The sequence below is a fragment of the Sceloporus occidentalis genome, unplaced genomic scaffold, assembly GCF_023333645.1.
Source record: "Sceloporus occidentalis isolate IW3139 unplaced genomic scaffold, rSceOcc1.0.p SCAF_182, whole genome shotgun sequence".
Classification (NCBI taxonomy): Eukaryota; Metazoa; Chordata; class Lepidosauria; order Squamata; family Phrynosomatidae; genus Sceloporus; species Sceloporus occidentalis.
This window is the reverse complement of record NW_028317162.1, coordinates 348,169-419,833: the sequence shown is the minus strand read 5'-3', so window position 1 is coordinate 419,833 and position 71,665 is coordinate 348,169. Positions and strand designations below refer to the sequence as shown.

General features: G+C 40.5%; 5 protein-coding genes across 5 annotated transcripts in view; 4 read left to right on the top strand and 1 right to left on the bottom strand.

The window, feature by feature from the left end:
• LOC149278726 (protein tweety homolog 2-like) overlaps positions 1–14,681 on the top strand; it is a 21,626-nt gene extending 6,945 nt beyond the window's left edge. The window contains exons 3-14 of the mRNA XM_089501829.1: positions 1,837–1,948; positions 4,113–4,333; positions 5,172–5,267; positions 6,658–6,730; positions 9,869–9,938; positions 10,624–10,679; positions 11,151–11,243; positions 11,558–11,650; positions 12,049–12,191; positions 12,475–12,660; positions 13,305–13,383; positions 14,601–14,681. Coding sequence (XP_089357955.1) covers positions 1,837–1,948; positions 4,113–4,333; positions 5,172–5,267; positions 6,658–6,730; positions 9,869–9,938; positions 10,624–10,679; positions 11,151–11,243; positions 11,558–11,650; positions 12,049–12,191; positions 12,475–12,660; positions 13,305–13,383; positions 14,601–14,681 — 1,303 coding nt within the window. The remainder of the gene's footprint in view (positions 1–1,836; positions 1,949–4,112; positions 4,334–5,171; positions 5,268–6,657; positions 6,731–9,868; positions 9,939–10,623; positions 10,680–11,150; positions 11,244–11,557; positions 11,651–12,048; positions 12,192–12,474; positions 12,661–13,304; positions 13,384–14,600) is intronic.
• Positions 14,682–18,947: 4,266 nt separating this feature from the next.
• Positions 18,948–24,761, top strand: LOC149278725 (dynein axonemal intermediate chain 2-like). Its single transcript, XM_089501806.1, has 13 exons — positions 18,948–19,130; positions 20,084–20,245; positions 20,534–20,655; positions 20,776–20,918; positions 21,100–21,213; positions 21,943–22,082; positions 22,422–22,544; positions 22,761–22,984; positions 23,185–23,320; positions 23,450–23,596; positions 23,766–24,002; positions 24,478–24,519; positions 24,756–24,761. The coding sequence occupies exons 1-13, from the start codon at positions 18,948–18,950 to the stop codon at positions 24,759–24,761; spliced, it is 1,779 nt and encodes a 592-aa protein (XP_089357932.1).
• A 2,205-nt stretch (positions 24,762–26,966) lies between these two features.
• Positions 26,967–46,174, top strand: LOC149278724 (kinesin-like protein KIF19). The gene is made up of 20 exons (XM_089501786.1): positions 26,967–27,005; positions 29,149–29,229; positions 33,892–34,002; positions 36,106–36,193; positions 37,270–37,406; positions 38,489–38,614; positions 38,697–38,891; positions 39,605–39,751; positions 40,472–40,594; positions 40,967–41,123; positions 41,461–41,635; positions 41,960–42,158; positions 42,416–42,686; positions 42,847–42,968; positions 43,085–43,254; positions 43,633–43,746; positions 44,174–44,232; positions 45,025–45,410; positions 45,540–45,699; positions 46,011–46,174. The coding sequence occupies exons 1-20, from the start codon at positions 26,967–26,969 to the stop codon at positions 46,172–46,174; spliced, it is 3,024 nt and encodes a 1,007-aa protein (XP_089357912.1).
• Positions 46,175–48,878: 2,704 nt separating this feature from the next.
• LOC149278723 (BTB/POZ domain-containing protein 17-like) lies at positions 48,879–53,666 on the bottom strand. The gene is made up of 4 exons (XM_089501805.1): positions 53,576–53,666; positions 52,143–52,373; positions 50,159–50,432; positions 48,879–49,959 (listed from the first exon to the last, which is right to left on the bottom strand). Exons 1-4 carry the CDS (start codon positions 53,664–53,666, stop codon positions 48,879–48,881), a joined length of 1,677 nt encoding a protein of 558 aa, XP_089357931.1.
• Positions 53,667–62,861: 9,195 nt separating this feature from the next.
• Positions 62,862–66,929, top strand: LOC149278722 (G protein-coupled receptor 142-like). Its single transcript, XM_089501804.1, has 2 exons — positions 62,862–63,000; positions 66,052–66,929. The coding sequence occupies exons 1-2, from the start codon at positions 62,862–62,864 to the stop codon at positions 66,927–66,929; spliced, it is 1,017 nt and encodes a 338-aa protein (XP_089357930.1).
• Positions 66,930–71,665: the final 4,736 nt, after the last annotated feature.

Below are 71,665 nucleotides of genomic sequence, written 5' to 3'. Positions count from 1 at the left end.
CGTGAATCTCTGCTGTGGGATCAGGGATAGGGAGAGCGTGTGCCAGGTCAGAATCACAGCCTGAGTCGCAGCGTCTGTATGGACAGGACTGATAACCCCTCAATCCAGACAATACATTGGTGAAAAGTATGAGGGTCTGTCACATAGATTACATAATCCTTGGCCTACAAAAGGCAATGGCTTCAGGTTTAAAGGAACACATTTTTTCAGGAATATCTGTGAGTGTTTTTGAGGATATAATTCTGCGCATCTACAAAACGGAATGTAAGAAAATGACATGCGCGGATCAGGGGCTGGGAGAAGGGATTTCTCCGACAGTTTTAGAATTGGGCTGTCAATGCAATCCTGTTATATAACCGAACCTCAGCCTTTCCTTAAAATAGCATTCTCACCCAAAAACAAACTTGTGTTATATAGGTTGATGGAGAAAGGAGGATTTTTTTTTGGGGGGGGGGGAACGGAAATAACAAAATTCATTTTAACCCTTTGAGTGCAAGGAGAATGAGTGACACATTATGTGAATTAGAGGGAATATTTTAAGGAATGAGGTGATTTGAAATGAAAAGCCGTAGAAGGTGTATAAACGTATAAATGCATTTTTTTAGTCCTTCTTTAGCCCATTCCGCTGGACAAAGCTTCTCTGGCTATGCCACCGGCGACCCCCAGATACCAAATACACCACTATAGAAGTCTTTCCAAGATGCTCTCTAGTAGCAAAGGGCCACCAAAACCAATATTTTCCCCGTGGTTAATCATGTAATACACTGGTTGTTAAAGTACTGCCCATACAATGAAAATATTAAGGCTGCTCACAACCACATGTCACAACCAGTAAGGATCATTTCCCTATTTCTGAAGGACGGGCATTTCTTGGGCACAGTCTAGAAAAAGAACAATGTCAGATGCAGACGCATCTCAGAGCATCGCCCGGGGTTCCGAGCTGCTACTCCAGATATGTCGGCGATGGTTAGTCACACTCACTTGCTCTTCAGTACATGAAACCTTTGGTTGCATCTACCCTTTAACTCGAGTACATGAGGGGTATATAAGTACATGGTTGAGCAATGCCCTGGCACAAAGTGCTTTAAACGATTGCAAGATTTACATATAACGTCATTGAGTGATGAACTGCCTTCTTCTACTAACACCAACACATTACTTAGCAATGTACATTTTGTACAATTCCTCCATGCGTGAACAGCGGGGTCCAACTTTTTCTAGATATGAAATGCACACACTGTTATCATAAGTAAAAAAAGAAAAGATAATGCTGATCCAGGGTGAGTCCGAGAGCCTTGGGGTCAAAAAGTATTTTGTTTTCTCTATGAGATGACGTTGCTGTCTAAGTGTTTTGGTTTTGGTTTTAGCCTTCTTCTGGATCAACTAATATGATTTTGTTGATTTGTTGTACTTGATGGACTGCATGTCTTTTTTTTCAACCTAATTAACTAGCAGAAAATGTGTTTTTTTATTGGTTTATTACTTCAACGAACCAATGCAGAAACATTTTTAATACTAGTGACGTAAAAAAGCCAGTGGTGCATGGTGCCAGCAGAACAACTCTGGTCTACAGCTTCTCCAGTGATCGGAGGACTAGATCTCCTACAGGCAGCTGATGAATCCTGAGGTTTATAGGTCATCTAGAAACTCATGGGTTGTTAGTAAATGCCCCATAGAACAGGGGTAATCAGCTTTTGTCTCTCCAGTTATTGTTTCACGAAATCTCTGAACTTCCCGGGTCTGAAGACAGCACCTACAGAACATCTATGTTTTCTCCATCCTAGAGGAACGTAGGTAACGTTTAGTGACCCCTCTCCATCTCTGATCTGTTTTCAGTGCTGCCGTGGGCATCGGATTTTATGGGAATAGCGAAACAAACGATGGTGTTTACCAACTGACCTATTCCCTTGATAATGCAAACCATACACTGGCCGGGATCGACTCTCTGGTAAGAAAATATTTAATAATACCATTCTTGTGTTTGTTTGTTTTTTATTTTGCTATTAAATCCATATGGTTTGGAGAATTTTGTAACACATAACATACTTTTCCACTGCTGCAAGAATTCTTGAAACATTAGCCTCCTGCTGCTAAACAGCTTAATATACTGATCAGCACTTTCTATGAGCTGTGACTAATGGAGAGATAGGATGTATCAGGGGTCCTCGAGAATTATACCGAACCCTGTGTAAGGGGTAAGAAAACTGAAAAGAAGCTTCAGCGGGGGAGAACTCGGAAAAGGGGAGATTTGTTATTTCAACAAAACAGTGGTAGGAAGAGAGAGACAGACTGGGTGCCTTGGATAAAGAAAGTTCTGAGAGACAGACCAGCGTGGAAACAGACTGACAGCCTTAGCGGGGGGGGCTATCTAGTAGAGTAAAATGATTTAGCTGTCATGTGGGTGAGCTGAGGCTGGTGGGCTACAGAAGGGAGGTCCAGCTGGGGGCCTGAAGCCTTCCTAAGGATTCCATATGTTTCATTTATCACATCATTGATTTTTTAGAGTCTGGCTGCACTCAGCCTATGTGTCTTAACACTATGTTCACCTTAGTGTCTGGTGACTACAATTCATCATTGAGTTGATCATGTGATGCTTGGGTACCACCCCCTGCTTCCACACCTCACTGTGCTCATTGCTTTATGGCAGAGAGCAGTAAGTCCTTGTTAAGTCCTTTACATACTGATCATCATTAGTCAAATGATTCTATAGGGGCAATTATGATCCAGTCATTCTTTGTTGCCTACCGTTGGGCAGTAAGATACAAACCTGTTCATATGATCTAGCACACAGAGATGAGAGTTTTTACACAAATAGAGCAAATTCACGTCAAACACTTTATACTTCTTCTACGTTCACATTTTTAGATGAAATATACGCGGAAGGTACTATCACCCGTGGCTTATAGATAGAATGTGGTTTGTAGGGTACTATGTTTTCTAAAACATCCATTAGGTTACTTAGCACAGATAAGTCCGCACATCGCAGAATACTTCCCGGAGTGAAGTATTGCAGAAGGAATCAAATAACTCTGCTTATGGGTTACTCAATTTGCCCATTATGTGGGCTATCTGTCAATCGGCTGAAAGCCTATTTAATTTCCCCTGCATTCACATGCGAAATTCTGCATCCACTACAGACCTCAATGAGTAATCAACCTCACATCTCTTATTTCCGCTCGCCAGGCCACAGAACACTCACACAATACTCTATTCTCCTCCACTCTGCCCTCCCTCGCTGGAATACCCAGACACAGTCTTTTAAGCCAACAGCTGGGCATCTGTGCACCCTTCCCCCCATCGCGTTCTGGCTATCGGGAGTTAAACCTTGCCCGGGGGGAATGCGTTTCCAGCTGCTGTGCATGAGGCATGGAAAAGGGGCTGCGGGTACTTCTCTTCCTAAATAAATGATTTCTTGGGTATTTTAGGTAAAATTCTGAGATTGTAATTGAGGTGGTGGGGTTGTCATGCATAAAGGGTTAAGAGACGGGGAGCCAGCGTGGATTTTTCACCAGCTGTTGGTTAACGGTACTATGAAGATCCACGTTTGGCACTCGTCGCTAACCCAGACTCTATGGACAGAGCGCAAGCTTCACATCAGCTGGCACCAATTTCCGACCATATGACAAAAATGCCATCACACCTGTTTGGGGGACACTACAATTCCCCCCCCCCCCCCCCAGCAGCTGCTTTCTTAATAAAAAAATCAAAACACATTTTTGGACCTTCTGACAAGGCTGTCAGTTTTAAGTTCAGGCAAAGGGGGGGGGGGTTTAAAATCTGTATTAACCCCCGGGGACGTGCGAGTCTGGCCAATACTTTCATACATGTAACAATGACAGTCCCAGAAACGGTTACAAAAATATAAAATGGAAATTATCGATATCTAGTGTTATTCTAAAGTCCAAGCCCAAGTGTCATAGAAGATTGTTGAGTTCTTTGGGGGCTTCCTTGGTGAGTAGAAACAATGATGGTGTTTTGTGGGTGGAAACAGTCCATGCATATATGATAAGACCATATTCCAGGGTGGTAGGCAAAGCCGCTTCATGTTCCTGGATACTGATTTTTGTGTAGGGCACTGGGCTAAGCCTGGGTTTGCATCTCACCACTGACAGGTTTCCGGAACCAGCTCGAAGATGAAGGAGGGACTGGATCAGCACCTGCTGCGTCTCAGCGAGATCTTTGCCGTCAAGGTGGATTATGTGCAGAGCTTGAGGATAATGCAGAGGATGGCGGGGAACATAATCCAGCAGCTCGCCAGTCTCCCCAACTGGCAGGGGACCAGCGTCAACCTCTCTGAGATCGCAAGGCAGACCAGCTTCATTGAATACTACAGGTTAGCAAAGGACAACTGAAACGCACTCTGTGGTCCCCAGCTAAAGGTCATACATATAAAGCCCTCAGCTTGATTCTTCAGGGCTCTGGATCACCCACGCATCAATCACACCATGATCACGAGCCATCATGACAAAGTAATTACTTATTTAAAGCCGCCTTGTGCATTTTTCCGTTCCAAGGACGTGCCTAAGCTAATGTCCTTGCGAAAGTGTGCAGAGTGCAGGACTCTTCCTATGCTAAAAAGGACAATTGAGTCACTTTTTAATGGATACGTAATGGAATGAGGGCTTTTAAACTAACAGCCAATCATAACAAAGCATAAGGAATAGGAGAGAAAATACGCACTGGAATGGGGAAGCCATTTTTGGTTCCAAAGTAGATCACTGTGGAAACTTGGCTTTGTTGACCAATCAAAAGAGTGACTTCAGTGTCAATGGTTCTGATTGGGCGTCACGTAATGTATTGGTGCTATATTTGTATTGATGAATATGGCATTAACATTAATTGTATCAGTCTTCATTCACATTTATAATAACTAACCAGAGGAAAGAGGGTTGTATAGGATAAATGGTTGCAATGTTTATATGTACATTCCAGTGTAAAGTGGCAAAGGAGATGCTATCACCATAGCGACCAATGGACGCTCCACTTTTAACCAAAATTGCTCAACATTTACTCAACATTTACAATGATATAGTAAACACACACTTTCTACCATGTGTTTGGATTGGTTTTTCCTTTCTCTAGATCTTTTCTGTTTGTTTTTTTTAACGCTATCTTCTCCAAGTGCTCTTACAGATTGTTCATACATTGTTTTGTTGTGATTTCTGCCCCAGGTGGTTGTCGTACCTGTTTCTTTTTATCCTTGACTTGGTCATCTGCTTCGTCACCTGCCTGGGACTGGCCAAACGCTCCAAGTGTCTTCTCATTGCGTAAGTGACTGCTGGCTATGGTTGGTCCACTAAAGACCGAAAGGGCATAGTGTTCATTGTCTGTTATTAAGATAAATCAATACCCCCATCCAGCAGACCTTTCATGTAGCTGAGGATATAAATTAAAGGTGCGTACAGCACTTTTGCCTGTTGTCTTTGTAATGCCATGAGAAAAGCTCCAACTGGGATGCTGAAATATCATTATATCAGAGTAGAATATGAAGGAGTCAGCTCCAGATTGCGTGACCCTGAGAATCTGTTCATTGACTCGGTAAAAACCTTGAGACTATAGGGGCAAACAGGACAGTTGCCAGGTATGAATATCATGACCTGGAATCATAAATTCCATATATTCTCACTAAAAAGGGATTCACGACTTACAACCCCATGTTTGTTCGACACTCCAAGAATGCTCCATCCAGTTCTGACCATTGAGCTGCCCATGACACCTCTTAGAGCTTATGGGGGGGAGCCTACTTGTAGTTTACAGCCTAGCAGCGCCTGGGATGTAGAGCTGGCCCTGGGTGCAAGTAGACTAATTGCAAATAAGCAATTACATTGAATAACCCTGTACCCTTTTAGTCCAATTGCCTCGTTACACAGCAGTGCGGGAAAACCTTTTGCGTCTATGGGAAGTGGGACTAATCAGACAGAGAGATGAAGGGATTGATGCTTCCCATCTGCTTGGTGCATCCTCCCGGGACGCTCTGATTACAGGTTCCTGCATCTCTCTCCCCTCCTTTCTCTGCTACGCCCATTGATTTGTAACACTGCTGTTTGGGCCAAAGAGTGAGAAAGATGGGGAGAAGATAACTAATTGCGATGGAGCCAGAGATCTGATAGCTGCAGCGGACATGAATAATTCAGCAGTCGAGGAGGAATAGCACAGTTTGAATGGGCTGGACCCAGACTTTGGCAATATAAAAGGTTTAATGCAAACTCTGCCAGATACCTGAGCAAAACTATCCATAGAAACGCCTAGCCTGGGGGGGCAAGGGCAAAGGCAAGGGGCTGATAATGACAAGTTTTGGGACTAGGTTGGCGGACAGCACAATCAAGGTTCAATGATAGAATGCCAAGTAAAATGAAAGCTGTCTGTTTTGGACAAACAAAGACTCGGGAAAACTTGTGGACGCCATGAGATCTTCAGAACATTTGATGAGAAGATCGACCTTGTCCTTCAAGTTTAGCTTAAGAGGCCTCATAACATAAATTAGAGCAGTGGATCTGAAAATTGTTTTCTACAGATCACCAATGGTTACTAATTGTAAAAGTATTGCGAATGAGCACGCATGTGCGTCACACCAATGTCTTTGGGATTTTGCTGCATGCTTTGGGCACATGGGGAACCTGTGACGTGGTGTTGGATCTTTATTTTATTTTTTTGCAGGATGCTATGTTTTGGGTTGGCGACTCTAACGCTGAGCTGGGCATCTCTGGCGCTTGATACCTCCACCGCTGTCGTAAGTTTTTTCCTCCACCACATTTTGGACCTAGTCTTTAGAGTGAGAAGAATCTTGAAAACCCTTTGTTGTTCTTGGCTATTGTCTTGACATTAGAGCAATCGTGTTGAGAGATAATACACTCCATTCCATGTCTCTGAGTATCCAAAAACCCATGTGAATTGCGTCTGCTTTTTTTTTTTAGAAATGGGTATGATGTTATCAACCCCCCCCCATTCATTCATGGGGTTCCCCAACCACAACCATCAACCTATAACTCTTCAGCAGCCAAAATGGCTATAGTGTTGGTGGACCCCATATCTCCATTCTCATTCCTAGTGGTCCCGGGAAACAAGTAGCTTCATCTGTGTTCTTGGAGACACTGGTCTTTCTGTCTCTTCTCACTTATAGTACTTAGTCGTACTAAATAATGGCACCAAGAGATTACCTCATATCCTGGCGTTCCCAGTCAATGCTACTGGTGAATCATGCTTGAATAACGAAAAGGGAGAACTTTACCACTCAGGAACTCTCTGTATTTTTGTAACCACTATATATACAAAAAATGGATGAGCAGGGTCCGTCAAAGGTTCAAGTAGTCCTTTCCACCACTCCATTCTACTGTTGTCCATTTTATTGCAGCTGCCTCTGTCAAGGAAAGGGTTATGGTTTAGGAAGGATATCAGTTAATGTAACACAGCTCTTCATGCCCTAGGATTTCTGCAAAGTAAACACTCATACATCATGTCTTTCTGGTCAGAACCTGTTAAGCTGACAGGTCAGGCACTTTAAACCCATCACAGTTAAGCGATCCTCTGGCCCACCCATTCTCACCAGCGAGAGCTTTTGTACTTTTCCCGGAATATGTTGCATCGACATTCCGTGTCCGATCTCAGGTAGCAGCTGGACGGATGTTACAGGCTCAAAATTTTGGAAAGTGTTGGGACCCTCCAGAGGTGATACTAACGTACAGTTGTTAAAAATCCATTGTAACGATACTAGGTTATGGTAAATCTGTAACGCGGATAGATCTTTGTTCTTCATAATTTCACGGAGGCTCGGAGTAACTGGTCCAAGCTTACGGCTCAAATTTTACGGTTGAGCATACCGAAAATATATGTATTGGAAACCCGCCTTATGTGGATATCGTGGAAGCAGCCCTCTTAGCTTGCTGTTCTCAGGATCTGCATGATTACTTCTCCCCAGTAAGTTATTGTTAACCCATTGTTTCCCTTTGGTGAAACCTAACCCAAAGAGGGGACTTCAGTACACGAAGCCAATTAAAAATAGTTTTGCCACCCTTTTGCCATAGATCTCAGCTTTTGTTGAGGTTAAAAGGTCCTTATATTAAATATAATATGTCTAAAGCAATAACACTGATGATTAAAGAAAGCTACGAGCTCCAAGTACTTTTGATAAATCTACTTGGTGCCCTCAGCTATTGACCTCTCAATATCAATTTACATTCCCAGCATCTGTCCATTACCATAAAACCCTAGCCCCTGCTGTCCAGCTGTACCCTAGGTCACTTTGTCCTTTCGGCCTCTGCTTCTCCTGCTTCAGTCTTGTACGTGACACATCCATAAATTAGCCGCCTCTGTATTACACATGCTCCCGCCTCATTGTCTATCGGACCACACCTTATTCTCGAGCCTTTGTCCACCACAATGCAGCCTAAACCCATCATTTTACACCCTCTATCCTACATGTCTTTTTAAATTCCTCTGTCTTTGGAGTCTTCTCTGCCTCGTTGTGGTCCATATTGCCTCCTTTGCCTCTGAGTTTTTTGCCTTTCCACCCCAGACCTTTTTTAATGACACAGGCTCACCTCTTTGCCATCTGAATCCCCAGTAAGGTTTCTGTTCTCCTCTTTCTTTCTCTGCTCTCCTATCTCCGGGATACATTAATGAAGCTAATGGGATTTATTTGCAGTCCCATCTGTGGGAGCTGCCACTCCTTGTCCCTTTAGTGGATTGTGTCACCTTCTGACCCACACATTACTTCCATCCTTATTGCAGTAATAAGCCTGTGTGTGTCTTTGGCTCCCCAGGGATAGAGAGAAACCACCCGAGAAAAAATGCTTGTAACCTATTAATTCCCATAAACCTGTCCAGATCTACATTACTTAAATTATCAATTTTAATTAAGGCACATTCATGTGCGCCCATCTGTGTCTTTTGTCACTCGAATGACATCATATTTTCACTTTACTACCGTCAAATGTCTGAAATGTATTGCCTGGGACAAATCCATATCTCTAATGGTCTAGAGCAGCAGCATGAAACCACAGACCAACATGGTACTTAGAATTATTAATCCTTTAAACTTTCATATTCCCAAGGTGTGGCACCCCCTTCGATGTGCACATGGTTTAGTCCAAGTTTGCTTCTGTCCACCTCTTGCCACCTCGGCTCCTCACTTTATGACACCTACTGTATATCCTTCAGCATATCAAAATACTTTAACCATGACTTGTACCTCCAAGGTCTCTGCCCATCCATTTTATTGCGGAATAAAAGGTTCAATACTAATCGTAGACTGTAGCATCTTGTTGCTTAGTATTTCTCGGGGTTGAGACATTGGGCTAATTGTTGATTTCCCTCCGGGGCCTGAGATTGGAATTCACAACCTATTTTCCATTCTCCAATCTGATTTCTCTGAACAACTAATGCTGGCTCTCACCTCCCCAGTTCCCCTGATCATTGCTTATTGGATTGACTGGCTACTCGAAGCCTTGTAAGCATTCATGCATGCCCAATTTAAGCATAATGCGTCTCATCAGTGCTACAGCAGGTTAGATATTTTCCTACTTTAGGAAACAGAAGGTGATTAATAGTGACACTCATTTTATTAAGGAGAGGAATTGCCTCTGGTATACAAGATCACACAACACTCCACAAGGGCAGATCTCATGGCCCAATCTATTTATTTTAAGGGAATTGTAGAAATGATGGAGCTATTTCTAGCCACCCAATGGAGTTTTATTAGAGTCTGCATACTATGGACAAAGATCCGGATGATTTTATGCACATAAACCCCAAAAAAGAAAAAACACAACTTTTTATTCTAACCAAACAATCATTAAGACATGGTGAAGACAGGGAACATCCGACTGGAGTAGAGGGTATTTGTAACATGTCACATGCTTTTATCTTTCAGGGTACCAGTGATTTTTGTGTGGCTCCTGACAAATTTATCATGAACATGACGCAGGATCAAGTCAGCGCCGGTAAACGCTAAGAATTTACTTACTGAATTCTAAACGGATTCTATAAATGCAGACAGGGAGCTCACAACATACTGACCAGTCCTGAGTCCACTCGGAGCCCACGATTTATCTGTGCTTTACTGACTCTTGTGGTCAAATGTAGAATTGCATTGCAAAAAAGAGATAAGCGATCCATGCGATACGTACTTCAATTCAATAGAAATGTATTAATGTAGAAATTCTTAATGGCTTATAAGTCAGTGGAAATTGTTACATTTGTAGCGGCAGTTCAATTGAACCGCTCAGATTAGAGATGCTTACAGTTCTGTTTTGTGTAGTTTTATAGTAAATGTATTGTGTTTTTTCCTAAAGTAACTAAAATAAAGTAAATCATGAACTTCCCTTTGGTTTAGGATACCACTTCATCCAAATCAGATGCTTGCAGTGTAACCAGATTTATAATTAACTATGTACTTATTTATTATTATTATTATTATTATTATTATTATTATTATGTATAATATATTATTAAGCAGCAGTCTTTAGAGTTTTGTTGCATATATTATATGTGATCTGATTTTATATGTAGACCTGCGGCATTATCGACCTCAAGCCATTGAAGCAATCTTTTGGCATTTAAATGTTTTAGCTGGTTCCCTTGCGTCCCGTGCAAATATTGAACGTTAATTGTGTGTTTGTCTTGCAGAAGTCGTCCATTACTATCTATACTGCAGCCAGAGTCTTAAGAATCCATTTCAGCAGGTAACATAACCTCATCGTTTTGTCCAAATTTATAGACTATACAGAAATTACAAATGCGAGTGCAGCTCTGGTGAATTCACAGCCATTTATAGTACGGCTTAGATAGATGGTAATTGTATTCTGCCAACAAGTAGCCCGTGTACTGTCTCCCAGCAGAAGTGGTAGAGGGTAATACAGTGAGGGAATAGAAACATGCATGGGATAGACATTAAGGTTAATTAAGGTTTAGGTCTTTACAGCAGGAAAAATGGGCGACTAGACTGGGGCCGAACGGGGCCGATCTAAATTTCTGTGTTAGAATAAAGTTGTAGTTCCCAGATGGGGAGCTGCCTGTTATTCCCTTGGGGACCTGAGTTAGAGACCCCCGTTCCAAGGGTAGGTATTATGAACTGTAACATCATACGCCTCTGTCTTGAAGGATTAACTCTTAAACTGCCAGAATGAACCCAAATCGTATCCTTTCTTTTCTAGGCTCTCACTAGTTTCCAGCGCTCGCTCTCCACCATGCAAATTCAGATCCAGGGATTACTTCAGTTTGCTGTGCCTATATTTCCAACAGCTCAGGTGAGATCCGTATGAAAGGGTTCTTTTTTGGAAAAATGATATGTTCCGTATTTCTGAACCTGTCGTTAGTACTGGGCAACAGGACTAAGCTTTTGATCTAGTCATCTGGCTTACCAATTTGCTAAAAGAGGTATAGATCAAACTATCGTTTCAGACCAACCTGGGGCAATTTCGGATAGCAAAAAATCCATCAAAAAATATGCCTGTGTTTGTCTACACCATCTTTGTATCAGCTTGTCGTGGTTTTATAACCCAAAATGATGCCCAAATTCTCTGTTGCCTTGCATTAGCCACTTTTTTCTCCTCTTTTACAGAAAGATCTCTTAGGAATCCAGCTTTTGCTGAACACATCTGAATCCAACCTGCACCAGATCACAGCACTGCTGGACTGCAGAGGGCTTCATAAGGTGGGCATCAGCACACTCGAGAACTGCACTTGTATGTATGTGAGGGTCAGAGGCTTAGATGTAATAATAGAGCGTTGACTAGTAGAACAGCCTCCCAGCAGAAGTGGTAGAGGGTTATACAATGAGGGTATTAAACATGCATGTGATAGGCATATGGCTCCTAAATCTCAGACAAGACAAATGACTGATTAGGGTGTCTTTACAGCAGAAGAAATGGGCGACTAGACAGGGCGGATGGGTCTGATCTGCCAGCAGATTCTGTTTTTCATCGTCGATATCTATACGCCCGGCTTAGAGATGAGAACGCTGTGCAGCCAGCGATCGATGAACAGAAACGCCATTTATTAATAGTTTGCGTTTTATGTAAACTTTCTTAAGTGTGACTTATCTTGTCTCAGGATTACCTGGAGGCTCTGATTGGAATGTGCTACGACGGGGTGGAAGGACTCTTGTACCTTGGGCTGTTCTCCCTTATGGCAGCGTTGGCGTTTTCTGCAATGGTGTGCGCTGCCCCGAGAGCTTGGAATCTTCTGGCCTCCAGGTGAACCCCAACTTTACGTACCATATGGCTGTCCTTCCCCTGGATGACCAGGAGAGGGCAGCAGATCCATCCTGAAATAAAATGTCTGAATTGAAGGCTTAACTCTTAACTCTTAACCAGCTTAACTCTTAAATGTCAAAATCCAATAGCATCATTGTACCATGTACTGTACCATGTTACGTCACTGCTATCAATTGCAAACCTTCTTTAACCTTTTGGCATCAAACCGTTTGCGTTCTGCAGGCCCGGCCTCTTTGCTGATTTCTGCCATCCGTTTTTTCAGTGATAGAGATTATAATGACATTGATGAAGAGGACCCCTTTAATCCACAAGCCCAACGCATCGCAGTGCATAACCCGAACCGTGCACAGCTCAGGAGCTTTTGCAGCTACAGCAGCAGTTTAGGCAGCCAGGTCAGCCTGCAGCCGCCTTCGCAGACAATCTCAAACGCCCCCGTCGCAGAGTACATGTGAGTGTCACGCAAAGGGTTAAAGGAACTTTCGACTGTTTTCTTTTCTTTATTTTTTTTTTTTTTTAATTTTCTTTTGATTGCAATTTTTCGTTTATTGAATCGCGGACATGCTTGCATTAATAATTACAAAACATATACATTTCAGATAGTTGCAAATAAATAAATCAATAAATACAAAGTTATTAAATGTCGCTGCATTGTTGTGTAGACAAAAAAACCCAAAACATTTAACATGTGGACAGGGTCACTATGCTTAAGAAAACTCAGACTACGTACTAAAATAAAGAGCCCGAACTTCTCATTTTCCATACAACTTCAGTACGGCTAAAATGTATATATATTTTTTTTTTATATTAAAGACATTGGATTAACGTTTAATAACAGCGATCCGTGATAATACCAATACTTTACTTATTGAGGGTTAAAGGGAAAGTTTCCCATTCCATTTCATTATTAATATATAAGTTACCTATAGCCATTTATTAATAATCATTTACTTATTAATATTTACTTTTATAAATATTAAAATAAACTTTGCATGAAATGCAGTGCCTGTGCTTTTTCCCTTTGCGCCCCTATGGCCAGTTCGGAACCCCATTGTCTCCTAATTCTTCCGTTCTCTCTGTGTTTTTCTTTTTTAGGAACCAGGCCGCTCTGTTTGGGGGTAACCCTCGCTATGAGAATGTCCCTTTAATCGGAAGGGGATCCCCTCCCCCCACGGTACGCTGGGCTTCAGAATCCAAATCCTTTTTGTAACAGAGTTGCTATTTTTTTATTTTAATTTTTTTTTTTACTATTTCTCTACACATTTTTGGTGGTCATCAAAACAAATGGCTATCGTTCAGTACAGATTTCCGCATTGATCTAAAAGATTTAACATATCAAAGCCGTCTCAGCTGCTGCCACAAAGTAGGAAGAGTAACTTTTATTGGGAAATCTACCATGTTTTTTGACAAATCATTTTGAAATGATTGCAAGATCATATTTTCTAACGACTGCATCCCGAGTTGTTAGTTTAAAGGTGACCTGGCACTTGAAAACCTTTACATTAGTAAATAAAACATTAAACCATTTCTTAGTATCTCCATAAATAGTCACAATTTTCGCTTTAACTAGTAATGTAGGGTTGTGCCCTAAACCTGGACAAAGGCCAGGTATTACCAGTTAACCTGATTACCAGCGGACGAGTTTCATAAAACAATGAAATTGTTTTGGGTAAAAAAAAAAAAAATAAATTTAAATTGTTCCGATTTTATTTTTTTTTTAAATATATTTTTTCGTCCTAAATGATGGTTTATCTATATATACAGTTTCAATGGTTTCAATTGTTTTATTTTTTAAATAATATAAAATATTGTCCCTAAAAAAAAAAAAAATCTATATATAAATGGTGTGGTTTAGCATTTAGTTCTTAATGAAGGCTGGGTATTACCCATCTGAGATAACCTGATTAACAAAAAAAAAAAAGATAATAAGTCACGGCTCCTTTTATAACAAATTTTCAGCTGTTGTTGAAGAAGAAAATCTTTTCTTCTTAGTCAGCCATGGAAGTGAAGACGAACCATGGCCAAAGGGACGCGAAAAACCGCCCATGAGTAAAATCATAATCGGTCAATTGTTAAAAAAGCACAGTAATTTCAGTGCTAATTATTCCTTTGTTTTTGCACCCATATTCTGGAGCTAAATAGTGAAAAGTAAGTCTATTTGGTGTCTTTGTGCTTCAGTCTCGAGCCCCCCTGCCCTGTCTGCCTCCCTCGTCCGCTGTGTGAGATTCCATTCCCGGTTAATCCAGAAGGTGTTTCACATTTAGTTTCAGTACATGGTCCTTTGTGCTGGATCATCTCCTACGTTCTAGACTAGCCTGGTGGTGGAAACATTAGAACGATGCCTTCTAGAATTGCTTTCTTTGTGATGATTTTTATTCTTTGTCTCTTCAGTATTCTCCAAGCATGAGGGCCACGTATCTCGCGGTGAGCGATGAACCTGCGCCTATTTACGGGAATCAGTACCCAGCGTGATCCCACCAGCCCCAGGCTGCCCTCCTCTGCCCAGACTATGCATTGGGTAACTTCCAGATCCACTACTACTGAGGAAGCCAATCGGGATCAGGGGAGAGCCTGCGGGAAACCTTATTTAGAAGCTGGTTGACCAACCATAGACCAGCATCTCCATTATAAGCCTTTGTTCTAAAGTGACGCGGAGCTGTAATGAACGCAGAGATGTCCGTAGGTCACGTCGGGACCATTCTTGGAAAGACGCTTGTTCTAGATTCCTTCTGGATGGAGAACGATTTGACGTTATCTCCTTTGTGGCCAAGTAGAGCTTGAGCCTGCTGATTTTTCTTTTAGAACGTAAAGATTCGTCTTTATATCTAGAGACCACTTCCGGGGGGGGGAGAAGAACCGAAAACACAAAGTGATGCCAACTAATTGTCATTTATTTTGTTTTAAAAAAAAGGCAAACGAAACCTTTTTTATTATTATTATTATTTCGCTGTAAATTGTAACACTAGCTCCACAACAATTTTTTTTTTTAAGTTGTGGAAGGGGGGAAAAAAATGACAGATTTTAACCCTTTAAGCGTTTTTTGTTAAAATGTCATATTCACAGCATAAGCGGCATCCTTAAGTCATTCACTCCAAAAAAAAGACTAAATGTTGTGCATACATTATAGATCCCTTTTAATAACCACTTGACCTAACCTGCATCTTATGCTAAAGACATTTTACCCAGCATGCATCTGACCACCTCTCACCCTTTTAAATATTAGAACTGGTGCAGGAATCGGTACAGAGGAGCAGGTTAGATGCGTGCTCTAAATGTCTTTAGCATCATAAATGTCAGGGCAGGGCAGTTGAAATGTGTTTTTTATTAAAATTTTTAGTATTGTCAGATTTCGTGCTGCATAAATTTGCGACAATATCATATTAATAGCCAATGGAAAACAAAATGTGCTAAGCTGTCATGATGTCATACTTTCTTAGAATTTCATATCATGGTTACTAGAGCAAATGCACGGCCATGTAAATATTATAATATAATATTATGATATAAGACGATGGCTCCTAATACACAGGGAAGACCAGGCATTTGAACATTAAAGGTGCTGTTCCACTTAGGCAAAGAATTAATTGCACTGAAAGATTAATCCCGTAAACACCGGTGCTTTATTTCAGTTTATATGGCAACAGCCTATCAGTGTCTGCTTTTGTCTCACATGATAATTAAGTGTGCCCAGGAAAAATTCAAACATTTTGTGTGATCAAAGGATTATCTGTGGGAAAGGTCTGGACATTCAGCATTAGCGATTCGTGAAAAGTAGGTGGAACAGCACCTTTAAAGACAACTTTTATGATGTGTATTTACTTCATGCTTTCTTACCTGTGACAGTTCTAATAAAGCAACTTGTTAAAAAAAAAAAAAAAAAAAGATCCTCCTTAGCAAAAAAACGCAAAAAAAGTGTCTAAAAATACCAAAAACGTATCACATCCCAGAAACACGTCACAGGAGATCCTGACAGCCCCTAAGCTTCACTGTAGGTAGTGCTGTAGTCATTACAATATCAAGTGGATATCGCTTAATATTTATGTCTTCCGTTTACTGGAAGTTGTTTTCATTATTTTGTTTTTCTATTTTTTTAAAAAATATTTACATTACTGTTACATCTGTCTGTCTGTCTGTCTGTCGGCAGCAACTACGTGGAAAGCAGTGGTTACAATGTATAACAAGAGTAAAAGAAAAATGAACTTTTAAGGACAAATTAGCCACTTATTGTACTTTATTGATGTCATAAAGTATTACGTATGGCTCCTATTTGGTGATAAAATGAGGGTAACTAGTAGGGTGTCTGAGTGACGGGTTCCGACCTGAGCGAGTGGGCTTTAATGTGGAAACCTGGTTAAAATATTCTTTTTGCATGAAATGGCTCAACGATAAATATTAACCTATGGATTTTGACATTTATTTTTTGCACTTTTATTTATTCTATAAATATATTTTTGATTTTATTTCTTTAAAGACACTGCAGGGGTCGGCTGCAAATGCCAACCAATTTTTGTATGTTATCATTTATTAACACCTTCATTTTGCTCAAAGAAACCACATTAACTTACATAAATCTACCTGCCTGTCTGTCAATCATGACACCATATCACGTTTAGTTGGTTAAAGCTTGCAGATGTTCATATATAAAGCTAGATTAACCCATTGGGGACCAGAGAATGGGCATCAATAGGTTAAGGAGCTTAGTTTTTTTTATGGACCTCATTTCTAATTTATTTTTATTTTTTACTTGGTTTTAAACACCCCTCCCCTTGTATACGGAGGAATTAGCGCAGCTGCCACACACAATATGGCGACGCCGGAAGTTGCATGTGTGCGGTTTACTGCACATCCGTGCCATTCCTGTTGCTAGGATACAGTAAACGAAACCTTTCGGAACCGCTGTAAAACAACTCTGACCGTGAAACACCGGGTACCGGAGACAGCTCGAGGTAATGGCGGTTTTAGGAGTGATTTTACACCCTCTTTATACCCCCCTCCACGTTGCCTATTGCATTTTTAACCCTTCCAGTGCCGCACTCGCTTGCCTCTGACTCCCAACCGGTTAACATCCATGAATTTTCAATATATATGATTTTATTAATGTAAGAGACACTGAATCAATAAAAGCTTAAAACTGTAATATCAGACTGCAAAAGCTGGAGAGCACTGCCAGCTCAGGGGTTAAAAAATAGATAATAGATTTATTTCGTATAAATGTTTGACAATTCTACAAAACATACACTTGTGTTTGATTTTATTATGATTAAAAAAAAAAAAATTCCATTGAACTGAAGGTTACCTTTTCATATAATGATATATAAACCATAATGAGAGTAAAAAATTCTAAAAATCCAAAATTCCATAATAAAAAATCTCCTTTATTGAATACAAAGTCACTTAAAGAGACAGTTACATTTAACCCTCCCTCTCCCATCATTAAGTATAGGATCCATCAGTTACAGCGATGGCGCTCGGAAGATTATTTTGGGGAACTTTTTGATTTTTTTACTAATACGCCACTGGATTTTATCAGCCTTACCCACGATATCCCTTTCTGTGTTTATATATGTTTAAACCCTCGCTTTCCCTGTCCTGGGCCACTCCAAAGCATGTTGTGTCAGGCGCCCATCTACCCGCAATACATGGGTGACAAAAAGTGGCATTACACCCTACACCGTTACACCCCATAACGATGACTAGACCGGCCACCTGGCACAGCGGGCAACTACACCCCATACTCACCCGATCTGTCAAACCGGTTGCTTCAGTGAGCGGCCGCGCGCTACATGACCTTAAAATGTAACCCGCGGCTGTCACATCCAGCCCCCTGCCGCACTTACGTGATTAGGCGGCCGCCAGCCTTAAAGCGCCTCGTTATCTCCAGTCTGGCTCCACCGCTTTCTTGCCTCTATGCAATTATTTTTAAGGTGATTAATGTAAGAAGGTTTTTGATTTTTCACCCAGCTATTACATGAATATATGCGAATCATATATGTAATTGGAACCCATGGAGTCCTTGAGGACTTGATAATCCTGCCATACATTTTATGCCGTGGGTCTACATTGTGGTTACAACCAGAATTTTCTGGCGAGTCTTCTAAAAACTATCACATGTTAATGGCGCCCTGCCTTTAAAGTGCGATTCCAAACTATTTCTTATTCATATTGTTATTGTTTTTTTTATCAGCAAAATATTTTTATTTTATTCCGTTTGTTTTTAATTTTGAAAACATCATCATCAAGTGCTGTAGAATAATAGTATTTGATCTCCTAAAGAAAGTCTTTTTATATTTAATGAGACTTTCTTTTATATTTTAGCGTTTACTTGTTTCTATCCATAAATATAGTAGACATTCTATGGTCAAAAGTAACATATACTAGACTACAGTACATATGCCGTTTATGCCCGATAGCAGGAAAAATGTCTTTATGACCCTTGGAGCAGCAACTTGTATGAAGTGTACCCCCTGGATACCATTTATTGCCAAAAAACAATCCAATTATTATAAAAAAAACCTGAGAACCCGTGGTCGGCACTTCCTTCGGTAGTAGATTCCAGATCTTTACAGCTCTTACTATACCGAATCTCTTTGTCTAAGATGGAACCACAGATCCATTAATCAATAGATTACGAACGTTCTAGACTTATTAGCAAAGTAATTCACAAAATAGGTTATTTTGATTCGGTTTGCCTGATGATTAACCGTTCTTTACTTTTTTCTTGTCTTGATTCAAGGAAACATGGAGATTGTTTACGTGTACACGAGAAAACGAAGCGAATTTGGCCGTCAGTGCAACTTCTCGGACCGTCCGGCAGAGCTACATGTGGACATACTGCCTGACCCCACGCAGGCTTCACACTTTATAGAGAGGAACCCTTGTGACGTAGCTATCCAATGTGCCCACGAAATGTCTGAACACGAGGTAAAAGAATTAGGCTGCGCTATTGCTTATTCATACTTAATTAACCTTTTATTTGCCGGCGGGATGGACAATTATTATACAAAGAGGCATATTACTTACACCAAGATGGGTGTAATAAAATGCAAAAAAAGCAGCTACGCCAAACGTTAATTAGCGTTCGTTTAATCAGTTAATCATCTCCCAGTCTCTGAGAGGTGACTGCTAATTATCCTAAGGGAGATTTGCCAGCCTTTGCCAGAAACAATCTCGCGATAGCTTTCCATTCATAGCGTCTCCGGAGATCGCCTGTTAATGAGAGTCTTCTGGCTGCAAAACTGGACAATTTGGGAGTACAAAGGGCCAAAGAATATTTGGCAAAAGAAACGTATTGCTCATAAAGCCAAAGAGGCTAATAGAACGGGCTGAATAAATACTGGGAGGAGCAGATATAAAACTACAGCAAATATCAAAGTAGGCCAAATGTCTGGAGAAAGAGGTGATAAAATGGTTTAATTGACTAGGGTGTCCCTGAAATGTTGTTATTCCCAAATGACACTTTAAAATCAAGTTGGTAACGTTCTCTAAATAGATTTATGATATATTTATGATTTTTAGTGGGTAAACCTTCATGCAATATGTAGTCATGAAGTTTTTTAAGACCTCGGAGGTCTCATCCTCCACTCTACATATTACTTCTGAGGCATGCAATGTGTCTCTTTATTTGGTACGTAAGAATAGAAATGGATTCACAAATCTCAACCGTATCACACCTTAGAGCATCTCCTACTTGTATTTAAGAGGTTAAAGCCCGAGGTCGTTGAGATTTACAGGAAAAAAGTCTGATATAGTGAACTTGTCTGACCAATTGTATGTTTTTACTAACTTCTATAAAAGGTACGCCTCAAAAGGACGAGGAGACATCAGACCTTTCTTCTCAACAATTGGACTAGGCATTTAATATTATATATTTCTAGGTCAACACAGAGCGGTTCGAGATGGAAGCTCGTGGGATAAACCATGTGGAGGGTGGATGGCCAAAAGATATAAATCCTCAAGAAATGGAGCAGACCATTCGATACAGGAAGAAAGTGGAGAAAGATGATCACTATATAACCACAATAACCCAGCTAGGAAGTGTAAGTAAGACGACTGCCAGCTGTGTCTCTATTTGCACTACCTCACCAACAATCCTTAGGGTCACCCAAGTTACACTATATGGACAAAAGTATTGGGACACCTGACCATTACACCAACAGGGACTTTTGTGACATGCAATATAAATACATAGACATTAATATGTATCTGGTCCTATATATAAAAAGTGTACATTGAAGCTTGCGCTGTAATCCAATCCTCACATTAGTAACTTGGTTTCCGTACTATCACCACATACATGACTATTGAGTCTTCTCTTACGATACAAGGTGATGGAACACTGCATCAAACAGAATAACGCCATCAATATATACGAGGAGTACTTTGAAGATGAAGAGGAACTAGAAGGGATGGATGAAGCTCCCTCAGCCAAGACTATAAACGTCTTCAGGTAGAGCTTAACAAACAAGCACATCTCTGCCCGAAAGATTGAAGTCTACAGTCCAATGGACCTGGTTAGGGAATGTCTTGACATCATTCTGATTGGCTATTAACATGGAATTCTCCACAGAGATCCGAATGAAATTAAGCGGACGGCCACACACCTCTCGTGGCATCCAGATGGAGGTAGGAAGTTGGCCGTGGCGTATTCGTCCCTTGAGTTCCAGCGAGCCTCCAAAGACATGAGCTACGACTCGTACATCTGGGATATGGGTGAGAACAAAAAGATATCACTGTTTGTCTGTGTTACCATCTCACAGAGTTTAGAATCAGATTTATGAGGAATGCAAAGGTGACCCTGCAAAGTGTAAAAGGAGAGGTTACTTCCCATTTGATGATTCATGAACACAGAAGGCAATAAACATGTTATATATTTGTGTCTATCTTCTTCTAGAAAATCCAAACAAGCCAGAACTCACTCTGAAACCTGTCTCCCCGCTTGTGAGTTTGGAATACAACCCCAAAGACTCTCACATCTTGGTTGGTGGTTGCTACAATGGACAGATAAGTAAGGAATTGCAGAACCGTGTCTATTGTATTTGTACATTATTGGTCCCATAGAGGCATCTGGAAAGCCACAAATGATATTGGGGCCTTTCATGGGCAAGTATGGTATCCCAATTTGGATTTAAAGACCCGAGCCCAGTGGGGGGGTCATATAATTTTAGCTTCCTATGTCTCAAAAGGTAAAAACCATATTTAGGTAATTTATGCCTTCGATAGGAGCTCATTTATCTCTTGAACAAATCAGAGTTCACAAACCTTCTACCCAAGTTAAAACAGGACTTAGGTCAAGTTTCTCAATAACTATCCATCTCACCAAGATCTCCCTTTATTTCAGTGAGGGCTTTGCATAGATGCGCAAAATTGATGGACCCTCACTAAACCCAAGTTGTCTCAGTAACTTTGAGAAACAAACAAGTAAATCTTTACTCTATTCACCTGACCCAAGGGCAAGCCACACATTTTCTTCTTTTTTCAGCATTATCATTTTAGGCTGACTTGTTTAGTGAATAAACTAATGTCTTTTTTGCCCAGTGGATTTGGTTAAGGTACCAAAGAACACCTTAAACGTGAAGCATTGTATGTCCGATCTTACTAGATGACCTAGACTCACGAGTTCACCCGCAATGAGTTTATAGATTCTTTATCCATAGAATTTTTTTTAAATGAAAAGAACCATATAGAAATAAACTTTAGCACAAATAGGCAATTTATAATTTTTCTATTTTTGTAGTGTATTGGGACACCCGGAAAGGTGGGCATCCTGTGGAAATGTCTGTCATCGAACATAGCCACAGGGACCCCGTCTACAAGGTTATCTGGCTCCAATCAAAAACCGGCACAGAGTGTTTCTCAGCTTCTACAGATGGCCAGGTAACCACCTGATCACCTTTTACAACGTTATACATTTTATGGTAACCATGCCAAGTTTCACAAGTTATGGAATATCAAAAGTTGGGGGACACTTAGCTATTAATTTTTTAATGGAATATCTCGATAGAATTACATAGGCTCTTTATCTCTCCCATCACTCCTGTGTTCCAATGGCATCCTTAAAAAAAATGTTTAATAAAAGAAGAATTCAATTAGTTAATGTGACTGTATCCTTTTACCCATTTGTCAAACGAGTTGCTGCTACTTAGGATTAAATCAGTTTAACAAAATCACACTTGACTTTGACTATAATGACACATTCCGGTTGACTATCAACAGGTCTTGTGGTGGGACATCAGAAAAATGAGCGAGCCCACTGAGAGGCTGGTCCTAGACATCACCAAGAAAGGGAACCTAGATATTGCTTTGGGAGCCATCTCTCTGGAGTTTGAGCCCACTATGGTAAGTGTCTGCATTATGAGAACATTCTGGAAATCCATCTGAATGTTTGAGGATGTAAGGATACCCATGGAACTAGGAAGGTAATATCCATGGAAAGTTAATGCTGTGAATGTGGTAACATTCAGACATGATCAGATAGGCCATAGATGTGAGTGGCCTAAGGACCACACAGGACTCTCAACACATTTCAACATCTTCTTTCCATTTCCTACACAGCCGACCAAGTTCATGGTTGGAACCGAGCAGGGAATGGTAATTTCCTGTAACCGAAAGGCCAAGACACCAGCTGAAAAGATTGTATGTACATACAGTGGGCATCACGGCCCTATATACTCCGTGCAGAGGAACCCCTTTTTCCCCAAAAACTTCCTGACAGTTGGGGATTGGACAGCTAGAATCTGGTCAGAAGACTCCCGAGAATCATCCATCATGTGGACTAAGTAAACTGCGGGCTAAAAAAACTGTATTATATCATTTACAGGGAAATCGTGAATAACAGTTTCTATAATCCTACTTATTTGAGTCTTGCTGATTTCTTTATTTCTTAATTCTAGAGACAATTTTATGATTTTCACTACAATTGTGTTCATGGAATCAGATTGTACTGCGCAGCAGCAAATCCATCTGTTTTCACTCCTAGATATCACATGAGTTACTTAACAGATGCTTCGTGGAGCCCAACGCGACCAACAGTCTTCCTTACCACCAAAATGGACGGTACCCTCGACGTATGGGATTACCTGTTTAAGCAGAACAACCCATCTCTGAGTCTGAAGGCAAGTCCAGCTTCCAGCTCTCAAACTACTCTTTTCCATTCCACGTGTGGGACTGGGCTTGAGCAGCCATATCGGACCAGACAGATTTTGTAGTTTTAGATTACTATACATAATGTCTGTGATTCACAGGTATGTGATGAGCCTCTATACAGCCTCCGCCTTCAAGATAACGGACGATTTGTGGCCTGTGGCTCTAAAATGGGGCTCACAACACTGCTGGAGCTGTCGCCGGGGCTTTACACAATGCAAAGGAATGAGAAAAATCTTGCCACGGCTGTAAGTCAACATCATGACCCTTTAAGTAAAAAATAATGGCCGCTGTTCATACATTCTGCTAACCCACAATCATTATAGGAAAAATCATGTTTATGTCGATACCCAAAATCTTACAGAGTTATCCTCAAACACATTAACATCCCTCAACACTTCTCTTCTGGCCAATCAGATGTTCGAACGGGAAACAAAACGAGAGAAGATCCTGGAGGCACGGCACCGCGAGATGCGGCTGAAGGAACGTAGCAAGGCTGAGCCAGGCAAGGAAGACGAAGCCAAAGAAGACAACCTGGAGGAGAACACAGAGGAGCTGATTGCCAAAGCAGAGAAAGAGTTCTTTGAAATAATAGAGGCAGAACACAAACGTCAAGAGAAGGAGGACAACAAGCAGCAAGAAGAAGGACAAGAGGTAAAAGCCAAGCATTCACATAGCCAGAGGAAACCAAAGTTGAAAGGGACTTCCAAGTTACTATGCTTTCTTCTCATGTCTCCAACATGTTTGGGAAATAATTCTCATGGTTTATTTGTGTCTTTGCACCATGTGACATAGAGGATATAGATGAATGAAATGATCTCTGGCAGTCTCAAGACGTTTGTTTGCTACATTTCTAAGAATTGTTACATTTGTGTTGGCCAAAAATGTAGATACTTTTCTAATATATCTTCTTGCTTTCAACAATAACAAGTCATTCTTGATCCATAAACATCTTGATAATGTGGGGAAAAAAAATTAGGAAGTCCTATAAAATTAAACAACCTCCACATTTATGGGACACATAAGGGTATAAGAAACTTTTATTTCAACATAACGACATTTGTTCACTAAACAAAAAACGTTAACCAGAAAGTAAGGATTAAACACCGAATGGTTTTATCTTCTACAGGAAAAAGAAGTTTCAGAAGAAAAGGATGTAATTACACAAAAGGTAAAACCCTATTTTGTGTGTTGGCCCGATAAAAGGTAAAGATTCTGTTTTCTCTTGGGCTGATATGGTTATGTCCATTTTACTATGCTAACGAGACACAATCTAGAAGGACCTGGGCTCTCGAGGACTGAGCTGGATAGTCTAGGTCTAAATGTTGGTCTCGGGCAACCATACAAGCATTTAACGTTTAGTGGATAATCTGATCTGATCTAACCCATTTTGTTTTGTGTTTGTAGGATTAAACAGCCTGATTTGTGGTGCCAGAGGAGAACAGGATAAATGTTACGCTATAATTTATTTTGTTTACCTTGCTGTATTTTTCTTTTTTTTCCCAGTTGTTTTGTAAATTAAATTAAAAATAAATACTTTATTCCAAAACAACAATTCCTTTGCATCTTTCTTGTCTGTTTGGTGGGCCAGTAGCCAGTTACAGTCACCGAGGCTTTTTCACAGAAATATATATATATATACACATATATATATATATATATAAAACCCACAGATTTTTGAAGATACGGACCATGTGTTAAAAATTTGCTTTACATGCTGGCTCTTTTCAGTGATTTGTAAATTAAAAAAAATATATATTAAGAATGTGACATTTTCATGGTGAACATAATTAAAGAATGCAAAATACATCAAAGTAGGCTAGCGACAAATCAATGTTACAAAATCTTGTTGCAATGGGTTAGGCCGACCCAAAAAGCTAACAGTCTATTGATTGGGTGGATTATAGGTCATTTTAAGCGGTTTCAGGTTTTGATCTGTATGTTTGTAACAGAATTTAGGCTGCCATGTAGCCCATATTTTTATAAGTTGTTGCTTATGTGACTTTGATTTCTCTGTATAAAAAAAACCCCACATAGCTGAGTTCAACAATTCATCCATACTGTGACCCTGACACAAATGAACGTATGAGTCAGAGAGATGTAATAGCACATTATTGTTATTCTTTTAAAGCCATGTTTGGAAATCTGCTTTCTGCCCCCGACTTTAGATGACATCAGTATCCCATCTGGCAAAATGCAGGCTGGCAGGCTCTTAATCTCCATGGGTAGTCATTGAGCCAAATCAGCATTTGCTGAGATCCCATATATAATATTTATATATATATGTGTGTGTATATATATGTACTGATTTGGATAGGAAATATAGGTCTTATCTTCCAGACAATGGGTCTCGGAGATTCAGTATATGTCTACCTAGTCACACCTGTAGAGATCTCTTCTGTTCCATTGTCTTCTTTATCCTTCTTTGTTCCGAAAATAAAGTCTCCGTCCCACTCCGTTCCTTGTTAAAGAAACAATTCCACGGTTCCCAGGTTTCATCCAATTTTATAATGGACTTTATCGATCTGTGTGGGGAAACATTCAAATCAATGCTACGGTGGATTATAACAGCTTACATTACAGCGACGTACAAGAGCTGCCATCTCGTAGGGCATTGCTAGGTGTGAATTGTGCCACGTGGGGGGAAAAAGGCAACATGTCACCGAACAGCCTAAAATTAAATAGGGAGACCTGCTGGGAAGAGTTTCTTCAGGATAATAACATACCAGCGGAGCATATGAAATTCTATTTTAAAGCCAAGTACCTGTTACAGGAACAATATCCAGCAGCATTAAATTACCATTACGGCAAAGGGACAGCTGTTGGCTGGGGGTTAAAACAGTGCAATTGCTATTAACAACCAATTGAACGTTCCCCTGTGATTGTTCCATTTACCCCAGAAGTGCTCCATATAGGCCCGTAAAACTTTAAGTGCCTTAGGCAAAGTATTGATCTAGGCCCCCCTCCCTCATACACTTGCTTAAAGACCTGGGATATTAACTAAGGGCAATTATAAGAAGGGAGGTTTAGGAAATGAGGTTATCTTAAGTAGAAGAAGTGAATAGGGGCAAAATAAAGGTAGGTAATTGGCTGGAATATTGGAGACTTATCACTTGGTTTTGCCCGAACCCCAGGTCAGAGGCCATAAAAATAAGGAATTTCTACAGTCACCTTTATGCCATTATAATTCAAGGCAGCCCCAGGGTTACTACAATGGCAGAGAAAACAAGCTGTTTATAAATAGAAAAATAATAGAAAGAGTCGCAGTACCACCAGCTGCCACGAGGGGGAGCAAACCAGATCTGCATTGACAGCTGGGGTTGGTTTGTTGTGTTGGGTTTCCAAATCTCCAGGGAATCCATGAGACGGCAGATAAAGGAAAGAGACAGACCTGCCTAACCCCTCTCCCGGTGCAGAGACAGCCCGAGACACATGGGCGTCTGCCAGTCTGTGTATATACATTGCATGCACGGGACATGCCCCCCAGGGGCAACTACATCCCTGTATAACAAAGGAGTCTGATCACCCCATGGGATTCTGCAGCTGAGCTCAGGGGCATGTAGAGCACCCACCCAGCTAGACACCTGCCCTCCCTGTGCTGTGCCTGGAAGCCCAGCCATGAAGGACGGGGGTGAATCCAAGGACCAGCAGCTCACGGTAAATGCCCTGCATCTGCCTCCAATTATTATGTTACCTCCATGTAATTTAATTGTGTTATTAGCACTGATAGCAGTAGATGTGTTATCGTTTTATTTTTAATTAATATATGTCTTCATTTCATTTATCCTAATTCGAAAAATCTGCTGTTCCGTGTCCTGCTGTGCTGGGTGGTCAGTGGTGGTCCTAGCTGGTCCGAGTTGGTCCTTGATGGTCCTTGTCATTGAGTCTAAATAATATAACATTTTTACAAAGCTTTAGGGGGCCTATTATTCATCCTCATAATATTTACCCTTATAGCTCTCATTCTGTTTTATCCATATAGTGCCAACAGGTTCTGTGGCCCTGTACAGTAAAATATAAACAGTGAAATATACTGTATATGGAGAGCTGTGTCCAGTCCTCCCCCAGGATCTTGTACTACATATCGGTATATGTGTGAACCATAAACCCCTACAGCCTACTATCATGCCGTTACACTTGAGTTTATTAAAGATTGGTTGCCTGTGTGTTTTTCTTAATTAGTTTTAACCCCTGCAGTTCCAGAGGATTGATAATTTAAAGTAAATGTTTATGGGTACTTCAGTGTAATAAATACATTGTATAGAAGTTTGCATTATACTCTTTAATTAAATATGTAGTATTTATCAGTTTAAAATCTACCATACAAATAGATTATTTCTGTTATTTGAAAAGGAATTGGCCATATTATTTGAATTTAGAACAGCCCCAGGATTTCACCATCACAGTTTAGGCGGGCGTCACCAACTTTATAAGTGGCAGTTATATAGCCTATTGGGCGTACTGGGTCTAAGAACTTACAATTCAATTCAAGTTTAAAAAAAAAACGTCAAAACGTTCATCCGAGAACGATAACCAAGAATTTCAAGCATCTAAAGCAAATATTTCAGTATAATTGATTTATTAACCCCTTCATGCCATAAGTAGGTATCCCTCTGGTCGTAGGTTAATACTCGCTGATTTCATGTTGTGTTTGGTTCACACTATATCGTGTGTGCAATGATCTTTGCTGGGGGGTCTCCGAAGGATTATAATGGTCTTTTATATTTAAATAAGCTCTGTGTTGCAAAACATACCACTTTACCCCAACCGTGGTACCGCTAAGACTTCGTGAACGGTTGGGTGTTGAAAAAGTAGTTGCACTGGCTACATTTTGATTATTATATATCTTGCTGAGTTGTTTTTTTGTTTGTTTGTTTTTTTTATCAGATTTTTATAGCAATTGTTCTGCCGGAACGCCGTTCCTGGCTATAAATCTTTTCTGCTATTGTATGCTGCTTTGGTTTGGCTGAGCTGGAGAGACTTTATTTATTACATTGTAACCGTAGGATTAACTGCGGGGAATTCACTCAAAGTGACGGATTTGGCACTTGAAATTTACTGGTTTCCCTGGCAGGTGAGGGGTTAATAAAACGTCCAACCTGTGTGTTGAGTCCTCACTCACACAGGGCTCTCCTTGGCTGAGTTAAGGGTAGGTTCTCAGTCCTTTAAATTAATGGGTAACCAAATGGGCTAAATTATACAGCATTTGGTAAATTTTGGAAGATACCAAATTTAGTATTTACACAGTCTGGCGACGACTCTATAAGGCTGTGATCGTATAAAACACTCCCAATTGGTATTGGTGCTTTTGCTCCCAATATGTTATGGTTGATATCCCTGCATGAATGCAGGTGACTTAAGTAAATCATGAGAAGTAAATTAAATAATGACAAGTCCAGGATTCCATGATGATCGGTATTCGAGCTATGAAATGGTTAATAGTTTGAGCCCAGGATCCGTGAGTTTACAATGTTCTCAGGTATTGTTTAGGAGTGTTGATGTCGTTAAAACTTGACCCCTAAAAATGTGGTCATCCTATCCCAGCAGCCTGTCGGATGGTGGTCCGGTGAACGTATGGCTCATTGTTCGGTACATAATGTATTCTTGGCCAATGAATTCTTGCGTTTCGTATGTTTATTCCCCCCCCCCCATGGTTATAATTATGCCTCTAGTCCCAAGAGCTTACACTTTAACCACTTCTGGGATGCTGTTAGGTGTGAGAGCCCTAGCAGGGAGGATGAGACTTGAGCACATTGTGTTACCACTAACCTCACTTTTTTTTTTTCCGTCTCCTGGACAGGTTGCCCTCCGCATCCGGCCCATTAATGAGACCGAGCTGGTGGAAAGAGCCACGATCATCGCCCACAAGGTGGACGAGCAGGTATGACGTCTGGGAATCGCTGATACCGGCCCCTGAACTGACTTATAATGGTTATTAATCAACATCACGCTCTGTATTATATTGATACAATTCTGTGTGTTATTACGTACTGTAACAAGAGGAGAAATGTTACCAGAATCTAAAACAAGAGAGTCTTAGATGGAATGTGAAGAAGTTTTACTTTACTGACAGGGTGGTAGACGAGTGGAACAGCAGATGTGATCAAGAGAGACTGAAAGCCCCGTAATCTGTATCATTTTATAGAGGCATATCAAAATGTACACTTCTGTATTATATTACATATCTCGGCGTATTACGCCAGCCTTTGTGTTCTCACTCATCTGTGCCTTATTATAAAGCTGTGTGATTGAGATATATATTTATATATACACCGCAGCTTGTTATTACATAAAGAGTTGCATGGAGTATCACCGCTTGGGGTAGATTTCACTTAAGGGTTGCAGAGTTCACGTTAAGTCGGCCAGCTGGACAAAGTCATTAGCGTTAAGTGGATAATTCTTCTGTTTGTGGCAGTTTTTCCACATAAAATATTGTAAAACGCAGGCTATGGGACATTCACGGATCAGTGAAATTTAAAGGGGACTCCCACCGTAGGTTTTTTTGTTGTTCTTATTCTAAAACAGTTTGTTTTTGTTTTTTTTTTGAATAAGGATTCCTCCTTTTCATGTTCAGTGCGTGCACACACACACAAGTTCTACATTTAATTTATTTCGAAAAATATAAGGCTTTTGTTTGAAACCATTGAAACACACAACATAAAAATGTTGTGTGTAAGTATCCAAAACATCTATACAATTTACAATTCTGCTGAGAATTTCTTTTAGAACAAAAAAAAATAAAAATAATGCCCTCTATCAGGCATTCGTTATATAATGGTGTACTGGTGCTTGCGCCAAGCACCGTTACACAGAATTGGTTGGCAGGAAGCCAGCGATGCCCCTGGTGCTATAGGAAAAAAACCCACACCTTGCCACATCTTTTGTGGGCGTACCTGTACCATAGGGTAACAAAGGGGTTAAAAAAGCATCACTTTGTGTTTCAAAACATCTCCATAATACAATGTCTGAACAGCTGCTGTAAGCCATATATCCGGCTTTTGGCTATTTTAAGCACGTTTGACTAGCAGGCTGAGCTAGGCAAATCCTTTAAAATACTGACATGCAATAGCTGATAGAATTTCTTGGTCTTAATAACCCCCTGACCAACGAAAGTCCATGAGGGATTATGATTATAAAATACACATATATGATGCTTTCCCTTTTAATGGAGGGGGAAATAATACAATTATTTTGCGGGTTCAATAAAAGTAGATGTAACAGAACACCTTGTAGACGAGTAATCTGGTCCGTTAAAATGAATTGCAAAGCAGAAGACGGAAAAAGAAAGGATAGAAGCAGACAGATTAAGGGACAGACAGAAGCCCAGATGGCATTGAATAATACACCGATACGTTGTATCAGAGGCTCGCTTGCTGCTGGTTTTTTTTGTTGTTGTTGCTATGGTAACAGCCCGACAGACGGGAGCCGGCTGGAGGATGGAATGTTTTGGCAGGGGATCAATAGGATAAAAAGATGGGGGTGTAGATTGCACGTTACTACCTGCGGCAGGTGCTTTACCTCCACCTCCTCCCCCTGAGCTGAGAGAATAGACAGCCTGTGTGTGGGAGAATCACACCACGCCGTGTACGCCGACACGCAAGCGCGCCATGTCTCCATCCGACAGGAATCCAATGAGGAATTCATACCGATAACCTCAAAAATTATGGGGGGGAGCAGTTTTGCTTTGCGTGCTTTACTTCCTGCTGGGTCTTGAAAATTCACCCCCCAGGAAAATGTTTTCGACCACCTACCCATTTTGTTCAAATATCAATCAAAACATTTCTCTGTGGAATATGAATGTCGGACGGGGCATTAAGGCTTTTTCCTAGCTGGCCTTTTGATATATTGATAGGTATTTGTGGAAATAAGTAAATTTTATAAAATGTAATTTTTTTTTTTTCTCAATCTAATGTATGTAATGAATACACCTATTTTCAGCTAAATCATTATGGATTATAGGGCTGTAGAACCCTGTTATACCCTCGTACCCAACAAACATTCTGAGCTTCTAGAAAAGAGGGGCATCAGGGATTTGGGGCCAACAAAGTGATTGTCCCCAATCGGTTGAAAGATAAGGAGGCAAGAGTTTCCCAGTCCCCTTTTTAGTCTTTTTTGATTAGATTTGATCCACAATGTGTCTTAACTTAACTTACTTTTTAGTACCAAAGCAGTCAACAATGGACTGCTGACACCCTCAGGCACTGGATGGATTAGATGGGAGATTTTGTCTTGTTAACAAGTATCAATGCCCTGGGCATGTATGGGATTAGATATCCACCTTTAATCAGGGCAGCCTTTCCTGCTGTCACCAGTCGCATGCTTCGATGCCTTAGCCAGAACGCTGACATATGGCAGGTGAGAAGCATTCAACGTATGACAGCCAGAAGGAGGATAACCCAACGTGTTCCATGCTGACCACGATCAGCCGCGACATACGGCTCCAGTATCTAGATCACAGCCCCTAGAACTCATAGTGCGTGTGTGTTCCACCAGCCATGTTGGTCTTTGCGGTTTCCAAAATGTGAAATTGGCAAAATAGGAGACATTTGGTGGGAACCCTACTTAAGTTCTTGAACTCCATAACCCACACAAGTTTATGATATCAGATGGCATGTTCTCTGGGGCCGAACCACCAGTCTGCTCTGGCATCTTGATGGAACAACACCTTTTAAAGTAGAACTTTATAATATTTGTCATTGAGCGTGAAAGCTTAAAAAAAAAAAAAAAAAAAAAAAAAAAAGGAAACCAAGCCAGTAATTATTTATTTAATAAAAAGCTGGACGCATCCTGGTTTAAAGGAATTTCTACGCGTCACCATGAAACCTGTTGTCTGGTTGACCACTAACGCTACCCACCATTAAGATCACCCATGGGGTGGTGGTCATACTTGAACTGGAATACTTTTGTGAACGGTGAAATCCTTTTCTTTTTAAAATTATCTATGTTGTGGGTTTTTGATTGAATGTATAGATGATGAGAATGACACACGGATACAACTTCTTTGTTACCAAAAACACCTTTATATTAAATTGTGTGCTTTGGAATGTTCTCCTTTAAATATGGCTTTGGCTTATTGAATCGAGAAATAATGGCAGCCCTGTTCTGCTTTCAACAAGATTACTAGTCCACCGTGGCTCGCATCAATGTCTCGTTATATGTTCTCAGAGAAGTGTCGCAATTAATTAGAGAGATTTGCTAAGGCGGCCTGGAAATGATTGCGTTAAGCCCCTCGTTGACAGAAGGATGCTTGGAAAACCCTTTAGAAAGCAAAGTGCTTTAAAGGGACATTACAGAAAAAATATGCAATAAAAGAAAAATTCCAAGAAACTCCACTTTTTCTTGAGTTATTTCTGTAATGGTTTTTAATTTTTAACTCTTTGTTGGTCTTCAAAAGTTTCAATATGATAAGAATGGTTCTGTATGGGGAAATTAAATAAAGACAGTGGCCAAGGGTTGAGCCTTTTTCCAAAAATGAGAAAGAAAAGGTGAGCTACCGTGCCAACATCCAAGTTGTGGGTTGGAACATACGCATGTCTCAACTAAACCTGTACTGAGATGTTACTACCGCCTTAAGGTTTGTATTAACATTGTTAACACATCGTAGTTCAAATTAAGTTCTTGCCATGTCGATGATATCATACAGCGTTAGCACAAAATTGTAGGGGGATTGGTGGGAGATCAAGATGGCTGCTTGCTTGTCAGCCTTCTTGTACATGAGCTCATTTGGAAGGCAATTGTGCCCTTTTTTTGTAACATTGTTACCCTCTATTGAACACCGTTCTGTCCTATGGTATCGGCTGTCCTTGAGTTAAATACTCAGCTTTGTTCCAGATTGGAAATTGGACTATCCCACCTGTGATTAGGCAGAGAATATTCCCACTGTCCATCATAACACTGAGCCTATGTCTGCTGAAGTTGGCATCATGTTTACGAGGGAGTTGGCATCTCTCATCTGCGATACAAGAATTCAACCTCAATCATCGCTACACAATGCCGAACCCAGACCTTTTAATTATAATCTCCCTGATTCTTTTTTTTTTTTTTTTTTTTTAACAATTGGCAATCCAACTAGAACCAAATTACAATCAGATATCAAGAAAGTAGGACGTTTTCCATGACTTAATGTTAAGAGCATCTTTAATTCCCACTTCCATCCTGCATTCGCACCCCCTGTGGCTCTAAGAACAAAACATAAAATAGGAAGGAAGCATTCAGTATGTAGAAAATCTTCTTCTTCTTGAACATTTTGATCAGTTGGTGACCTTACTTTTCCACCGATAGAACTCTAAGCCTGGTTTGCTGAGGTTTGCCCACAGTATACCCACTGCCCCAAGAAAGTAAATGTATTCATAGAACCATCATACCAAGATCTGACATTTCCCAGAACCCTTTGAACAAACTTTATTATTTGTAGGGATATTTTGTCTGAGCAGATAATATCGAAGGTTGTGTAGGTCAACCAAATACTCATGTTCTTCACATACATTATTGTTTGACAGAATCACTTGTAATCTTGCTGTGTTTGACTCTGTGATTGCTGTAGATGGTGGTTCTGATGGACCCGATGGAAGATCCGGATGACATCTTAAGAGCCAACCGGTCCAGGGAGAAGTCCTACGTGTTTGACGTGGCCTTTGATTACACAGCGACTCAGGTACAATGCGACTTCTCTGATCAGGACGGCTACGACACCGGTCTGAAGAAGAGATACTGAAACAGTAACTTGTGGTTGTTTTTCGATAGACCTGTAAGAACGGTACCGTGTAATGTATACATCCAAGATTAGATGTAATGTGATGCACCCAGAAGGAGTCATTCCTTGGACCAAGAAGAGAATTAAACATGTGGGGGTTTCATGACTTGCTTGTGATATCAGGACATGCATTTAATTTAATAAAGTTGCAGGCGACATGCTACCAAACATCACATATAATGCCCTGGATTCCAGAATTACTATTTTTTTTGTTGTTTACTAGAGTTTAATACGGAGTTCCTTTTTGTCGGTGTTTACTATACAAGTAAAATAAATTTAATGGCAAGCTTTGGAGTCTGGTCCTGTGTGCCTACCTTGCTACAATTTAATTAACAACAACTTACACTTACAAAATGAAATGACAGAATCTAATGGCGTCTTAGCATCCAGCCCATGGGTCAGTACTCGAAGCATGCCGGTTATAGCGGGAGTCTGCATGGTGGTGCTCAGCTGGTATATTAGGTTCCCCCGGGTGCCGAGGAGAGCAAACAGCTCTGTTTTCCAGGAATAATTAACAAAGAATGCACTAGGGAGCATCTTTCACGATTATGTTTAGCTCATTCAAGGTATTCTGGGATCTTTAAGAAATGGTTAGGCTGTGACCATGGTGCAGAATTAAAGACAACAAAAGAAATAAGGCATTAGGAAGGCGTGCTTATTGTTAAGGAGGCTGAAAGATAGTGGGTAGGTGCCATCGCTATAAGGGTGATTAAGGAGATTTGCGTGAGTTTTAGACATCTGCTGAGACTAGGACTCCTAGGACTGAATCTAATGGGAGCAGAGCTAAGAGCGGTGAAGATATTTCACCAGGGTGACAGACGGTATGATCAGATTAACGTGAGTTAAGGTTGCCCTGGGCGTTCTGGATCAAAAAGGAAAAAAAAAAAAAAAAGATTTAAAATATAACAAAATTTAATAATTATTAGTTTACTAGAGCGGGGTCAATTAACCGCACTGTGCTGATACCGACATCTGATCAATTATTTGATGTATTTGTCAAGGCTACAATAGTCCGCTTAGCCTCGTGTCTAGAACTTGTCATAACATGAGCCGCTTTGGCCGTTGGTGGCATTGGACACTCAACACCTTCTGGAGATGGTGAAGTGAATGGATGTTAAGGAATGGGGGAACTGATTGGAAGCCCTTCTGAGGGCGCAGTAAACTTCTACCGTAGTTAGCTGTTGTCTGTACATCTCTACGTCCAACTTTTATTTATGATTATCTATAGAGTCCTTCCTCGTCCTCGGGCTGGCCGATTTTTTTCCCTGTTGCATGTTTGGCTGCCTCCGCTCTCGCTGTTCCTCACTCTCCCTTTCTTGTCTTTGCCCTTGACATAGAGTCTCTTAGCCGAGAAAGGTAGAGAGGAAACACAAGGCGAGTGAGCGGTAGAGTTACCTCCTTGGAGGGATCACGTTGCCTCTTTGTGTTCTGGGTTCTGTTACCGCCATACTTACATTAATCTCCAGGTCTCCTCTTCTGTCTGACTCTTGCCCTTGTCACTAAGTAATGCTGCTCAGGAGAACTGGTTAGATGAGAATACAAAGAAATCTATTTTTTCCCCCCTAAGTAACGTGAATAGACTAGAAGTTTCTTACCACCTATCGCTGTACAAAGTCATTCTCTTAATGGCCAAGGCAAGATCTCCACTGTAGAAACTTGTTCCGGTTATTGTAAAAGACATTACAATAGCTGGCTTGTACCTAGTTACGGGTTTAATAAGTACAATTACTTTGTCTTTTGTGCGCTTAAACTTATTTTTTTACTTTTATGAAAACTATTGCACAAACCTACCTTATATTAAAAGTAAAGTATGCCCAAGTATACTTGTTGGGGCCACAGCCATGGAGAACACTGGTATTATGGGCTCCTTGATTCCAGATCTAGTAGCATTGGTTACTCCACGGAACCATGGTCTGAACAGAAAACACATTTAGAAAATTGACCACCATGCCATATTTAATCTTCATCACAGGGTCCTTATTTCAGACTTTACTGCTTTTTCAGGATATTGTGTACCGTCTCACCACAAAAGGCCTCATAGAAGGAGTTATCTCTGGATACAACGCCACCGTATTTGCCTATGGTCCCACAGGTGAGTCGGGTTGATACCTGGACAGTTTGTGCCCCAAAAATAAGGTAGACCTCTGAAGAACTGAATGTATCTGGAGTACGCTCAGCTTCACAATTCAGAGTAGCTTTGTAAACTAAGTGGAGTCTAAAAAAAAATGAAGGCTCGTGCCAGGTGAGTGATACTCCCTGGACCGCTGTTCTCTGTGAGTTACCTGTGAGCAGTTTGAGGGAACGGTCAATGATTTGGGCGCATACTGTTGAACAGCCATGGATACCAAGGGATCCTGCTAATTCTGAATCAGGTGAATACCTGAAATGTTAATTATTTGAACTTTTTTGACCGGCAGAGTGATAAACAACCAATTTAATTAATAGTGGTATTTGATTCCTTAATTAATATTGGAATGTCGCCCAAAATGTAACCGCAGAAATGATCCACAATTATTTTATCTGAGAATAATTTGGCAGATTGTACCCTCGCCCCATCGCCGAGCTAAAACTTTTACTATGTCCGTGTTACATCTTTTATTTTACCTACTAATGGACCGTCATCCAGAGAAATACAAGTAGCTGTAGTGGAACACAATAAAAATAAGGACGTTTTGCTTGTCCATGAAGATTATAGTCTGCAGACGAAACAGGTTAAACTGTGTGCCAAGTTAAGTGTAAGTAAAATGGTTGTCTTGGGTATCCAGCCTCCATCACGTGTTACCATGACTTCAAGTCACAAAAGTCTCCTTTGGGATCAATATTTGGGTTTATAAACAGGAGCCGTGTTTGAAAGCTCTCGCCCCCTCCTGGATACATTGTTCCTATGGAATTGTCTCTGTGATTCATTAACATAGTGTAACATTGTTTAATTGTTATATTGGCTAATTTTACACATATATATATTAGTCTTTCCCTAAGAACTGTGCATGTAATTGTTTTTGAGTGAGGTACGTTGATGACATTACCACCAAAGTTTGTATAATCCTTAAAATATCTAATTCAAAGGGATTTTGACCATCCTACTCGACAAATTCTCACATTTATATCGCTAAAAGAACAGGTCTGATGCCTCTGTAGCCCACCTCTACCACCTTTTTGTATTTGCAGGATGTGGGAAGACCTACACCATGTTGGGAACCGACCGGGAACCTGGAATATACATTCGGACACTTAATGACCTCTTTAAAGCCATTGAAGAGACGAGCGATGACATGGAGTACGAAGTTTCTATGTCTTATATGGAGGTAAGTGACAAATGTGCATGAGGCTGTTATATAACCGTTTGTAAACTATTCAGTGGTGTTCTTCAGGTTGGGAAGGAGAGATCTCGATAAAGGCTTAGAATCCTGGGACAGAAAGGTCCATAAACCTTATTGTTATTAGAAAAAAAATGGAGTCCGTGCAATGTATACACACTGATAACATGATGCACTCCTAGTTCTGTATGAAAGAACTTTGTGTACACACGCAATGTCTAACGTATCAGATTGGCTTTGATAAACACACATCTCCATAGCTCGTGCAGCTCCTAACATCTCCTCTGCTGGCTTCCTACCCCCCCTCTTCCTATTGCGAGACTCCCTGATAGCGTTTACGTGTTGGCCAAGCGCGCCATCCTTGCGTACAGAAAAGATAATCTCCATAGTGACGAATAGGGACGGGCTGCGTATGCTGCTTCCTCGGATGGGTAGGGTGGCGATGGCTTTACGACCTGTTCAATATTTGCACATTACTCACGAGTGGGTGAAACCAGGCAGGTGTCCTCGGATTCTAGAACCTCAAAAGAAACCAGCGTGAAATCGGATAGGCGGATGGTAAATGATCCATCATCGCGACTCCAGGACAAGGGATTATTTTTATCACAAATAAAATATTTCGCCTGCGTTTTGACACTTTATACATATATTTTAAATGTCACGGCTGGGACAGTCCCTTTTTTGCTTGTCCGGGTATCTTGTCATACTAATAGCGAATTATTACCATTTTATTGTTTACCTCTGTAAAGCACATAATTGATGGTGAATAGTCCAAACATGAGTAATGTTTATGTAATATACACAAAATGGACCCAACGGAGTGCATCCGGAGGACCAGAAGTACACAGACCTTGCATAAACCTATCTTTGGGATTAAATTCATTTTAAGGTTTTTTTTTAGTTGGGTAGGAAATTTAAGCAGATTAGCCGCACCATCTGGTTCTTGTCTGGTTTTCAGAAGGTGTTCATCTGTTCCACCACTTGTCCATTCTTCACGTCGGTGAAACTATACAATTCCCTACGGCTGCCGTCACTGTGTAACGTCATTTTTTTACGCCTTCCCCCTACAGATCTATAATGAAATGATCCGGGATCTACTGAACCCCTCGCTGGGTTATCTGGATTTACGGGAGGACTCAAAGGGAATAATCCAAGTAGCCGGAATCACTGAGGTGTCCACCATCAATGCCAAAGAGGTCTTTAATGTTACCCATCTGTCATTTATCAAGTGGCTGTTCTTGTCATTTGTATACTTTATAAAATACCTTCTCCTCTTAGATCATGCAGCTGCTCATGAAAGGGAATAAGCAAAGGACACAGGAACCCACAGCGGCCAATAAAACCTCTTCCCGGTCTCACGCCATACTGCAAGTCACGGTCAGACAGAAGAGCCGCGTGAAGAACATCACCCAGGAGGTCCGGGTGGGACGCCTCTTCATGATTGACTTGGCGGGATCAGAGAGAGCATCTCAGGTAACTACCATACAATGAGGACCTGTAAGAACATCCAACATTGCCCTGACTAGGTCCCCCTAAACGTCTAGATTTCCAAAATCAACCAAAAGTGGGTTTTCATTGCATTTTCTGTCCTCCACACCCATATTGCACATGCTTACTAAATAATGGTGACCTGAAGGCTCTGGAACCTTGTGCCATACCAAAAAATCTAGAATTTGGTAGTGAACGGGGGGGATTTCTTTCCAACTAGAAATCTCAGGGTTCTCCTACGATGAGAGGTATTTACGTCCCTGCTTTGTGCAATATGATGCCGTGGATGTATTTAGCCAGAGCCCGTTTCAGAGGAGATGCCTTGAGTATCTGGGCAGGCGGTCAGCTGTCTCCTGTGTTTATCCCAAACCAAGGCCTCTCTCTGAACCTGCTGTTTTATTTGAAACCTGATGCGAGCTTCAGGACAAAGGCTCTCTCTGCAAAGAGTCTCTGCTGCTCAACAAAACCGCTGATGGGTTCATGGAAGGGTGGAAGCTCCACCTTGTGGTATGTCTGCAATAGTTGCCATCTTCTACAGACAATAAAACCAAAGGGTTTAGCGCATAAAAACATACACAGAAACATTTAAAATGACACTACTTGTGTTTATTTGCTTGACATGCTAGAGAGTCCAATTAATAGTTTGTAGAACCTCACATTTTTTTCCATAATTATATCTCTGTAATTTGTTATTACAGACCCAGAACCGCGGACAGCGTATGAAGGAAGGAGCCCATATTAACAGGTCTCTGCTGGCGTTGGGGAATTGCATTAACGCCCTGAGTGATAGGGGTGGCAACAAGTATGTCAACTACCGTGACAGCAAGCTGACCAGACTGTTAAAGGTACCTCACTCCATTCAGGGAGCCGTGATTAGCATCTATTCTAATTTAATGAGCTCCAGGGCAATTAAGTAGACTTTTATTGTAAAAAAAAAAAAAAATCTGAACAAACCATTAAACGGTAAAAATAAAATCCCACCCCCTGCTGTTCATACGTGGAACTGCAAGCAAACAAAACCATTGGCGTTCTTCAAACCGTGGAGTCCATTGGCGCTTTCTGACACTTGCCAGCTCTATAGCGGTATTGTAGAGGAGTTCCTGGGAATTTTATGACTAGTGGCATTCGTGGTTTCCAACAGGAGTGTTTATTAGCTCACCGACACGTACTGAGCTCTTGGTTTTTTTGTAAACGTATTCGCGAGTCACAATAAATACGTTTGTTTTATGTCACGCTGTTTTTTTTTTTTTTAGTAGTCTAAGCCAAGTCTTCTTTGTTACATTATATGTACTGTTACCCTTAGGGTAGGGTAAAATAAACAATTTTGGATTCTTCTTTTTGAGATTCCTAATTTTATAATATAATTATTCTTCCTGTTGTTTAGAGAGGTTTTCCTACTTGTATATAGTGATGTAAGGGGTTTAACATTAAGGTGTTGGTCATTATGGAGGATGGCAAAAAAATAACCCTGTTTAGCCCAAACAGATATAATGTTCTGCCCTTTGCGTTATGGAAGTTTAGTGTGTGTCGTGATACAGTACTTTTGTCTGTTTTACTTTCTATAGGACTCGTTGGGTGGAAATAGTCGTACCGTGATGATTGCTCACATTAGTCCGGCCAGCAGTGCCTTCGAGGAGTCCCGGAACACACTTACCTATGCTGACCGTGCCAAAAATATCAAGACTCGGGTATGTGCAGACGGACACCCGCATCGCAATCGTAGTCTACTGTCGTTGAATGCCACATAACTGTCTGCGCCGCATAAATAGCGACTTTGTTTGGGACAAAGTGTGTAGAGCAAAAAACATCAATCTACTAATGAAGATGCATACACTATAAAACCTTTTTCTAGCTGTAGGTCCTATATGCAATTTAAGTCATCTGCATAGCAGTTGCATGGTGCAAGGTGGAACTTCCCAAAACAGAGAGATTCTTCTCTGGAATTTTTTTATTTTTTTTATTATAGACATTGTGAAGTTTATGTATATGATTTTAGTTGACTTGTTCTTGCCAGTAACACCTTGTTTATTTATCTTTTATTAATGTCTGATGTTGACCAGGTCAAGAGGAACCTTCTCAATGTCTCATACCACATTGCTCAATACACCAGCATCATCTCTGATCTGCGGAATGAGATCCAGAGGCTGAAGGAGAAAATCGACGAGCAGGGCCTTAAACAGATGAGGAGCGAAAAGGGTGACATTCGGAACATCCAAGGTAACTCCATCATGATGAACTGATCTAGTACATAACCACGTTTGGGAATTATTTCCATACCTCCTGCTTTTAGCAGATACTCTTGGATACTCTTAAGCGCGAGATATTCTGGGAATGGTAAACGGATGTGTAGAAAACAAAAAAACTGAGTATTCACAATCACTTCTATCCTAGAATGGGAATATGATGAAAACATTCTCAATATTACTACACATAGTGGTGTGAGGTATATAAGTTACACTATCAGTAATAAAAACATGGAAAGTGCTGAAGTTTTCTGCAGTTCTACGATCCTTCAGTCATTTAATCCCACTGACTTATTTTGTGACCATTCCAGCGGAGGTCCAACTTCACTCCTCACCTTACGACCGGCATGAGATGGAACAGCTAAGAGAGCAGCTGATCAGGGCCTTCCGAGAGCAAATGGACATCCGCCGGCAGCTTATGGAGCTGGAGAATAATCACATGGAGATCCAGATGGAAACTTCACGCCACTTCCTCGTCATCGCAGAGTAGGTGGAACATCCGGTGATATGGCGGAGACTTCATTAGTGTCCACCGCTGCTTCCCAGACCAGTCAGACATGCATGAATCATTTTTCTTTTTACTGTAATACCATTGATGGGGCCAAAAGCTTACAATCCAAGAGGATGTGGGGGTATATTACATTATGACTGCCATATGTATTCAGAACTATTTAAACACATCTTCCCTTTAAATTTTATATTTAAAGTAATACATATACAGGGAATTCCTAAGCGATTATAGCTACGTTGTTTCTGTTAAGAAAAAAAAAAACCAAGGTCCGAAAGTCTGTTCCTGTTTTACGGTTGTAGCTGGGAGCAAGAGAAAACACGGCGGATCCACAAATGGAGAGGAGAGCTCAGGAGAGAAAGCTACGGCAAGGATGACAGTGAAAAAGACTCGGACACAGGAGACGACCAGTCTGACATCATGGAACCACCAGAGGTCACCATGGCCAGGGAGAACATCCATGCGCTGGTGGGGGACCAGAACAAGCTACGCAGGCGAAAGGTAAAAATCGGGACGGGAAATGGGGTAGTGTTATAGGAGAGTAAAGGAACCAATGTATGGTATGCCTCCTTTATATTAAATAGGTAATATAGATACCATTCATACATTTAATGAGTATTGAAATGAGAGTACATTGAAGCTTTCATTATGCAAGAAAATGGACTGGTTCAGGTCTTCATGACTTTTTTATATATTTGGTAAACTGCAAAACTGGATTTACCAGTTTCAACTAATTTTGCGAAATACTTCATTTTCAGCTTGAATTAGAGAAGACGTTTAAGGATATTCGACATCGAGCTCGGAAACTAGAGGAAGTTCTTCCTAAGCGTATCAGCTCAGAAGAGCAGAGGGAAGTACTGAGTCTACTATGCAAAGTCCACGAACTGGAGATCGAAAACACCGAGATTCAGTCGCATGCCTTGCTCAAGGATAACATGATCCGGCAGAAGACGTACTTGGTGCAACGGTTCGAGCAGTATCGCTGCCTCTGTGATGAAATCATCAGGCAACAGAGGAGGCTAATCAGCGGTACTGAAGAAATGAGAAAAATATGATGGAGAGGAAGGGTTTTAGAATATTTGAGAGGAGAAAAAAAATGGGTTAATGGGTTGAAGAGGAAATATATTGCTTGTGACTTATTTATTTGTAGCTTAACGTATAGTAACTGGTACATTTTACAATTTTCCAGATAGTAACATGGCTGTTCCTCACCCTCTGGAGAACCTTTATCAACTCTACCTTCGGGAGTTAGAAGAAGGCAGCTTGGAACGTATCAGCCTCATTGATAAAGTGGGAGTCTTGGCTCTAAAGGTATTAACAGGGGCATCAAAAATAAGATAAGGGGAAAGGCCACCCAAAACAAGATTCCGAATTAATCCGGTTTAAACAATGTGATGTGTTTTTATTTTGACATTAACTTTTTTCAGGACACCAACAGTTCCCTTCCGAAACTTCCACAACTCATGGCAGAAGAAAATTCACAGGAGCCGGACTCGGACCAGGAGAGCGTGAGGACGTTTGGATCGGATAACATGAATCCTAGTATCAGGGATTCATACAGGAACATTCTTCCTAGACTCCTGTCCGAAACAGATAGGTGAGAATCCTGCGATGTTAGCCCGAATTATAGCAGATACATTTGGTGGCAAAACATCAGGACTACTGTGGTACAGCTAGGGGGACTTGGCAGAATCGCTCTTCAGCTTATACATGTATGATGTGGAAGGCCATCTGCTTTGCTATAGGTTGAAATCCCTTGAAAACCTATTGAGGTCTCCTAAAAAATCTATAGGGGGTACACCTGTATAGCTGTAATTTAAAATAAAATGTTAAATATTAAATGAGGCAAAGTATTCATGGACAGAAAATGTTCCTTCTTAGCTATGTGGATATTGAGACATTACAATGGATTTTATACTGGGTGCAGAATGGAATTGACATCAGTTTCACCACCATCCTTTTTTTTCTTTCACAGTGATACAAACAAAGTATTTAAAACCAGCCCACGTGCGCGTCACTTTAAGAACTCTAGTGTGGTGACCCCACCCCCCATACACGTGAATGGAATTGTACGGCAGGAGGTAGGTTGGTTAAGGGTTAACCAATCTCTTTTTTGTTTATTTTTTTACCATAGAGCTTTTAGTTGACCCTATTTATTTATTTATTTTATTTAAATCTATTTTTTTCTGTGGTAGGACCCTGCGGGGTCAAGTTTTGGTGGGATTTGGACCAAAAATTCTAATTCAAATCATATCTACCACTCAAAAAAAAAAAAAAAAAATAGAAAATAATGAAAATATTGAAAGATGCAGAAAAATGTTGAATAGTAATAAAATGAGCTAAAGACATGGAAAACACCAGAAAGAAGCGTGGGTCGCAATCTCTAGTGGTTTCTGTATAACCTGATATTGCCTACGGTACCCGATCCCTACAGCTGATGATGACATAATTAGTTTTAATGAATAACATGACATATTACACTTTTCCTTTCAGCGTGCTGCTCGTGACAATTTGAGCATGAGCCATATGAATTCTTCTCCCGACAGCGGTGACAAGGTCACTTTAACAGGTAAAGGTAAGTCGCTCCTGTTAACCTGTAACGTGCTGCAGGGTAAGCATGATGTATAAAGTGCATTGTTATAAAATAATAGCCGGTATTACCGGTTGATGGTGCATTAAGAGGATAATACTGCCTGTAACTGCCCTGCTCCCCTAGCACACCCTGTAACTTCTCCCGTTACCATCGCTCACCTTATAACTCCTACCGTACTGTGCCTTGGATCAGTAACTTGTAACCCAGTCCTTCACCAGATTCTAATCTTTCCAACTGATTCTGTTTATGGAACGACAGTAGACTGCATATCTCATAATTAAGAATATCATTCACATTGCGGAACGTGATGTCTACCTTGGATAACAGCGATACAAAAGAAATCCTTTCTCAGCTATCCGTATAATACTTCCCATAACGGCCACTGAGATGGGTTATACTATAAAATTAGCAGCTATGGGCATAAATTAATGTTATATTAATAACACAGCCTTCAAGATTACAATATTTTTTTTTATTATTAAAATGCTCATTTAACTTGAAAGACATCCACATAATGAAATAAAAGATCTTTTGTACACATAGCCTGTAATCATTAAATCTTTTGGATTGACGTTGGACGAGAACTTGTTCTGGTTTATAAATGAAGAAAAACATGGAAGGGATAGTTTGCAATTTTGATTTGGTGTCTTACAATTTACTAGCCATCATTACAGACCATCAGGCTGTTCCAAGGGGGTTTTAGTACATAGCCATGTATGTTTACCATGTGGACTGCCATTTTGGAATAACAAAATGTCTAATTTGTCCTTCCAGAGAAGAGAGAAATCATGAGAGGCATCAAGAGTATTGCCGTGAAAGCGGCCCGACGCCGGTCCAAGGTTATCGAAGGTGACCGCCTCCAATTGCTGCATCCCATGAAAGAGAAGAGCAACCTCTCTGTCCACTCACTGAGTGAGAGTGAGGACAATCCGTTCCTGGACCGGAGGCTGCCAAGCTCTCCACTCCACCATGCAGCTAGCGAGGACAACCTGTCCAGCAGCACTGGGGAGATGGCTATTGCCCCCGGACCTGGCAAACACCAAAGAGATTCCCCCAACCTCTGGCAGCGAGTACAGAAAAAGGGGACACAAAAACCAGAGACATTAGAGGTGAAACGTAGAAAGAAAAGGTCAAGGTCTTTTGAGGTCACTGGCCAAGGGGTAAGAAACTCAAGTCAAATATTTTGTTATCACCATAAAGTAAAAAAAAAGATGAATGCCTTGTGACAAAAAACACCCTTGCTAAAGGCACCAGGGCCACCCATGGTAATAAGTCAACTCTTTTTGCAGCTCGTCCGACCAAAGAACCATCCCCCACACATCCGAGCTCTGGAGAGCAACTCCGAACACAAGATCACGACCATGACCAATGCCCAAACCCTCAACAGCCGCCTGCCCGGGAAAGTCGTACTTCCGATTGCTCAAGTTAAACTTCCGCAGAACCAAGCAGGTCCGTGAAGTATAAAACGTTCTAGGAGGACATGGCATAGTACATGACATGGTACATAGTACATAAAACATTTTATTAACAAGGCAATCCTTCTGGGGCTTGGTACCCCCAGGTCAATATAAGATTCATGCCTGTTCTCTAGGAAGTCTTGTGGGTACGGGATTATTACCATCATGACCCAGCATCTCCAAATGTACTAAATGGTTGTGGAGCCAGAGAGGTGTGCTGGCAAAGGGTAGGGGACCATCTTTGTAACATATCCCACTACCATAAACTTTGTTTTGTTTGTTTTTTCTTTCTCCCCCCCCCAGGAACCATAATTAAAATGGCGGACCAGCAAGGCACAGGAAATCACCTTAACCAGACAGGAAATATCAAGAAGCAGATATCTACCAACCAACGTCCACGTTTCAACTATGTACATGCCAACGCCGGAGGCAATTATGGAAAAGAGATCAGGGTTCGGAAACACTGACGGAGCGTCGCTTGTTTAACTACAAGACTTCATGAAAAGACCTGTTAATTTTTTTTTTTACCAGCATTAATAAAATGCATCTAAATTTTATATTCCGGTACTTTCATCTTTCTGAAAGCTGTGGTGGCTTTTTGGTGAGGAGGACAATCATGCGTTGACATATACCCCAGACGTGGCTGTGTGTTTAGGTTCCATGGGAGGATCTTACCCAGAACGATACAAATACGGGGCATGTCTACTGTTACAGATCCAGCAGAGATTTTAAATGAGTCATTATTTTACATTTTTATAATTTAATAATTAGATGCTATGCACTATAATTAAATTACAGACAGATTTTTTTTTTAAGGAAGAAAAACAAAAGAAACAAATTGCATTTTTGGCTCTTGTAGACCATAGAACGTCAATCACCTACCTGGAAGCACCGTCATCTTCTGTGATCTGTTATCTTGCATAAATACCTTTTTATTGTGATATAAAAAGGATATCTTATGCAGTTGTTTTTTTTTTTTGCACAATTGGCGTCTTATTCTGTATACATAAACATACATTTTAGGCCAGCTCTAGAAAGTAGGCAGTGGCCAACGAAGGCTCCCTGTGCTCAATTACTTAAATAATGACACTTGTTTTTGTCCATCCCTATGTACAAAAGCCCTTTTCAGGCTTTATCAATGAATAAGCTGGTACGCTATATGCATTAGGAGTTTGTGTCCGCAGTCCATTGCTAATGGCAGATGAGCATCAAAAACATCGAAATACAAATTTTCTGTAACATATCATTTAAAAAACACCGCTGCTATGCAATTTGTATTTTCCGTTGCTGTTCAGTGTTTCTATCTGAAAATGTTAAATACTTTAAACACCAGGTATCTAAATTAATTGTGCTTAAATCATCTCAAATGTATACCTTGTGATTGGTTTTATAGAAACTCTGCCTGCTATATGGTCATCAGATTTTTTTATTTTTTTTTTAACACAAAAGGTGCTATTAATAATATTAATTATAAATAAAAGCAGCAAAAAATTTTTATATGCACCAACCATAACTACTGTTAGATAAACAGGACATTTGCCAGAAAGGTTGAACAAAAAAACATAATTGCCCCACTGTGTGTGTGTGTGTGTGTGTGTATGTAAATTATATATATAATATATACATACATACATACACACACACACACACACACACACAAACTTTTGGTTCAGTTAATAAATGGCATAAGACATGTGGCCCGTGGTTAAAACAATAAAATATGAAAAATGCCCACGTTACAATTGAAAGACATTCAATATTTCTTATTCAATGCAAAATGACTTTTTGTAGATGGTTGACTTAAGAGAATTAAACCTAAAATGTTAAGTAGAATTTTTATAAAATACATAGTGTTACCTGCCATCGAGCATTTGCTGTATACAGTTTTAATTTGTTATTGACAAATAAAACATTTTCTTTATTATTGCTCAATTTTTTTTTTTAAATCCGTAGGTTTAAGCCGTATATCAAATTTTTGTTATTTTTTTTTATTTAAAAATTGAAAATCATTAATAAAAGAAAACTGATTTGCTGAGAAAGCAAGCTGACTGCTGAGGCTTATTTTGATAAATTGCTAATGAAAACATATTTAACACAATACATTCAGCTTTATAGTTTAAGAAAAATGGACTCCAAATATTAAGCATTTTAAAAAGGTAAGAACCTCATTTTCTGGATTTAATGTCGTTTTAAAGTGAAAAGCTTGTCCAATTTGCACCATTTATTTTATTTCAGTTTTAGAAATATTACAATATATTGTGTTATTAGGAATTTGTTACAATTTGTATCTTTACATGCCTTTCTAACAAAGTAGACAAGCCATGGGTGGACAACTGCAGTTTATTACAGGCAACTAATAACTGAAGATCCCCCATCTACATTGGAGTCCAACATGGAGTATCCTTACAAACAAAGTACTATTAAAGCCCACTATTGAGACAATCAAGGGTTTTGCATTTACAATTCAGTGTCAGAAGTTAAGCATCGTTACATGTTTCCATTCAAACTTTGCATACCTCGTACTGATTTTCTATCTTTTTTTATATAAGCTAACAAACTGATTTTTTTTACTTGCTTACTCAAGGTGTTTAGAAGAAGCTGTGCCATGGAACTGTGGCTGGATTCTGAAATAGTTTTTTAAATTCCACCAGCTAAACAGGGTTCTTTCTCCTAGGTAAACGTAGACCACTTACTAATATGATTTTATGGGATTTTAAACCCTGCCAATTATGTTGTCCAGAAATTCTGCCAAGCCAAGTTCCTCAATTGCCTGGGAGGTATCTGTATGGCTTCCAGCATCCCTGTCTCCTCTATACTTCTGCTTCAGGCAAAGGGTACTTTTGGGAGATAGAGTTGCTGGTAGAAACATCCATCCATATGAATTTGTCATAGGTGAAAGACTTGGGGGGGGGGGGGGGGGGGGGGGGTGACAGAGTTATATAGGATTGCTTAGTGGACTTCTGTGCAAAAATACATTCTACAGGATCAAAGATGTTTGTATTAAGAAATACTTTGCTAACAGAAGAAAAATCTATCTAGTTAAAAAAAAAAAAGTCTTGTGTTGACTTAGCCCTTTGAATTAATTGTGAATCAAGTATTCCAAGTGGCCTGCAGCAAATTAAAGGTTATGTCACTGTGGTGCAGGGTCAAGCTTTTCTTTGAAGCATAGACTCACTTGGCATTGATAAGAGAGTGGTATATGGGTTTGATGACGATGTGGAGGTGCAGGGAATTGTCTATCAGGTATTCTGAAGTTCGTTTCTGAAGGTCAGCATGCACCAAGAAGTCAGACACTTCTTCTGTGCTTTGGTGGACAGTGTAGACATGCTTCACAAACACTTTTCCCTGTTGTCTCCTCACACCAACCAATACAGTTTTCTGGAAAGTAACACCTGCAAAGTCCAGACCACTCATGGCAGAAGTCAACACCAGACGAGGTCTCCCTTCTTCTAATCTGTTGGATTGAGAAGTTCCTGGCACGGACTCAGAGTAAACGGGTCGATGGCTGACAGGAAGCCACCGTGGAGAGAAAAGGGCATTCCATGTAATCTTCTTAGTGGAATCATGGTTGCTTGGTCCTAGCTGGGTTTGAAAGCTAAGGCTTCGGTCATCTCTGGCTGGATTGTTGATGATCCACTGTGACCCCCAAGAGGAAGAGAGGTAATTCCGAGGAACAAACATGCTGCAATTAACATCAAAATACTTGGCAAAGTGTAAAGGAGATGATGAATGGAATTGAAAAGCTTGATACAAGAGATCCTGGACTGAGCTGTAATACGTAACCAGCACCGTTGACTGTTTCTGGATCTGGAAAAGCTGACTCGGAGAGATCATGGCATATCTGATGGATCTGAGAACCTTCTCGATGATAGGTACATCTGGATTGTTTTTACTGACCCATTCCTCCACCGCATTGAACAACTCCAGCTCACTCTGCAACACTAGATCCGACCGCTGAATTAAGGATACCATGAGGTCATCACTTACGGTCACCCATTCACTGCTGCTTATGACAGTGGAAAGGTTCCATGCCAAGAACTTGAGGCAGCTTTCCTGTAGACCCTCATCACCCATCCTCAAGGCATAGTGATACCAGCTCACAACATGGCCCTGGGTCGACTCACTGGCAAGGTGGATTTTCATGTACTCAGAAACCCCTCTCTGCAAGGCTGCGACGTGGTACTTGCTGGCCAAGCGATGAAGTGGGACAGCTTGGGTCAAATGGACCGAGATCTCACCACAATAAAAGTACCTTAAAAAAAAAAAAAAAAAAAAGTTGCAAACTAGTAAGTACTTCAAAACAGAGAAATGCCCCTATCTATATGATTTACCCCAAAACTTTCCACAGACTCAATTGCCAGTAGCTAAGGGTATAAGAGTGTATACAAGCCCATAAGTACGTTTTTGGTTTCTTTAAAATACCATTAATGCATTAGAATGTAACTTTTTACCTTATAAATTTCTCAAACAAGACAGCACACTCAGCAGGTTCCTGTAGAGTCACTACGCTTTGATTGACCAGGAGCCCTTCAAAGACGTCGCTCTGTAGGGTGAGAAGCAGTTGGTGGGTGTGGATGACCTTCACCTCATCAGAGTTAATAGAGCGGACCCTCAGGGTGGTGTCGCTGGAGTTGCCATTTTGGAGGAGGTCTTGCAGACGGTGGATGAGCATGGAAGAGTGGTTGATGACAGCTGCTGAGGCATCGCTGGTGGGATCTTTGTGGGCTGCGTAGGAAAATAAATTTCATAAAGTCCATATCACAACTTCTTTGTTCTCACTTTTTTTCTAGAAACGACATATCTTAGAGACTTTAACTTTTAGTATTTGTTTTGTGATTATTCTTGTCAGACACAATGTAATGTTGATGTAGCACATACGGAAAGATTTTTTTCCTAGATGCTACAAGTCATGTCTTCTTCCAGGCATTGACTAGTTCTGTGTATTAGGAGAAAGGGAGAGGTGGGTGTCCTGATGCCTGTGTATTTGGGTGGAGAGAGAAGGAAGTGATGGCTGCTCATAGGTGGAATATAGGTACTTGCACACAATTTTGCTAACCTTATCCATGTGTTGGGGCAGAATATGGTGGCATTGTTAGGGAATTTACAAGGGGTAGTATGTACCCTGTCATCAGGGATAAGCAAAGTGTCTGTACAAGGTCATCAGTGTTCGTGGCAAGGGTTGTGAAGCTCCATAGAACATCAATAAAATATCCACCATGAGCAATGTTGGTGCTCATGGTGGACATACAGATGCCCATGGTCTTTATGTGTATTAGAAGGTAGTTTTTTGTGGTTCCCAGGGTATCAGTTTGGGATATTTTGATCTGTGCATATTATTACAAGCCACACAAATCCCTTCTTCAGACCGTTCTCCATCACAGGCTCATTTCCATCTGGAAAGTGACAGTATAAAGAGGTTTCCAGCCCAGTGACTGATTATATTCAATGCTTTTTGCACAGCAGTAAAAGGAAGTGTTCTGCCCCCCCGACCGCCTTGTTCCGCTCCCTTAAAATTTGGCTTTAGAAGTCAACTGGACAAAACACAAAGCCTTATTTAAGATCTTTTCACAGGAGGCAGTACAAATACACTATTTAATAACACAGTGAAAGAGTTTTCTTTGGAAATCTCTTTATAATAAAAAAAATATATATAAATATACACAACAATGTCCACAATTTGTCCCCTGTAACTCTTTCATAGTTGGAAAAGAAGTTTAACATTTTTGACAAAAAATACCAATATTTTCATATGCAATAAAATTATATATATCACATATATTATATATCTCAATATAAAATACACACACATACACTGTACAAGGATTCCCATAGGATTTATTTGATCATCACTTTGCAACACCCCTCAGTTATTCAACGAGTTAAAGTACTGTGGTGCTCAAAGAGTTAATAGTCCTATAGCATCTAAATTCTTTTTATTTTTGGACAGTATACATCATGGTCGGACAATGAATTTAAAGAGTAATTATTATCAGCTAATAATATTGCTAGGTGAATTTTAAAACAATTACCCAGTGATAATACATTTTTTTAAGCAAATAGTTGATTTAAAACTATTTATTCTGAATTATTTTGACATTCAATGCGTTGAGCATATTACTTTTAAATCACTTCTTACCACTAAACATGTAGAGCCGATAGATCTTAAAGTTAAAATTAGTTAGACCCAAACACCAAAAGCCACAGGGACGTGTCATTGGTACCTGCGAAGTAGTGTTTGGTTCATGGCATGACAACCTCTCAGAATGTAGGTACTTATTCTTACTACCGCAACATTGAATGTACCACATCGTATATTATACTCTTCCCCCATAGGTTCCATTTTAGGAGACCTCAACAAATTGTCCACGCTTTGTGATTTTACAAATTTTTATAAATAACTTACCTGCATCTGCAAGTGCTAACAGCAAGAGGTACATCCAGGTTGGCCAACTTGGTCTTTTGCCATCGCAGGGTGGTCTACCGCGTTCCATCCTTTATCCTCGCCCCCTTCACGATTCCTGGCAGCGATAACATGCCTCCTCTTTATATGGGATGCAGGTCCTCTCGGGTTGCTGCTCCTCACCGATTGGCGTAGCCGGGGAGTCTGCTGTTGCCGTGGGATACGATGTTTGGAGCTCAGGAGGTTGGAAGGATCGTTTTCACACCCTGTGTCGGAATACAAAAAGAACGACAGATGCTTTTCAAAATAAAAATCAAGTCGATTGAGACCAAATCTTTAGAATTAAAAATAATCATTTTGAGGTTTAGCTGTCCAAGGAAGAGGTTAGGAAAGCAGCGGATGGATAATAAAATCAAACCAGCCCTATGAATGGATGTCAACGATACCTTCTTACCAAGTGCTTCAACAGAACTTGGGATAAGAGACTAGGAAGCTAACATACGATAATTCCAAATTCCTAAAATGTGATAACATAGAAAGATCCATATTGGCGCCATATAATCAAACTATTACAAGCAGATACATGTGAGTGGCCAAAGAACAATGGAAAACACGCAAAGAATATGGAGCTTCCCAATGGGTTAAACATGAACAATATTGGAAAAATGAAACCCATTGGGAGTATTTAGGACAGGGGGGGCTGTGCAGGTCTTGGGGCAGATTAATGTATTTTCAAAACATGAAAAAAAAAAAAAAAAAAGTTATGGGTTCTACTTTTTATGTCTGAAATAAAGTTTAAAGCCAGATGATGATAGCCCATAATGTATAGCGGCTGTATAGTAGTCACAATATTGGGTACGTTAGGAGGGGGCAGCTGCAATTTGCATTCATGGGAGAAATTAGCAGATGGAGACTCGGACCCCAGGGGAGACAGTCTGGGTCAGCTTTGAATCAGTCTCTAGGGACTGTCTAATCCACAAACACAGAAAAGCCAGCAGACCCCTTTGGGGTGATGCGCCGTGTCTCCAGCCAGCGGGAATGTCACATTGGCACACATGTTTGTTCCACCATTAACTCTGAGATGCAGCAAGGCGTGAAGAGTCAGTCAAATCCTCTGTATTCAAACAGGGCTCATGGCAGCGAGACAAGATCTTAATGTGGCAAAGGAGGCCACACGCATACGTATCGGTCTGAATTAACAAAGAACCGTCAGTGCAGGTTTCAGGAACACACATAGAAAAGGGAAAACTAAATATTTTTCATATTACCGCAAGTATTGTAGGCACCTAACTTTGCAGGCATCGAGTAGTAAGTAAGGTTGTTAAAAGTTGATGCCTTGGAGAACTTGGAGAATTCACTGGCTAACACTGTGGGTGATATAGATCAGTGGTAGATGTCCATGTCAAGGCTTCTGAAAATCCTTGGAACATTTAGTCAAATGTCCATCACCAAGCCTGTTGTCACCTACCCTTGACTTTAAACGGAGACCTGGATGTGGTGCCATACACAGAGGATCTCGCCGTCTGCTGTTCTCCTTTCCGTGGAAGTAGGCGGATCATGGGATCCAGGCTAATCCTTTAGAAAATCGCCTATGGAATTACTTCATAAAATTGGGTAGCTGGTATCTGAAAATATGAAAACATACTTAGTTACGCAAGCCAAAGTACCACACAGTTAAAGTGGCTTAAAAGCAGCTCACAGGTCATATCACACCTTGATAATTTACTACTTTGTTCAAGATGCGGGAACTCAACATGTTCCACGAGGAGTCTGAAACGTCCCATTAAGATGCACCCCAGTTGATATAATGCTTTTATATTTAAAGACGGATCAACTTAAAGAAGATGCATATAATCCTCATTTTTGGCACTTTGTATTTTTTTTTATCCTGCTACAAAGTAACATGGGCCAAAATACATTTTTGCTTTAAGATACCTTGGAACACGGAAGAATGCCATGAGTACGCTTTTAACACACAAACACACATACATACGTACACGCTACACAAACACACACACAGCGTATGCACAGTCTACGGCTTTCTGCCACGATGGAGTTAATGACTGTGTCCTCCTATGTCCTCGTCCAAAGCTCACCCAGTCGTTCTCCCAGTGCATTGATCACAAACTGTCAACCGTGGCTGTCCTGAGGGCCAACTTTCTCCCAGCCAACTGTCCGCATCCCAGAGCAGACAGCTGCTGCCAGCCTCCATGTTTAACCCGTTCACTGCCTAGAGCATCTGAACAAAAATGCCAGCTGATACAGAGCTCCCAACAGCCCGAGGCCAAAAGGATGTACAGGGAACTCAACGTGCCAGAAATAAATGTAAAATGTTACAAGATTTCATTCACTTTGGTATATATCTGGTAATTGCTAAAGTAAATGAGCGAAGGATGATTTTTTTAATTCTAAACTTAACCATCTTGTTTCAAATTATTCTTGGGTACCATGAAATAAGAGTGAACGCAACCTTCATACATCTGCCAAAATTAATAAAAGACCACATTAACACCATGATCGCACCAAATTCTTTATGATCCTACATGATAATAAAATATGGACAAAATGGCATAGATCCTCAATCTCCCGATGTCATCAAGAATGCCAACTATTCTGTGTATCTATACGTATTTAAGAATGACCAATATACTAAACCGGAAGTAAATTCCATAAAGCAGTGTGGTGCTTTCATGAAGCAAGAATGAGGGGCGGGTCCTAAACAGACAAAATGGCTCCAACCCAATAGAATAATAAATTATAAAACATGAAATTAATTTTATCCCTTAATTTGCTAGAAACACGGAATACAGAAAACAGTATTTTCTACAGAATTGTTGGTTTCCCCAGCAAAAAATATATAGACCAATGCAGCATAACCCACAATATCCACTAGATGCCACTAGATAACCAGGAAAAGATATTTCTTGAATCTCCAATCATCTGCCTATGAGGAATTTAAAAGAAAATAACCTAAAAGACTGCAAATTATATATATATATATATATATATATATATATATATATACGTAACACATGCCTGACAAAGTTCGTACAGACGACAAACCGAAATAATGATCTTTTTCTGCTTGTACAAATCAGCCTTTATATGTTACAGCTGTGCCAGAATTTTTGGATTTCTCAGACTTAATACAATCCAGAAAAACAAAAAAAAAATATAAAAAAAAAATATATTAAAAAAAGTTAATTTATTAAAAATTCTTATTACTGAATTAGAACTTTTAAAGTGAGCTAGTTACTGTGATCTAGAATATGGCCAAAGTATGCAATAAGAGAAGGGGACCCTTGGTAGCTCCAGCACACGTAGGTGGTGTTGGCCATGTTTACAAAAACTTGGTCCGCGCTTCATATATAATCACTCACAATATTTTTTCCACCACGGCCCTCCTGTTCCACCAACAGTTCAGTGTTCTTGTGTCTCATCATATAAGCATAAGTCTGAAGAGACCCTAAAGATATACTAAGTCCATCCCAATATACAGTTGGCATACTAAAAACATATTAAGCAAGTGCAAGGATTCTTTTATAATATTAATACAAAAAAGGATGAATTTACTCTGATTCTCAAGGCTTGCATACTGCTTGATGACAAATTTCATGATGAGAGCTGTAGGGGTAAAGCTCAAACAACATGGCTTGATCCATTGCAACAGGCCACAATCGAGGACTCAAGTAGTTAATTAATGGCCAAGTGGTGGTAACCAGCAGTCACCAGGCTTAATGAGCTCCCTCATCACACCCGAGGGAGAAGCAGTGATAACAGGTGAGTATTTTCTTGATAACAGACCAACTGATGGTACAAAACATTCCCCAGTGCCTAGCAACGAGAGACGAGAATAAGGACACCGGCCAGTAGGTCCATTATCCAACACTCCTGGTGGTGAAATCATCTCATCGACAGTAAGGTCCTACAAGGTCGGCAATGGCAAGTTTCCAGCAGAAATTAACCAGACACAACAGGATTTAGTAGATTAGAAAACAAATGTATCAACTACCAATGTGGCCAATGTCATCGAATGAGTGTTTGTCTTCAGGATCTGAATCAAAACGCCGACAAAAGTTCTAAATTAGAATTCTAGATTTCTTCTACCATCCACCCTCCTGATTGATCTAGGTTTAGCCACGGAGACCCATCTCTGGTTCTTGTACTCTACAAGAAACCAAAAAGGTTAATTCTTCTGATGTCATTCTAATGGGATCACATGACCCTTCATTAAACAGAGGCCAAGATCAAAGCCGCATTATATCTGAACAGTGCTGCTTTTGTTTGAGTTGGGTAAACACCTTGTTTATTGTGGGTAATTGATGGGTACCACATAAAATGATCGCCAGATAGAGGTTAACAGCTCTTTCCTCAACAATCAGCCTAGAAAACAATGACCCTCCTGAAAAGACGGTTCTGAAAATGACCGACACGCAGCCATGGGGAACAATACGCTACCAAGTCAATCACTTTAACGAGGATTAACATAATTCTGTTTTAAAATGAATGCTTAGGCAAAATGCATTCTGCTGGATAATTCTGGAAAAAATGCCACGGTGTGTTTCTTCCTTTAATCTCTTTTTAACTCTTCGTTTACTCCATATGAATGAGCAAAGAGGTGCACTACAGTCCGGGTCAATCTACAAAATACAAAAAAATTAGAAAATAATATATATATATTGAGAAAAAATGTATTTAAATTATTTGCATTTTTTCTTTTTTTCTTGGCTTTTACAGTGGATTTGTGCACCTGCTAAAAGCATTTCAAATATACTTTTATAAACTTGTTTATTCCAATTGTGATTAAGACAAGCCATAGAAATATTCATACAGTATCTATTTGTATCGATTTATAATTTACTAAACATTTTTTGTGAATAATAATGAAAGTAAATAATATGAGCAAAACCACAAAAAAAAACAAGACAGACAGAATCCCTGGATAGTAGGCCAGTTTCTTGAGAAATAGTTATCATCCCATCCACATGAGATTCACACCTCTCTCTCTCTCTCTCTCTCTCTCTCTCTCTATATATATATAATTAGACATTTCTTCTTCCTTGGTCCATCTTTCCACATGTCATTTAATTAAAGTATCAAATCCCCAGAGTTGCACCTCCGTGACACCAGATATAACTCACCCACTGCGGGGAATAGAAAAACCGCTAGCATCTCATCCAGAGCAGATACACGATGTAGGAGATTAACTCCAACCACTCAACCAAAGGACATAAAGACGTGATTACTAGACTGAATGGTACGATGGAATTCCAGCAACCATAACAGTATCCTTCGAGATCATCAGTGACCTTCCAGATTGTTGTCTCATTGTATTTCCCGCAGAAGGGCAATATTTTTATTTCTCGATGTTATCCATCGGATATCCATCATAGCATCGCTTCTGTTCTTATTCTTGGGAAGGATACAGTTACAGGTTACATAGACAGATGAGTCTTTAGTGTGAAGTCCAGTATTCCGTGAGTGATTTTGTTTTCTACTAAAGGCTCTACTGAGCATGTGCAAGAAGCATACAGGAAGCATACTGAAGTATGCTTCCTCTTTCAGTAGAGGCAGAAGTCTTATTTCCAACTCTGATAATGGCACCAATAGGCCTTCAAACTAATGTTTCTTTGAATGACTTTGTGAGCTGTGTACACATAATTGTGGGTTTTAGAACCCTAGAAAAGAGGGGTATCAGGGGAGGAAAGGGGGGCAAAGGGATTTGGTTCCTAAAAACAGAGACAGTGCCACCAAAATAGGGACACTTGGGAGGTGTAATTGATGCGTTGGGGAACAGACAACGTTAGCATGGGGTATCAAGCTCTTAGTCCTGCTAGGCAATTCAAATTTGGCTTTAGCGTATAGACCCAGATGGTTTTATCAGCCATTACATACAGTACTGTGCATTTACAATATGTCCTCCCCGTATTTGTCCAGCACACTTAACATGTTATTCTGCATTTAGCTCCTACTTCCCAGTCCTTTATCTCCGCACACCCTGATTTACAGGAAAAAAGTCTATTAGGTATAATAGCGTTATGTGGGTGAGTGCTCCCATAATCATTTCTAATGGTAGTTTTAAAAGCCCCGGCAAAACCCCTGGTGTTAATGCGAGGTTTTCTTTGGTACAGATGGCAACAGATAAAGCTAAGTGACTTTATGTAATACCGGACTTCTGCTGTTACTGTCCCTAAAATCTGCCTCCCCTCCCCCTGCGTCCCTGCTTTGCCTCCATGAACAGATTAGTCTTTGTGATATTATATGGAGTTCTGGACCCGGCAGAATTAATAGAGATAGAAAGAAAAGAAAATGTTTTTATTGACGGCTTATCAAATCAGGGTGTTCATAGGTTCCCATCACTACTACAGAACCCTATTACATCACAGGCTAAAACTAAAGTGGAACTGCCACCTTTAATTTTGCTTGTCTTATTAAACATACTTTATATATTCCCTAATTTTTATATTTACCTTGTGCCTCTTTTGGGGCAAAGTCCTCGATATTTCACTCCCCCATCCTGAGCTTATTCTTTTATCGCTATCAACTTAACTTTCGGTCAATAAACCCTAAAAGCAATACAAAAAAAAAAAAAAAAAAAAAACAAGTATTTTAGTGCTGAAAAGGTAAGTACATAAACTTTTTCTAAAAACAGATATAATGCACTAGTCCGATAACTTAGGACCAGGTTTAGTTACACTGTAGTTCACAAAGGGTTAAATATGTTCCATTAACAGAACCTGCAACATGATCCTCCCTACCCAAAAGTTAAAGGGCTTAATTGCTGAAAGTGGGTAACCCCAGGGACACTTGTGTATAGTGCAGCACTGAAGGGGTAAAAATTGATTACACCGTTAACCCCGCGCCTGCCGCCTTAAGGATGCGAGTACTGTCCCTGGTGGGTAAAACAGGACGAACATCTAGCTGCTGTGAAATGCAACTCCCATTCACCCAGCCAGCTGCCAGAATATATTGAGTCCACCAGCAGTTGAATACATAGTGCATGATGGGGGTTGTAGTCCAAAGCAGCCGGAGTACAGGGGTTACCTGCCTCTGGCCATCACGCAGATCCTGAAGTCATGAAATCTTTAAAGGAAATGAATGTGTTGGTTGGTATATTAGTATATTAGAGGGCCAGCGTGGGAAATGGGGCTCTGCGATAAGATGATGGAAGAATGCCCGCATATACATATGCATTCACACACCTCCTCTCTGCCTCTGACACGCACACAGCATCTCTCTCTCCACTAGCAGCGTAGATCCCGCTGTATTCCTCAACCAGCATGCTTGGAAAAGAGCCTCTTAGAACGTACCTGTGATATCCTGCTCTCCGCGACACCAAGAAGCCAACGGCGTATAATATGTATTCCGAGAAAGTGAAGGCACCAGGTAAGAGAACTCCAACCAATCATCTCACGCTTTCGGGAAGTGTTTCTCCCCTGAGTTGGAGCGCTGCGGGGGTATGGCACAGCCAACTCAAGTGCAGGGAATGAAAAAGAATGATATATGTCCATGGATGCTTCTAAAACCAGGTGAAGTCTTACAACAAATCCATTAAATTAATTCATTAATATCAAGTGTTCTCTATCTGGCGAGGGACCTACACGGTGTACAGTAACAGTATCAGGGCTTGAGTATTACTTCCAAATCTATACGTACTGTATGTCTACGTAATACCCTCTTCTATCTAGACGTGGGCAGCACATCACAGATTTAAAACAGGTTTAAGGTCTATTTTATTCAAATTTTTTTATTTTGATTGTAAATTGTCAAAAAAAAATACAGCCGTCATAATATGAATAATTATAATTTGATCAGAAATTAGCATATGTGTATGTGTGTGTGCATGCGCATGTGTGCGAGTATGAAGGAGAAAAGTATGTTATGTCAGAGATCTAGATGTTATCAGATAGGACAGTGATAAGTGTACGATCCCCTCACTGTAAATCGGCAGTGAGTATGTTTATTTATAATATATATATATATATATATATATATATATATATATATATCACACATGGATCAGCTCATCTAAGACACACGACCTGGCTGTATTCCTGCACACTCTGCAGTTACTGCAACCGCGCACGCACAACCCAATAAGATTGTGTGTCACAGGAGACCTCGGTGGGATGATATATCCCCCAATTGTACAGTCATCAAGTCTTGTATTATTAGCTAATAAAACAGAAATATATTCTAGTAGGTAAGAGATTCTCCAGCCTGTACTAAATATACACTAGTAGGACCCTTAAGCTATGTAGATAACGCAATTCTTTGCTTTTTTTTGTCTCGTTCTACTCTTTTACCCAAAGAATTTGAACATAGAATTTGACGGCAGGTAAGACCCATTTGGTCCATCTGTAGGCCCATTTTATTCTGATGTAAGGAGGTGAATTAGTCTTTGGTCTCGTCACATTGGCAACTGACCTTGACCTTTGCTTATTTTTGGTAAGACAACTAAATCCATGCTTGTGTTCACCTGTCCCATCATAGATAATGGAAAATGCCAATCACGGAGTTCTAGGTACGTGTTCCTCTGAATGCTGTAGAAAAGTGGGTGGCTTTGCGGGTTAAAAGCTCTCCCGGCAGGTCCAGTGATAATGTGACATCAAAGGCCAGAAGAACTTATGAGAACACAAGTTCATTTCAAACACACAAACCCTGTGATGTCACTACAAGGCATGAACCCACCACTATTAGATGAATTCGGTCACCTCCGCCGATCCTCGGTTCCAGATTTCCCAACGGCGGCAGCAGTTCTTCTACAAAGAAAGACTTACCTGAAGTATTGTGTTTATTTTAGCCACAACGCTGTGTGAGAACAGGAGTTTAGACACAAATTTAGTCAGCAATCACACTTCTCTTTTACAATGGATAAGGTTAGGAATCTGCAGCCTTTTACACTAAACCTCTACTTGTTGACCAAAACCCAACTTTGAGCTCATAGAACGTCCAGTGAACATTTATCTGGTTGTCTCAAAAGACTTGGAGAAGTTCCATGTATTCCAAGTCCATTCCTAGAACTTCCTAGGACTTCTAGACCAGAGCACCCTACATCTGCCAGATCTAGGAGTATGTATGTGCCCTGGGGTTGCTCATGGTTAGCGTACCCCACTGCTTTCTCAATGAGACCCTTCAAAGATCCTAACCCTTTACTGGCTTATCATTCAGATGTATATGTTTGGTGGAATGCCAACTCTGGTAACCAAACCCATTCTATTTTCTTTTCTCACTGACAAATCGACCTGTCAGGACCTCGATATGTCCTGCTTAGAGGAGAGAAGAGAGAGAGAGAGGGGATGGGATAGAAGAAACATTTACATACAGAAAGTAATTTGAATAAGTACAGGAGAGAAGTTCAATTCATAGGAGGAGAAATGTTAGAAGAAGAGACTATAATCGAACACTAGAGGGTCAGAGTTTTCATTTGCTGAGAAGCTGGTAGATAATTGGAATGGTCTCCTAGCAGAAGTGGTAGAGGTCAATACAGTGAGGGTATTAAACATACATGAGATAGGGCATATGGCTCCTGAATCTACGACGAGACCAACGACTGATTAAAGTATGAGTCTTTACAGCAGGAGAAACGGGCGACTAGAATGGACCTGATCCAAACACGGCAAATTTTATGTTTCAAAAAAAAAAAAAAAAAAAGCTTGGTTAACCAGTTCAAGCAGGGATTCTAACTCTGACAACACATAATATTATACAACCGTAACCACTATTAAGTCTGTGAATTAGGTATAAATAGGGGGTTGGTGTAAAGTCCCCCCCTTCATTGTTGAATCATGAGAGGGACATTTCTATAAATTCTCGAGACGACAGAAACGTGTTCTGTTTTGCTGCCGTATTCTGCTAAAGGGTTAAGCGCTCTCCGAGTCTTGATCACTCACACAAAACATGAATCATATTTAATTTATCCCTCCCTGTGCGAAGGTTCAGGGAGCAGAGAGGGAAAATACACATTAAAAGCGTCAATTATGGCTAATGTCTTTATTTACTGTGAGCGATCGATAATAATTTGTGTTTTGGTTTTAATGAGATCAGTCAAGTGTAGCCTCCTGTGCCAGAATTAACCTGTTCCTGACTGCAGCGCTAGCCAAAAAGAACAGCTTGGCTATTGTGATCTGTATGGAATAAGAGAGAGAAAGAACTCTCCCCTTGTTGCCCCCTCTATCAGGGCTTCCATAGGGCAAAAAAGGCAATGGCCAATCTTGACTACCTGCGATAGGTAAATAATCTGGAAAAATTCTAATTCCAAGGGTCCTATCGAGCACAAGTTGAATTTAATTCAATTTTAGTAAATTTCTCTAGATGATGATCCACAATCTTAAATTTACACACCAAAAAAAATCAATTGACACTTAACTTTGTGTTTAATGATGTCATCACCAGCTGCGGGTTTTAGAATTATTCATGGAATCAGGTCGAGTCCCGGAGAAATAATATATAAGTTAGAACCGTGCTTAATTTTAAATGCCAAGCCTCAGCAGAACACTGTTTGGAACTTAGGGCCACATACAAGAGAAAACTTCAATTAATTCGGGAATTCTTAAAACTCATGATTATGGTCCTCAAGAAGAGAGTTTGATGTTCCTGAGCTAAAAAAAAGTATTGCCGCAGATTAGTGGTTTTTAAGTTATACCTTTGAGGGCTCGTTCCACCTATCTGTACCTCATCTCCCATCCTTATTTTTAGCCGATTTAGATTTTTTTTGTTTTTTTCTATCAGGACTCTGCTGATGGTTTATGAAGATGATCCTTCCCCAGAACACCACCGAGTTTCCTCAAGTAGAGGCTGAGCAGCAGGAAAAAAATCCCGACCCGTCCCCCTGTGTCCTGGGCATCATCCCCATTATATATTACAGCGTCCTCCTTTGTCTCGGGTTACCAGGTAAGACTTCCGAGGACAAACGTAATGCCCACGTGTACATGCTGCCATTAATGTCATAGAAACATAGAATCTGCTGGCGGATCAGACCCATTCGTCCCGCCTGGTCTGCCTATTCTTCCAGCTGTGCATCCCAACTACCTTGCATGTCCTCACCTTTAAAACGGTAAACTAGTGGGAGGCCTATGGGCCCTATACAGCTGTACCCCCCCCCGGATGGTAGCCCTGGTGTGGACATCCAAGGTACAATCAATGAACCCTAAAACTGTACGCAAGCATGGACTTGGCCCATCATAGACCAAGATGTCCCGAGACTGAAATAGAGGAGATAATTAAACTAGGTTTTATTTCTGTCCATTTAAACTTTTCGTCGTCATTTATAACTGCAGATTATGAATCTATTTTCTGTAGCAGATAAATAAATAGATGACCCTATTTGATTTATTTTTAGGCCTCTGCAAATGATGCTATCAGAAAAAAAAGGCTCAACACAGCTAAGACGGAGTCATTTAGAATTAATTATGGAGTCTCAAATACATGGTTGCCTAGGGCTGGACATAGCCATGGTGTTAATTTCAGCGGACTGTATTTTTAGCAGCTCGGCTACCTCTTTCGCTGCATATCGTACATGGGGAACACTGTTGTGATTATCATGTAATTGTTTCCGGACTCTATCGCCGTGGTAACGTGCAGCTGGCTGCCGTGCGTTGATTACCTGAAGGATACCCGCTAATTATCACAATATTCTTAATTGCGTTATTAGATGCTGATAAGCTGTTTCAGGTATATAAACCGACAGAGTTGGCTGGATTAATGAGCCGAATTATTTGCCATCTCATGCAGGAAACACGCATCGGTTACCAGCCCCAGTATACGAGTCTCTATGTGGGACATTTTAATGTGGACTGGAGTAAAAAGTACCCCCCCAGAGGGGATTATTCAAAAAGACCTCAACCATTGCTCCAACGCTGGCACTTCTTATATGCCCAAAGCTATACCATAAAATAGGCTTAATACAGTACAGCTAGATATGGCCACCATAAATGGTGGTTTTATGCCAGCAGTGGGGTCTTACTTCGCAATATGTTGTACGCCACAGCCAACCCAAGTCTATTGTATCTCATGCAGCACGTTGATCGTGGGCCAGCAGTCTGTGACCCTAGGACATAACTTAAGACAATATCTTTTTTAGAGGTGACCTTATGGTCAAATGTAAGTTATCAGACTTGTCCATGTACTTTTAGTTTGGTCAGAACTTGGTGGAGCTTGGGTCTTCAACAGTTTTCCCAAACTAAAGTCCTGGATTTTGGGAAGGTTCTCAAGGTTCTAAAAACTCGGTGAAATGTTTGATATCATGGTTTACTCGACACTTTGGGGCAATATTTGACACTTTTAAAAAATTATCATCTTAAATCAGACATTAGTGAAATAATATCCCAAAGTATTTAACATCAAATCGATCTCTAATCCAGGCCCGGACTGGCCATCTGGCATGCTGGGCAAATGCCTGGTGGGAAGCTGCCTGACTTAACGCTATATGTCCCCAGCGGCCGATCAGGGCACCAAATGCCATCTCTCACATACATCTTTATGGCGCCATTTTGGAATAGAGTAGCTCACAGCAATACAATATACTTTTCCAGAAGGCAGTGGCTGTTGGGTTCCAGGAGTTTAATAAACCAGTGCCTTTCTCACCTCATGAAACCGTTATGACTTCCGCCTACACGATCTCAAGGCTCCGGGGGCCGAGTGATCAGAGAAAATCAATTTATATATCAGCACAGAACAAGCCTTGGGCAGAGAAAGCCAATACAAGGCTTTATTGTCTTCCTATAAAGACTTAATACATTGACACGCGCTTATTGAAGCTGTCACATGCAACAGTAACGCAGTTATACAGAATCCATGTAAAAATACGGACATCCTGTACATTACACGCACCAAGCGCTCAGGTCCAAGATGGCAACTCAGCCCCAGGCTAAAGTAGGGAAATTTATTTTAAATAAAATGTGAAAGCTAGATAACGACCCATTTCCCATTTAAGGTAAAAAGATTTTGCTTTGTTCCATTTAATGCAATTAAACGTACCTCTTCCGGCCACATTTATCACCAAGATTCTATGCAGTGATTCACAGAAATGGCGAATGGGAATTGTTTGTTTAAGTTGATCTGGGACGAGTTCAGCCAGCATGTTGGAGAGAGGGCGCCCTGGATTAAGATCGTGGTATTTCTTACAACGTCAGCTAGTGATTAATGCATCTCTATTCTCTAATGGTTGCTGGCTCTCAGTTAATAGATAGCCTTTACTTGTCATCATCGGCAGAAGTCCCTCCGAGGTGCTTGCCAGCTTTGCCTGGGTACCTGTTCCTGCACACGGGTTATCTGCGTGTGTTTTCTCACTTCATTGCAGCATCTCCATGGCAAAGAGAAGGCGACGTGACAGCTCGCAGCCCTGTGCTCTTTCACAGCGTGACGCTGCAAGGATAACGTCTACATCCCACAAGGCACACAATGTCTATTAACACGTATGCTTGGGGCCATCGCAGGATAAAATCATATATATCTCCTTAATATTCGCTCCATATTGGCGCAATAGTATAATTTAAATATTGTATATCTTACTTTAGCAGTAGATAAGAGTCATAACAATCCCGGTATGGCCAAGTATCTACCCAAATTGCTACCTCAAAATCACCCTGTGAGTATTATTAAGAATGGATTGTTCCTTCTCAAAGGGTTAATCCTCGGTATATAAAATACATATTTTCCCAGAAATATAGACTACTAGCTATGAGTTTTAAAACTCAATCTGACCTTTAGACACTTTAAAGAGTGATCCATATGTTTGGCATTGTGTTCTTTTTGACGATTGGAGCTAATCATATCAAAGATCGTATGGAATGCTGGGACCAGCTAGGTCCATTTTTGGTTGTATCCAAAGCTACCCCTGAAAATGTGAATTCTTTCTGAATTGGATATTTCAGAGAATTTTTGTTGATGTTGCTCCTTGGAATGTTAGTTCTAACAGTATCATATCTATTTTCTCCACTCTAGTGAATCTCCTGAGTGCTGTGGTCCTTTCAAGACTGGCTTCCAAAACCAAGAAATCCTCATACATCTACCTCCTGGCACTTACCACCTCAGATATTCTGACTCAAGTTTTTATTGTCTTCGTCGGATTTATTTTGCAAACTGCCATACTCCACCGCAAAGTACCAAACGCCTTCATACATTTGGTCAGCGTTCTTGAATTCTCTTCCAATCATGCTTCTATCTGGATCACAGTTCTCTTGACCATAGACCGGTACTTGGCTCTTTGCTACCCCCTGCAGTATCGTTCCTTGTCTTACCCCGAGCGCACTCGTAGGATCATCGCCATTGTCTTTCTCTCGGCATTCGTAACCGGAATCCCGTTCTATTGGTGGAGCGATGTTTGGCGAGATCCTGGAAGCCCAGGGTTGATGGATCGTATACTCAAATGGGTCCACTGTTTCTTAATATACTTCATCCCCTGCACAATTTTTCTTCTTACCAACACCGTTATTATTTGTAAGCTTCGGAAAAAGACGGAATCCAAAAGGTACCATCTCCATTTAGGTAAGACCACAGCCATCCTTATGGGCATTACCACTGTCTTTGCCGTGCTCTGGGCTCCAAGGACCATCGTCATCATCATCCACATGTACGTGTCCTCTGTGAACAAAGACTGGAGGGTTCACCTGGCTATGGACATCGGGAATATGTTGGCCCTACTCAACACTGCCGTAAATTTCTTCCTTTACTCTTTTGTGAGCGTGAGATTTAGGGATACATTAAAGGATGTTCTTTGGCTGCCTAGACCATGTTGCCCGAAGGACAGAGAAAAAGAGCAGAACGAGAGCTACAGCAATTCTTTGAAGCCTCTGGAAATTCCCATGGGGACGGTGATCTGAGAAACACAATGTATCTTTTTCATATTGCAAAATGCATTCGTGCTCAAATGGTGCATCATATAATGGATATGTTAAAGGGAGAGGCACGTTCCAATATCTCCTCGAGCATGTTTATCATACCAGCACATTGTATGAACGTGCCTCATGCATGTAATGATGTTGCAACAATTAGTGTATTGTCCAACCCTACAGATGTAGGTCCAAGATACCCCCGTCCAACCCAGTGGGACACTGAACTGCTGTGGGGACAATAAAAAGAATGAGTGGAACGGGTGGAAGACATAAAAGATGGTGTTTGAGTTGAATGAAGATGGGACAGTGACAGTTGAGCTGGAGGGATTTGAGCTGAAGAGAATCCAGCGTTTAGAAGCGTTAATAATTAGCCCCATATTAGTGCGCGTTCCAAATCTGAGATGTTCTATAAACACTGCATGTGATCTACAGCAAATGTTTTTATGTGAAATTCTGGTGCTCCAACCTTTTTTAAAGCAGAGTTTACATGGTTCAGGAACAAGATGAACAACACATAAACCTGGTTAAAGACCAACTATGGCATTCCAGATCCCTGGCTGTAATAACCTGATAAGACAATTCAGGGAGACTCTAGTAATTGGGTTACAAGTCCCTACATGAGCGGATAGTAGAATTCTAAAGCAATCTACTGTGAAGAATCATGGGAAATGAAGGACACGTGAAATTCAAGGGCGATGCCTTTGATGGATATCAAAGCCGGGGGAATACAAACTTGACGAAAGTAAAAATGGGACATTAAATAAAAATAATAACACAAGCGATGGATGATTTTGTGTGCTAAATTCATTTTTTGTTTTATTTCAGATGCGACAATTTATCTTTAACACTTTTCAAAGTTCTTCTTTGTAAGCAAAATTAGCAAAGTGCAAAGTAAGGTTATTTGATACATATTTCTAGGCAAGCAGTCAGGTGCTTTGAAGTTAAATCCATCAGGTCTGTCGAATGACTGGCTGACGCATTTTATGCTTTTAACACTTTAAAACCCTAGGCTGCTGAGATAATGTTGGTCTGTTTTCTTTTCTCGGCACTCATTGTAGGGCCATATAGTAGGAGGGAAGTTGGACTTCTCATGCTAGTATCAGCTAATACATTAGGTGGAGAGCCCTACTCGCAAGCTTACAATTTTGAGTATTAGGGGTATGACCAATAACTGAATAAGTTTGAATCTTCAACAGGAGGAAAAATGGGTTGAATAGTTATTTGTGGTCAAACCATCATTGTTTATTATTACCTTTAAATGGCATTTCTCCTACGAAGACACTTATTGTCCCTTTGGCCTTACATATTCTATAGTGACCACTAGGGGGCGCACTGAGCACAGATATTTTCCTAGATATCCGCCTCCTATTGGATACATTATAACAGTGTATGTAGCATAGACTACCATGTGTATCCAACAAACATAATATTATAAAAAAAATAGATACATAAAACTATGTTATATTAATCTTTTTTAACCAATACAAACAACAGCTAACATGATAGTTTATGCAAAAACAAATATTCAAAACCAAGTGAATTTTTTTCTGGTCCTCTCAGAAATAGACAGTCCCAATAAGCTTTGATATATTGGCTTCACCAGTCCTGATCATGGTATACCATGTTTATATCTTTTTTTTTCCCATTACAACAGATAAAATGAAAAAAAAAAATATATATATTATACATAATATACATATAGATCAAAACTTTGTATTTTAGCACTTCTTCTAAGAAACAAAAACTAGAATTTGACATTTTGCTAATTTTTTACCAGAATACAAATAAGAATTGGTAAGACGTTACTAAGAAACAAGCATACAGCTATGAACACTAGATTGTGCACCCCAGCACAGACATGGATACACAATACACACACGCACTTTCCTCTAGAGCAAATCCATTTAATACACCGCCTTGTCTTGGCAAACGTCAAATGTCATATTCCTATCTCGACACACGTTGAATTTCTTAATTGACGTGGCTAAATTTGAATGCTGTAGACACATGGAAACATTTTTAATTGGTTAGGTTTTTTTTTTAACGTGTCTTTGGCAACTGAGAACCAAACAGTGTGATGGTGGTCTATAGAACCATAACGGGTCATCAATGGTGGTATTAATGGACCTTAACTCTGAAGATAAATATTATCTGAATTAGGTCACCTGTATTCAAACAGGGACTTGAGACTGGGGTAAAATCCCTGGGACACAGGGGCAAATCCTGATGGTTCGCAGACACTCTTACATACAAACATTCTAAACTCTTATAAATCTGGGATATTCATGTGGAACAGCTGGACAGAAGCATCTGGGTCCAAAATAGTGACATCTCTCCATTAGGACATTTCCATGGGACAATCCAGTCCATATAGACATCCTACCAAGAATGGTCTACAATCTGAAGGGTGTGGAAAGATGGTCACTGCCCTTTCATAATCCCTGGTATGTACCTTGAAAACATTTTCTAGAATCTCTGTTTTACATGCCAACCAGTTTATCCAGCTCATATGGCCTACAGCTAGCCCAGGACCATGCATGGTTTCCCCCACATGCGCTCTCAATGTCATTTGTCTTTTAGAAGGTGATGCATGTGTGAAGAGAGAGCGTGGCGGGGAGGACCAGCCCAAATCTGCTTTGTGTTCCCATAACAGCCTTAATCAGGTCTTGTACACAAACACCACCCCCGCCTGCTCTCCTGTGTCAGTGTTGCTGGCTGTCAGGCAGCTCATATCAGTAACTAACTGACCTTCTTGTGGGCAAGAGCTGGGACTGCTCCTTTATTTACAGGCAATACGCCTAGTGCTGTGGCCAGAGTTATCAGGGATGAATATACTCTGACACGCACCAGGTCCTAGGAATGCTGAGAGTTGTAGTCCACAGCAGATTAAAACGCACGCCACTCCCTATCTGTAGTGTCACTCCTAAGGCATTTACTAGTTGTACCACACCACTGAACCTGTTGACACTATTGATAACTATAAATACAACAGAAGGAACACTGCGCAAACAAAATGAGACGGTCAAAGATAATTTGGTGTTTTGCCTGCAGGATGAACATAATTATTCAGAACCTGTTGAATAAGTTTCTTTATATGCAGTCTTTGCCTGTTGATGGAGTTCAGCTCATGGCATCCTGGTAGAGACCTCTGGGTGGTCTTGTGATGTCAATATGTGGCTTAGCAAGACATATTGGAGGAAGTGGCAGGATGCTCTGCCTGTGGACCTAAGAAATGTTCTCATTGGTTCAGGGAGATGATGGCTTCCAATTACATCTTATCTGTATGTCCCCAATGCGCAGGTGGTTTAAAAAATACATAAGGTTAAAAAACACACTTAAGATTGTGTACTATCATTCTTAACCTTAGTAACATCCAACTTTTGCGATGTGCAAAGTCACACAACTTTGTACCTTAAACTTTATGCTGGGCTACCAAAAATAAATAGATACTACAATAGATGCTAGGACTCAGATGTGAGCGGGTTAATGGCACCTACACATTAACACATACACACACACACACACACACACACACACACACACACACATTCTCTCTCTTGCTCTCCCAGTTGCCACTAAGCCTAGGTTCAAAGCTAACACATTAATGCCATATGCTAACACTATACACTAAAATGCATACTCTTACACCATACAGTAACACACACACACACACACTAACACTCTACTTCCCTTTCCTTGCATTGCTTGCTTACTTTGCACACACAGAGCTATGTCTTCAGTGTAACTTGTGTTCTCTATGCAATCTACCGTGCTTCGCTTGTGAGGTCAATAAACAAGCAACACTAAGCACCTTGATCACCGGGATGCCTAGATGCCATGCACCAGCCTTAGCACACTTTACACCCAGGGGAACAAGAAACCTTGCTGGACTACATCTGACCATTGGCCACCCAGAGTGGTAACTTCCCTGGGACAAGAAGGGCAACTGTTCCAAGAGCACATGCCCAGCAGCAATGTCCCTGGGCATTTTCTGCTTCAAGAAGCGGATGTGATGGCAACACGAGCCTTCCACCCTTGCCCCAGGCGCAGAAGCCCTAGTCACGTCTCTGTGTCCCCCACCAATTTACAGTAACAATAATACTTCTTGGTTTCAGTTATGAATTTGGTGGAGCAAACCATACAGGCATCTACATATTTCTTAATAAAACAAAACTAGAACTTCCACAAGTTTGTTCCGTGCCTTAGCTGTGATTTACATTATCATTCTTATGATGGGACACATTGTTATTTACCACAATCCCTTTCTGTTAATTCTGCGGTACAAGAAACATATGCCAATCCAACAGGCATGTTGGTTAAGACACTTAGACATTGTTATTCCAATGGCCGACGTATTTTGGATGCTCTACCTGAATGGTTTTATAACCATTGCCCCTCCCTGCCTCTCTACCTAATTTTCTCTGCTGGGTTAGGAGTTAATAACCCTGGTTAAGTTTACACAATACGACACACCTTGTACCAACATGAGGCAGGAAAAACAAAAGTGTCCTAATATCAAGACTATTTATAGACTCTGAGCTCATTCTAGATTCACGAGAAAAGCTGGTACACCAATTATCATCCAGAATAAACTTAGAAGGGCCTGGGGGGACACCTGGCTAGACGGCTCAATGATAAAGTGGATAAACATACGCAATTAACACTACAGCGTTGAGCCATCAAAATGGCGCTCAAGAATGCCAAACACAAAGTTTCAAGGGGCT

What these genes read in the sequence shown, in the direction of transcription:
- LOC149278725 (XM_089501806.1), top strand. Translation starts at nt 18,948, where the DNA reads ATGGAGATTGTTTACGTGTACACGAGAAAACGAAGCGAATTTGGCCGT. An exon ending in TGGAGTTTGAGCCCACTATG is followed by an intron (nt 22,545 to 22,760) that starts GTAAGTGTCTGC and finishes TTTCCTACACAG; the next exon opens with CCGACCAAGTTCATGGTTGG. An exon ending in AGAAAAATCTTGCCACGGCT is followed by an intron (nt 23,597 to 23,765) that starts GTAAGTCAACAT and finishes CTGGCCAATCAG; the next exon opens with ATGTTCGAACGGGAAACAAA.
- LOC149278724 (XM_089501786.1), top strand. Translation starts at nt 26,967, where the DNA reads ATGAAGGACGGGGGTGAATCCAAGGACCAGCAGCTCACG. An exon ending in ATTTGCCTATGGTCCCACAG is followed by an intron (nt 36,194 to 37,269) that starts GTGAGTCGGGTT and finishes TTGTATTTGCAG; the next exon opens with GATGTGGGAAGACCTACACC. An exon ending in CACTTCCTCGTCATCGCAGA is followed by an intron (nt 41,636 to 41,959) that starts GTAGGTGGAACA and finishes TTACGGTTGTAG; the next exon opens with CTGGGAGCAAGAGAAAACAC.
- LOC149278723 (XM_089501805.1), bottom strand. Translation starts at nt 53,666, where the DNA reads ATGATCCGCCTACTTCCACGGAAAGGAGAACAGCAGACGGCGAGATCC. An exon ending in GTCTCCGTTTAAAGTCAAGG is followed by an intron (nt 52,374 to 53,575) that starts GTAGGTGACAAC and finishes ATTCCGACACAG; the next exon opens with GGTGTGAAAACGATCCTTCC. An exon ending in TTGTTTGAGAAATTTATAAG is followed by an intron (nt 49,960 to 50,158) that starts GTAAAAAGTTAC and finishes TTTTTTTTTAAG; the next exon opens with GTACTTTTATTGTGGTGAGA.
- LOC149278722 (XM_089501804.1), top strand. Translation starts at nt 62,862, where the DNA reads ATGATCCTTCCCCAGAACACCACCGAGTTTCCTCAAGTAGAGGCTGAG. An exon ending in CCTTTGTCTCGGGTTACCAG is followed by an intron (nt 63,001 to 66,051) that starts GTAAGACTTCCG and finishes TCTCCACTCTAG; the next exon opens with TGAATCTCCTGAGTGCTGTG.